Source organism: Haliotis rufescens, unplaced genomic scaffold, assembly GCF_023055435.1.
Source record: "Haliotis rufescens isolate VD_foot unplaced genomic scaffold, xgHalRufe1.0.p SCAF_15, whole genome shotgun sequence".
Classification (NCBI taxonomy): Eukaryota; Metazoa; Mollusca; class Gastropoda; order Lepetellida; family Haliotidae; genus Haliotis; species Haliotis rufescens.
The window spans coordinates 12,713,963-12,771,932 of record NW_025963835.1 but is presented as its reverse complement, the minus strand read 5'-3'; the positions used below and the strand labels follow the sequence as shown (position 1 = coordinate 12,771,932).

Below are 57,970 nucleotides of genomic sequence, written 5' to 3'. Positions count from 1 at the left end.
GAGTGATGGTGGGTGGGGTAACACTGGAGATGGTCGGTATGTGGTGAGAGTGATGGTGGGTGGGGTAACACTGAAGGTGATCGGTATGTGGTGAGAGTGATGGTGGGTTGGGTAACACTGATGATGTTCGGTATGTGGTTAGAGTGATGGTGGGTGGGGTAACAATGGAGATGGTCGGTATGTTATGAGAGTGATGGTGTGTGAGTAACACTGATGATGGTCTGTATGTGATGAGAGTGATGGTGGGTGGGGTAACACTGATGATGGTCTCTATGTGGTGAGAGTGATGGTGGAAGGGGTAACACTGATGATGTTCGGTATGTGGTGAGAGTGATGGTGGTGGGGTAACACTGGAGATGGTCGGTATGTCATGAAAGTGATGGTGTGTGAGTAACACTAAAGATGGTCGGTATGTGATGAGAGTGATGGTGGGTGGGGTAACACTGGTGATGGTCAGTATGTGGTGAGAGTGATGGATGGTGGGGTAACACTGGAAATGGTCAGTATGTGATGAGAGTGATGGTGGGTGGGGTAACACTGGAGATGGTCAGTATGTGATGAGAGTGATGGTGGGTGGGGTAACACTGGAGATGGTCAGCATGTGGTGAGAGTGATGGTGGATGAGGTAACACTGGAGATGGTCAGTATGTAAAGAGATTGATGGTGCGTGGGGTAACACTGGAGATGGTCAGTATGTGATCAGAGTGATATTTGGTGGGGTAACACTGAAGATGATCGGTATGTGGTGAGAGTGATGGTGGATGGGGTAACACTGGAGATGGTCAGTATGTGATGAGAGTGATGGTGGGTGGGGTAACACTGGAGATGGTCTGTATGTGATGAGAGTGATGGTGGGTGGGGTAACACTGGAGATGGTCGGTATGTTATGAGAGTAATGATGGGTGGGGTAACACTGGACATGGTCAGTATGTGATGAGAGTGATGGTGTGTGAGTAACACTGATGATGGTCTGTATGTGATGAGAGTGATGGTGGGTGGGGTAACACTGATGATGGTCGGTATGTGGTGAGAGTGATGGTGGGTGGGGTAACACTGATGATGGTCGGTATGTGGTGAGAGTGATGGTGGGTGGGGTAACACTGAAGATGATCGGTATGTGGTGAGAGTGATGGTGGATGGGGTAACACTGGAGATTGTCAGTATGTGATGAGAGTGATGGTGGGTGGGGTAACACTCGAGATGGTCAGTATGTGATGAGAGTGATGGTGGGTGGGGTAACACTGGAGATGGTCGGTATGTGGTGAGAGTGATGGTGGGTGGGGTAACACTGGAGATGGTCGGTATGTGATGAGAGTGATGGTGGGTGGGGTAACACTGGAGATGATCGGTATGTGGTGAGAGTGATGGTGGGTGGGGTAACACTGGAGATGGTCAGTATGTGATGAGAGTGATGGTGGGTGGGGTAACACTCGAGATGGTCAGTATGTGATGAGAGTGATGGTGGTTGGGGTAACACTGGAGATGGTCGGTATGTGGTGAGAGTGATGGTGGGTGGGGTAACACTGGAGATGGTCAGTATGTGATGAGAGTGATGGTGGGTGGGGTAACACTGGACATGGTCGGTTTGTGATGAGAGTGATGGTGGGTGGGGTAACACTGGAGATGGTCGGTATCTGGTGAGAGTGATGGTGGGTGAGGTAACACTGGTGATGGTCGGTATGTGATGAGAGTGATGGTGGGTGGGGTAACACTGGAGATGGTCATTATGTGATGAGAGTGATGGTGGGTGGGGTAACACTGGAGATGGTCGGTATGTGATGAGAGTGATGGTGGGTGGGGTAACACTGGTGATGGTCGGTATGTGATGAGAGTGATGGTGGGTGGGGTAAGACTAGAGATGGTCAGTATGTGATGAGAGTGATGGTGGGTGGGGTAACACTGGAGATGGTCGGTATGTGATGAGACTGATGGTGGGTGGGGTAACACTGGTGATGGTCGGTATGTGATGAGAGTGATGGTGGATGGGGTAAGACTAGAGATGGTCGGTATGTGATGAGAGTGATGGTGTGTGAGTAACACTGATGATGGTCTGTATGTGATGAGAGTGATGGTGGGTGGGGTAACACTGGAGATGGTCGGTATGTGGTGAGAGTGATGGTGAGTGAGGTAACACTGATGATGGTCGGTATGTGGTGAGAGTGATTGTGGGTGGGGTAACACTGATGATGTTCGGTATGTGGTGAGAGTGATGGTGGGTGGGGTAACACTGGAGATGGTCGGTATGTTATGAGAGTGATGGTGTGTGAGTAACACTGAAGATGGTCGGTATGTGATGAGAGTGATCGTGGGTGGGGTAACACTGGAGAAGGTCAATATGTGGTGAGAGTGATGGTGGGTGAGGTAACACTGGAGATGGTCAGTATGTGATGAGAGTGATGGTGCGTGGGGTAACACTGGAGATGGTCAGTATGTGATGAGAGTGATGGTTGGTAGGGTAACACTGAAGATGATCGGTATGTGGTGAGAGTGATGGTGGATGGGGAAACACTGGAGATGGTCAGTATGTGATGAGAGTGATGGTGGGTGGGGTAACACTGGAGATGGTCAGTTTGTGATGAGAGTGATGATCGGTGGGGTAACATTGGAGATGGTCGGTATGTGATGAGAGTGATGGTGGGTGGGGTAACACTGGAGATGGTCGGTATGTGATGAGAGTGATGGTGGGTGGGGTAACACTGATGATGGTCTGTATGTGGTGAGAGTGATGGTGGAGGGGGTAACACTGATGATGTTCGGTATGTGGTGAGAGTGATGGTGGGTGGGGTAACACTGGAGATGGTCGGTATGTGATGAGAGCGATGGTGTGTGAGTAACACTGAAGATGGTCGGTATGTGTTGAGAGTGATGGTGGGTGGGGTAACACTGGAGATGGTCAGTATGTGGTGAGAGTGATGGTGGGTGAGGTAACACTGGAGATGGTCAGTATGTGATGAGAGTGATGGTGCGTGGGGTAACAATGGAGATGGTCAGTATGTGATGAGAGTGATGGTTGGTAGGGTAACACTGAAGATGATCGGTATGTGGTGAGAGTGATGGTGGGTGGGGTAACACTGATGATGGTCGGTATGTGGTGAGAGTGATGGTGGGTGGGGTAACACTGAAGATGATCGGTATGTGGTGAGAGTGATGGTGGATGGGGTAACACTGGAGATTGTCAGTATGTGATGAGAGTGATGGTGGGTGGGGTAACACTGGAGATGGTCGGTATGTGGTGAGAGTGACGGTGGGTGGGGTAACACTGGAGATGGTCGGTATGTGATGAGAGTGATGGTGGGTGGGGTAACACTGGACATGGTCGGTATCTGATGAGAGTGATGGTGGGTGGGGTAACACTGGAGATGGTCGGTATGTGGTGAGAATGATGGTGGGTGAGGTAACACTGGAGATGGTCAGTATGTGATGAGAGTGATGGTGGGTGGGGTAACACTGGAGATGGTCAGTATGTGATGAGAGTGATGGTGGGTGGGGTAACACTGGAGATGGTCGGTATGTGATGAGACTGATGGTGGGTGGGGTAACACTGGTGATGGTCGGTATGTGATGAGAGTGATGGTGGGTGGGGTAACACTGATGATGGTCAGTATGTGATGAGAGTGATGGTGTGTGAGTAACACTGATGATGGTCTGTATGTGATGAGAGTGATGGTGGGTGGGGTAACACTAATGATGGTCGGTATGTCGTGAGAGTGATTGTGGGTGGGGTAACACTGATGATGTTCGGTATGTGGTTACAGTGATGGTTGGTCGGGTAACAATGGAGATGGTCGGTATTTGGTGAGAGTGATGGTGTGTGAGTAACACTGATGATGGTCTGTATGTGATGAGAGTGATGGTGGGTGGGGTAACACTGATGATGGTCTGTATGTGGTGAGAGTGATGGTGGAAGGGGTAACACTGATGATGTTCGGTATGTGGTGAGAGTGATGGTGGTGGGGTAACACTGGAGATGGTCGGTATGTCATGAGAGTGATGGTGTGTGAGTAACACTAAAGATGGTCGGTATGTGATGAGAGTGATGGTGGGTGGGGTAACACTGGTGATGGTCAGTATGTGGTGAGAGTGATGGTGGGTGGGGTAACACTGGAAATGGTCAGTATGTGATGAGAGTGATGGTGGGTGGGGTAACACTGGAGATGGTCAGTATGTGATGAGAGTGATGGTGGGTGGGGTAACACTGGAGATGGTCAGCATGTGGTGAGAGTGATGGTGGGTGAGGTAACACTGGAGATGGTCAGTATGTGATGAGATTGATGGTCCGTGGGGTAACACTGGAGATGGTCAGTATGTGATCAGAGTGATATTTGGTGGGGTAACACTGAAGATGATCGGTATGTGGTGAGAGTGATGGTGGATGGGGTAACACTGGAGATGGTCAGTATGTGATGAGAGTGATGGTGGGTGGGGTAACACTGGAGATGGTCAGTTTGTGATGAGAGTGATGGTGGGTGGGGTAACACTGGAGATGGTCTGTATGTGATGAGAGTGATGGTGGGTGGGGTAACACTGGAGATTGTCGGTATGTGATGAGAGTAATGGTGGGTGGGGTAACACTGGAGATGGTCAGTATGTGATGAGAGTGATGGTGTGTGAGTAACACTGATGATGGTCTGTATGTGATGAGAGTGATGGTGGGTGGGGTAACACTGATGATGGTCGGTATGTGGTGAGAGTGATGGTGGGTGGGGTAACACTGATATTGTTCGGTATGTGGTGAGAGTGATGGTGGGTGGGGTAACACTGAAGATGATCGGTATGTGGTGAGAGTGATGGTGGGTGGGGTAACACTGGAGATGGTCGGTATGTGGTGAGAGTGATGGTGGGTGGGGTAACACTGGAGATGGTCAGTATGTGATGAGAGTGATGGTGGGTGGGGTAACACTCGAGATGGTCAGTATGTGATGAGAGTGATGGTGGGTGGGGTAACACTGGAGATGGTCGGTATGTGGTGAGAGTGATGGTGGGTGGGGTAACACTGGAGATGGTCGGTATGTGATGAGAGTGATGGTGGGTGGGGTAACACTGGACATGGTCAGTTTGTGATGAGAGTGATGGTGGGTGGGGTAACACTGGAGATGGTCGGTATCTGGTGAGAGTGATGGTGGGTGAGGTAACACTGGTGATGGTCGGTATGTGATGAGAGTGATGGTGGGTGGGGTAACACTGGAGATGGTCATTATGTGATGAGAGTGATGGTGGGTGGGGTAACACTGGAGATGGTCGGTATGTGATGAGACCGATGGTGGGTGGGGTAACACTGGTGATGGTCGGTATATGATGAGAGTGATGGTGGGTGGGGTAAGACTAGAGATGGTCAGTATGTGATGAGAGTGATGGTGGGTGGGGTAACACTGGAGATGGTCGGTATGTGATGAGACTGATGGTGGTTGGGGTAACACTGGTGATGGTCGGTATGTGATGAGAGTGATGGTGGGTGGGGTAAGACTAGAGATGGTCAGTATGTGATGAGAGTGATGGTGTGTGAGTAACACTGATGATGGTCTGTATGTGATGAGAGTGATGGTGGGTGGGGTAACACTGGAGATGGTCGGTATGTGGTGAGATTGATGGTGGGTGAGGTAACACTGATGATGGTCGGTATGTGGTGAGAGTGATTGTGGGTGGGGTAACACTGATGATGTTCGGTATGTGGTGAGAGTGATGGTGTGTGAGTAACACTGAAGATGGTCGGTATGTGATGAGAGTGATCGTGGGTGGGGTAACACTGGAGATGGTCAATATGTGGTGAGAGTGATGGTGGGTGAGGTAACACTGGAGATGGTCAGTATGTGATGAGACTGATGGTGGGTGGGGTAACACTGGAGATGGTCAGTTTGTGATGAGAGTGATGATGGGTGGGGTAACACTGGAGATGGTCGGTATGTGATGAGAGTGATGGTGGGTGGGGTAACACTGGAGATGGTCGGTATGTGATGAGAGTGATGGTGGGTGGGGTAACACTGATGATGGTCTGTATGTGGTGAGAGTGATGGTGGAGGGGGTAACACTGATGATGTTCGGTATGTGGTGAGAGTGATGGTGGGTGGGGTAACACTGGAGATGGTCGGTATGTCATGAGAGTGATGGTGTGTGAGTAACACTGAAGATGGTCGGTATGTGATGAGAGTGATCGTGGGTGGGGTAACACTGGAGATGGTCAGTATGTGGTGAGAGTGATGGTGGGTGAGGTAACACTGGAGATGGTCAGTATGTGATGAGAGTGATGGTTGGTAGGGTAACACTGAAGATGATCGGTATGTGGTGAGAGTGATGGTGGATGGGGTAACACTGGAGATGGTCAGTATGTGATGAGAGTGATGGTGGGTGGGGTAACACTGGAGATGGTCAGTTTGTGATGAGAGTGATGGTGGGTGGGGTAACACTGGAGATTGTCGGTATGTGATGAGAGTGATGGTGGGTGGGGTAACACTGGAGATGGTCGGTATGTGATGAGACTGATGGTGGGTGGGGTAACACTGGAGATGGTCGGTATGTGATGAGAGTGATGGTGGGTGGGGTAACACTGGAGATGGTCGGTATGTGGTGAGAGTGATGGTGGGTGGGGTAACACTGGAGATGGTCGGTATGTGATGAGAGTGATGGTGGGTGGGGTAACACTGGAGATTGTCGGTATGTGATGAGAGTGATGGTGGGTGGGGTAACACTGGAGATGGTCGGTATGTGATGAGACTGATGGTGGGTGGGGTAACACTGGAGATGGTCGGTATGTGATGAGAGTGATGGTGGGTGGGGTAACACTGGAGATGGTCGGTATGTGATGAGACTGATGGTGGGTGGGGTAACACTGGAGATGGTCGGTATGTGATGAGAGTGATGGTGGGTGGGGTAACACTGAAGATGATCGGTATGTGGTGAGAGTGATGGTGGGTGGGGTAACACTGGAGATGGTCGGTATGTGGTGAGAGTGATGGTGGGTGGGGTAACACTGGAGATGGTCAGTATGTGATGAGAGTGATGGTGGGTGGGGTAACACTCGAGATGGTCAGTATGTGATGAGAGTGATGGTGGGTGGGGTAACACTGGAGATGGTCGGTATGTGGTGAGAGTGATGGTGGGTGGGGTAACACTGGAGATGGTCGGTATGTGATGAGAGTGATGGTGGGTGGGGTAACACTGGACATGGTCAGTTTGTGATGAGAGTGATGGTGGGTGGGGTAACACTGGAGATGGTCGGTATCTGGTGAGAGTGATGGTGGGTGAGGTAACACTGGTGATGGTCGGTATGTGATGAGAGTGATGGTGGGTGGGGTAACACTGGAGATGGTCATTATGTGATGAGAGTGATGGTGGGTGGGGTAACACTGGAGATGGTCGGTATGTGATGAGACCGATGGTGGGTGGGGTAACACTGGTGATGGTCGGTATATGATGAGAGTGATGGTGGGTGGGGTAAGACTAGAGATGGTCAGTATGTGATGAGAGTGATGGTGGGTGGGGTAACACTGGAGATGGTCGGTATGTGATGAGACTGATGGTGGTTGGGGTAACACTGGTGATGGTCGGTATGTGATGAGAGTGATGGTGGGTGGGGTAAGACTAGAGATGGTCAGTATGTGATGAGAGTGATGGTGTGTGAGTAACACTGATGATGGTCTGTATGTGATGAGAGTGATGGTGGGTGGGGTAACACTGGAGATGGTCGGTATGTGGTGAGATTGATGGTGGGTGAGGTAACACTGATGATGGTCGGTATGTGGTGAGAGTGATTGTGGGTGGGGTAACACTGATGATGTTCGGTATGTGGTGAGAGTGATGGTGTGTGAGTAACACTGAAGATGGTCGGTATGTGATGAGAGTGATCGTGGGTGGGGTAACACTGGAGATGGTCAATATGTGGTGAGAGTGATGGTGGGTGAGGTAACACTGGAGATGGTCAGTATGTGATGAGACTGATGGTGGGTGGGGTAACACTGGAGATGGTCAGTTTGTGATGAGAGTGATGATGGGTGGGGTAACACTGGAGATGGTCGGTATGTGATGAGAGTGATGGTGGGTGGGGTAACACTGGAGATGGTCGGTATGTGATGAGAGTGATGGTGGGTGGGGTAACACTGAAGATGGTCGGTATGTGATGAGAGTGATCGTGGGTGGGGTAACACTGGAGATGGTCAGTATGTGGTGAGAGTGATGGTGGGTGAGGTAACACTGGAGAAGGTCAGTATGTGATGAGAGTGATGGTTGGTAGGGTAACACTGAAGATGATCGGTATGTGGTGAGAGTGATGGTGGATGGGGTAACACTGGAGATTGTCAGTATGTGATGAGAGTGATGGTGGGTGGGGTAACACTGGAGATGGTCAGTTTGTGATGAGAGTGATGGTGGGTGGGGTAACACTGGAGATTGTCGGTATGTGATGAGAGTGATGGTGGGTGGGGTAACACTGGAGATGGTCAGTATGTGATGAGACTGATGGTGGGTGGGGTAACACTGGAGATGGTCGGTATGTGATGAGAGTGATGGTGGGTGGGGTAAGACTAGAGATGGTCAGTATGTGATGAGAGTGATGGTGGGTGGGGTAACACTGGAGATGGTCGGTATGTGATGAGACTGATGGTGGGTGGGGTAACACTGGTGATGGTCGGTATGTGATGAGAGTGATGGTGGGTGGGGTAAGACTAGAGATGGTCAGTATGTGATGAGAGTGATGGTGTGTGAGTAACACTGATGATGGTCTGTATGTGATGAGAGTGATGGTGGGTGGGGTAACACTGGAGATGGTCGGTATGTGGTGAGAGTGATGGTGGGTGAGGTAACACTGATGATGGTCGGTATGTGGTGAGAGTGATTGTGGGTGGGGTAACACTGATGATGTTCGGTATGTGGTGAGAGTGATGGTGGGTGGGGTAACACTGGAGATGGTCGGTATGGGATGAGAGTGATGGTGTGTGAGTAACACTGAAGATGGTCGGTATGTGATGAGAGTGATCGTGGGTGGGGTAACACTGGAGATGGTCAATATGTGGTGAGAGTGATGGTGGGTGGGGTAACACTGGAGATGGTCAGTATGTGATGAGAGTGATGGTGCGTGGGGTAACACTGGAGATGGTCAGTATGTGATGAGAGTGATGGTTGGTAGGGTAACACTGAAGATGATCGGTATGTGGTGAGAGAGATGGTGGATGGGGTAACACTGGAGATGGTCGGTATGTGATGAGAGTGATGGTGGGTGGGGTAACACTGGAGATGGTCAGTTTGTGATGAGAGTGATGATGGGTGGGGTAACACTGGAGATGGTCGGTATGTGATGAGAGTGATGGTGGGTGGGGTAACACTGGAGATGGTCGGTATGTGATGAGAGTGATGGTGGGTGGGGTAACACTGATGATGGTCTGTATGTGGTGAGAGTGATGGTGGAGGGGGTAACACTGATGATGTTCGGTATGTGGTGAGAGTGATGGTGGGTGGGGTAACACTGGAGATGGTCGGTATGTCATGAGAGTGATGGTGTGTGAGTAACACTGAAGATGGTCGGTATGTGATGAGAGTGATCGTGGGTGGGGTAACACTGGAGATGGTCAGTATGTGGTGAGAGTGATGGTGGGTGAGGTAACACTGGAGATGGTCAGTATGTGATGAGAGTGATGGTGCGTGGGGTAACACTGGAGATGGTCAGTATGTGATGAGAGTGATGGTTGGTAGGGTAACACTGAAGATGATCGGTATGTGGTGAGAGTGATGGTGGATGGGGTAACACTGGAGATGGTCAGTATGTGATGAGAGTGATGGTGGGTGGGGTAACACTGGAGATGGTCAGTTTGTGATGAGAGTGATGGTGGGTGGGGTAACACTGGAGATTGTCGGTATGTGATGAGAGTGATGGTGGGTGGGGTAACACTGGAGATGGTCGGTATGTGATGAGACTGATGGTGGGTGGGGTAACACTGGAGATGGTCGGTATGTGATGAGAGTGATGGTGTGTGAGTAACACTGATGATGGTCGGTATGTGATGAGAGTGATGGTGGGTGGGGTAACACTGTTGATGGTCAGTATGTGGTGAGAGTGATGGTGGGTGGGGTAACACTGATGATGTTCGGTATGTGGTGAGAGTGATGGTGGGTGGGGTAACACTTGAGATGGCCGGTATGTTATGAGAGTGATGGTGTGTGAGTAACACTGATGATGGTCTGTATGTGATGAGAGTGATGGTGGGTGGGGTAACACTGATGATGGTCTGTATGTGGTGAGAGTGATGGTGGAGGGGGTAACACTGATAATGTTCGGTATGTGGTGAGAGTGATGGTGGGTGGGGTAACACTGGAGATGGTCGGTATGTCATGAAAGTGATGGTGTGTGAGTAACACTGAAGATGGTCGGTATGTGATGAGAGTGATGGTGGGTGGGGTAACACTGGTGATGGTCAGTATCTGGTGAGAGTGATGGTGGGTGAGGTAACACTGGAGATGGTCAGTATGTGATGAGTGTGATGGTGCGTGGGGTAACACTGGAGATGGTCAGTATGTGATGAGAGTGATGGTGGGTGGGGTAACACTGGAGATGGTCAGTATGTGATGAGAGTGATGGTGGGTGGGGTAACACTGGTGATGGTCAGTATGTGATGAGAGTGATGGTGCGTGGGGTAACACTGGTGATGGTCAGTATGTGATGAGACTGATGGTGGGTGGGGTAACACTGGTGATGGTCAGTATGTGATGAGAGTGATGGTGCGTGGGGTAACACTGGTGATGGTCAGTATGTGATGAGACTGATGGTGGGTGGGGTAACACTGGTGATGGTCAGTATGTGGTGAGAGTGATGGTGGGTGGGGTAACACTGGAAATGGTCAGTATGTGATGAGAGTGATGGTGGGTGGGGTAACACTGGAGATGGTCGGTATGTGATGAGAGTGATAGTGGGTGGGGTAACACTGGAGATGGTCAGTATGTGGTGAGAGTGATGGTGGGTGAGGTAACACTGGAGATGGTCAGTATGTGATGAGTGTGATGGTGCGTGGGGTAACACTGGAGATGGTCAGTATGTGATGAGAGTGATGGTGGGTGGGGTAACACTGGAGATGGTCGGTATGTGATGAGAGTGATGGTGGGTGGGGTAGCACTGGTGATGGTCTGTATGTGATGAGAGTGATGGTGGGTGGGTTAACACTGGAGATGGTCGGTATGTGGTGAGAGTGATCGTGGGTGGGGTAACACTGGAGATGGTCAGTATGTGATGAGAGTGATGGTGGGTGAGGTAACACTGGACATGGTCGGTATGTGATGAGAGTGATGGTGGGTGGGGTAACACTGGACATGGTCGGTATGTGATGAGAGTGATGGTGGGCGGGGTAACACTGGAGATGGTCGGTATGTGATGAGAGTGATGGTGGGTGGGGTAACCCTGGAGATGGTCAGTGTGTGATGAGAGTGATGGTGGGTGGGGTAACACTGGAGATGGTCGGTATGTGATGAGAGTGATGGTGGGTGGGGTAACACTGGAGATGGTCGGTATGTGATGAGAGTGATGGTTGGTGGGGTAACACTTGAGATGGTCAGTATGTGATGAGAGTGATGGTGGATGGGGTAACACTGGAGATGGTCGGTATGTGGTGAGAGTGATGGTGGGTTGGGTAACACTGGAGATGGTCGGTATGTGGTGAGAGTGATGGTGGGTGGGGTAACACTGGTGATGGTCAGTATGTGATGAGAGTGATGGTGGGTGGGGTAACCCTGGAGATGGTCAGTGTGTGATGAGAGTGATGGTGGGCGGGGTAACACTGGAGATGGTCGGTATGTGATGAGAGTGATGGTGGGTGGGGTAACACTGGAGATGGTCGGTATGTGATAAGAGTGATGGTGGGTGGGGTAACACTGGACATGGTCGGTATGTGATGAGAGTGATGGTGGGTGGGGTAACACTGGAGATGGTCGGTATGTGATGAGTGTGATGGTGGGTGGAGTAACACTGGAGATGGTCAGTATGTGATGAGAGTGATGGTGGGTGGGGTAACACTGGAGATGGTCGGTATGTGATGAGAGTGATGGTGGGTGGGGTAACACTGGAGATTGTCGGTATGTGGTGAGAGTGATGGTGGGTGGGGTAACACTGGAGATGGTCGGTATGTGATGAGAATGAAGGTGGGTGGGGTAACACTGATGATGGTCGGTATGTGATGAGAGTGATGGTGGGTGGGGTAACACTGGAGATGTTCGGATTGTGATGGGAGTTATGATGGGTGAGGTAACACGCGAATATGTGATGTGTTTGTGTGTTTGCTGAATTAAGATGAATTGATGGATGGTGAGATTGGCCGAGTGTCATGAGATGAAGTTGGGTGAGAAATAGGGAATAATAAATTCGCTATTGACGGAGCTATATTGGTTAAAGACAGAGATATTTCACACATCCGAAAAACATACCAGACAGCCCGTAGTAGATCAATAGATCGGAGTAGATCAATAGTGCAATAAATGCATTGGTTCACCTTTCAAGTGAAACAACTGAGGGAATAAGTCTGGTAGTTAATTCAAGGTACCGACGTTTACTACAATACCTGTTCAAAGTTGGTATGAGATTATTAAACAGTCATACATAACTGGATATTACATTTAAAGACAATCGGTGCATGAATAAAAAATCTGTCTATTTAGCTAACACTATATTTCATCAACAACCAGACCTGTTCGTCACGGGTGGAACGAGCATTCATTGGAACAGCCATCTGCATAATGCTACCCCTGCGTCACACGACACAGTTGAACCAATCAACTCAACTCGAAAGGTTGCATGGGAATCTCGCACGCACGAATACGGTGTTAGCGTTCGGCGTCTCAAGCAGTTATTTAATTATATTTATCCAACTATTTTTGCATTCTTTTTCAGGTCAGTGTTATTGACTTGAATGTATCATTCCTTGCCATATTATTATATTTCATGCATCATGTTATTAGGTGTAATATATCATACGTAATTATTCATTTAGACAAATCCTTGCTTTATGGTTTCGAAGAAAATATTTTAATATTTTCGTAGATGATTCGAGACTTTCGGGGCTGTTTCGGGTGAAAGAGAATCAAATTCTGAGCCAAGAATTGCACAAAGTGGACAAGATCCGATTACGACATATACTACAAAGCACGAACCTGAAATTCGTAGACGATTCCTAGAAATTCCGTGACAAACAAATGTTTTCTCACGAATCCCACAAACTACAAGAATGTTTTGGAATCAAATAAGATATATTTAAGATTCTTAAGAAATGATTAAGAATATGTACGAATATGTAAGAATTCATATCCGTGGTAATTCGGGCTATTACATGTCGTAGCGAAACAGGGGTATATGTATTGAACTATTCTTGGTCCCACGAAATGCCCTCGTCGTCAGATTCGGAGTGCTGTCACCTAAATGAACAACAACAGGCTGGACAGTATCTGGTCGGATACAGTCTTGTTTCCAATACTCTTCCTCAACTTTGATAACATGTTGGACACAGTCTGTAATTTCTCCCATCCCTTTCAAGACAATCTGCTTGACGTCGGCAAGCTTGAAGGTCTTATTTTGCCGTGCGACCATATATTGCGGGGGTCTTGCCCTGTGGCTCTCTGGTATCTGTGTGAGACCATTGGTAAGCCGCTGTCTGGCAGGCGTTAACACAGGTTTCGTCCAAATAGACAGGCACATAGCCCTCTTCTCGTTTCTTTTTAATCGTGCGCAAATAATTGATACGCAAAGGAATGATATCTGGTCGTTCACACATTGCTTGTTTCGACCCTTTCGTCTTTTTGTACTGATATCCAAATTTGGAAAGGAGTTTACAAATGGTCCATTTGGAAATATCTAAGTCATGCTCTGTAAGGAGAATTTGTTTTAGTTTTCGTGTTGAAATAAATTCATTTTCTCGAGTTAACCGCCGAATCACGTCCCTGACAACTTTCTTATCAAAGAAACAGCCTCGACAGCATACAATACAAAGCCCTAATGCTAGCCAAAGGTGCAGCAACAGCTTCATCACTGGAAGCCAAACAAGCTGAAACAGGTGAACACGTATTGAAACTATGAAGAGAGTAGGCACTATTATCGTTCTGATGACGAACAGCAAATGTGACAAGACAAAAACACCCGAGATGAAACCCCTGCTCGGAAACTTCCCTCACTAAAAGCCATCTTGTACGTGAACTTATCCAAAGTCACAATTGTGATGACATTCAGCCACCAGATATACTACAAAGTGTTTCACCCATCCTGGACTTTGAAATCTCCAAAGTTGACGCTGCTTTAACATCAGAAGTCACGAACCCAGAAAACCATACCCTTCTGCGATGAGTAGCTGTCACTAAAATTTAAAATACCTGCGACAACTGGGCCCGTATTTTCACGGATGGTTAGCAAATCCCTTCTAAAACACTGCTGGTTACGGGATCCATATACACAGCTGAATAAAACCAAAGCACATTCGGTCTGCCAGCCTTACAGTCAATCAGATTCACTGCTGAACTTGAGGCAATTGCACTCAAACTCATACCGGATCCACCGAAAACAAAGGCAATTAACCTACCAGACTCACTAAGTACATTACCAGCCATCAGCGGCAGAACAACAAACCCTAGGCCATATTCAGTCAATAATATTGTATATGAATTCCATACAAAACTATCGGAGCCAGGGAAACAGGTGGAGCTGGATCCCGACATTCATTGAAATAAAAAGCAGACACACTGGCAAATTTAGCTCTGGACAATGCATATATGCAGCTTATTCCGGTCAGCAGACTAAAGATACAAGGAAACCCAACGCCTCCATAGCCTACAAATGGCAAACCCAATGGGATGCAAGTAAGATTGGCAGATGGCTACACAAAATTCAACTCAAGGTCCACATAACGGCATCCTTGTACTTAAATGAAAGTAAAGTTGAAGTAGCCATCTCACGCCTCAGACTCGGCCACAGAGAACACGATGATGCAATCAGCCTGAATCCACTGCTTTTTGGAATGTCAAGACCATGCTCCAACCCCAGCCCATGTTCAGTTAAAACAAGAATTGCAGTTAGATTCGCTATCTGTCGTAGAGATTCAATACCGAAGCACAGACAACCTCTATTTCTGAAAGATACACGTATGTATGGAGAGAGCAGCCACAGAAATGCTATCAGTCTCTAAAAGTAACAAATATATTCATATCTATTTTAAACCTCCCAACAGATATGTATACCCAACACAAATACATGAGTCCCAGAGGTGTGTGTGTGTGGGTGTGTGTGTGTGTGTGGGGGGGGGGGGGGGTCGGGGGTCGGGCCGAATTGCTAAGGCAGGAGGCGACATTTAAAATACTTAAAGCAACAACAATGAAGTGGTCGGTTTTGAGGGGATGTTGGCGAAAGTAAGATGAGGTTGGCTCTAATGATGTGATGTCGGCGATAACGAAGAGCGAGATGATGAGTAGCACTGAGGTGATGTGGGCGATACCGAGGTCATGTGGGATATCATAAGATCTTGCTAAGCCATGAATACACAAACAATTTTTTTATATGACATATGATATTCAAAACATTTGCCGCTTAAGGTCAAACCTATTTATCAATAATACCAGTAAATTAATGAAATCTAACCGAATCATCCATTCTCGATTCTTGTCATATTGCCTCCCTTATATGACCATTATCCTAACAGTTTTAAAAGAGTCAAAGTTTCAAGGTAGATCTGAAAAAAATTAGTTAATATGTGAATAATAACAAAAAATAGTTTGTGGAAAATTCAAAGTAATGTATGAAATGCCAAGGTTTAACATACAGTATTCTCGAAATATATATTCGACCGACCATAAATTGCAGTAACACATTGCGATGCCACATGTTGTAGGCTTGATACTACTTTTCAGAAACCCCTCACCAGGTATCACAATCAGGTGACCAGCTGGCCACAGGGTATAATATAATTGGTGTCAGTTCAGTCTGATCAATATCTGACACACTTAAGAAATGGGGTTGGTCATATGTCGTATTATATACTGAACCAAATTAAAAACTTCACAATCCGAAAATTTTAACATTTTGACCAGTTATCATTGTGGGCCCGTATGGTGTATTTAAACAGTAATGGCCACGTATTGTCTTCAGATAACACCCGTTTTTGTGCAGGTGAATCGATCAAAATCATGTGCACAGCACTATAGTGCTGCAACTGGTCACGTGGCCATAATACCGCACGTGTTTTCAGCCATGCTTGTTAGCAGTCATTAACAAAAAAAGAAAAACACAAGAAAACAAAAGTCTTTACGGCCATTTGTCATGCCACGCCTTTCAAATGTGCAACGTGAACGTGCCATCGGCATGTTGCAGACGGGAACGTCCGTAGCTGAAGTCGCAAGGACGATGGGTTGTAGTCGACGGACTGTTTATGATTTACAGACGCGTCTACAGCAAACGGGTACCACCGCTGATCGCCCTCGGTCAGGTCGACCACGTGTGACGTCACATGCAGAGGATCGTCCGATTGTCTTACGTCACCTCCGTAACCGATTTTTGACGGCTACATCAACCAGAAATGAACTGTTTAGGGGTAGACTGAGTGCGCAAACTGTTCGAAACCGTCTGAGAACTGCTCACCTCCAAGCACGACGGCCATACTGTGGGCCGATTCTGACTCAATTACACAGACGTCAACGTCAATTGTGGGCACAGCGACACTTACGATGGTCTCAGAGGAATTGGAATCAAGTCGTCTTCAGTGATGAATTCCGATTTAATCTTCGATTTGCTGATGGTAGGGCGAGGGTGTGGAGGCGCCGTCATGAACGTTACGCCCAGTGTTGTGTACAGGAAGTTGACAGATTTCGAGGCGGAAGTGTAACGGTGTGGGGTGCTCTCTGTGGCAATGCACGTTCCAGGCTTCTTGTCATCCGTGGCAACCTCAACGCTGCTGCTTACCGCGACCAGGTACTGGCACCAGAACTTCTGCCTTTTATGGCAGCACATGGACCCGGTTTATCTTCCAACAGGACAATGCCAGACCCCACACAGCAATTTTGACAAGGAAATTCCTTCAGAATGTGGGAGTCAACGTCATGGACTGGCCGTCAAGGTCTCCCGACCTCAATCCCATCGAACACGTCTGGCATGCTCTTGGCAGAAGTCTGCGCACTCTCCAGAACCAACCACAGAATTTGCAAGATCTTGGCACCATTTTGCAGCAACAATGGCGTCGTCTTCCCAATCATGTGTTCACAAGCATCAAAAGGTCCATGCGGAGGCGTTGTGGGCAGTTGTCAACGCACATGGTGGCCATAAACGCTACTGAACTTGTGTGCCATCAGATTCTCGTGCTTGGGACTTATGATTTAAACTGTTGATGTTATTACCGAATACCGTATGTCCTTGGAACCAATTATGGTTACCACCGTTAATTAAAATCCTTCTTTGGACAGCAATGATTAAAAATTACCTTCTCTGATACATTTGTCCGTTGTATATCATATATGGGATCACTTTTAAAAATGTGAAGTTTTTAAGTTGACCCAGTATAGTTTACATTCTCCATAAAAACTTAACTTGAACAATTCTGGTATTTTCTCATATTTAATTTAATCACGGAATATACAGCTTTAGAATAAAGAATAAATACGTGACACTGTGCATGTTGGTAGATATTTAAAAGTTGTTTAAAAGATACTGCACCAGATACACGACCTCATGTATCCTATAAATTACGCATTATATGTCCTTTCATATTATTTGTTTGAATCTTGACTCAATAGTAAAAATAGCTGAAAATATACCCCTATCTTAATCTTAAAGTTTTTGTCATCTACGGTCTAATGACATAGCAAGGCCACATCGTGCACGTGCCATTGCCGATTTCCTTCGGCTGGAGGCAATATCTTCCCTGGCCTTCCAGGAATCAAAATCTGAGCATGTTTGGGACTTCGGCAAAGTGTGTCAGAGGAATCCACCAGTTCCAAATGTTCGCGAATTTTGTACCAAGACCTGCACCAGGAATGGGTTTACCTGGACAGAATACCTAGCTGTCAAATCAAATGTACAGTCAATGCGGAGGAGGGTTCATGTTGTTATCCTGATCGGCAGGCGTTCCACCTGGTACTGACATTGTGTTCTGAATTGAAACTTTTGTCATTTGTTGAGGGTTGGACGAGGAAACCACGGTTTTGTAACAGCACCAGTAAACGTCCCTCGGCCATACTTGTCAGCACGTGAATTTGCGTCATGTTTCTGCCTTGTATTGCCCTTTACATGAACGGAAGGAAAGCGATTTCCTGAGTTCGCTATAGTCTTCCGTTTACTCTCTGAAGTGTAATTTATTCGCATAGTACAGTGAATAGACGCTTGAATATACACCTTTGACATAGTGGAGGGTGGCATAGGATTACTATGAAACATATGGGGTGTGGCAATACTTTTTTCCTTCGAAGATATTCCTATGAAACGTGAAGATTTGAAACTGTTTGAACGCTTTCAATGATGACATTACGTGTTAAATTAACTTTCAAAAATATTTTCAATTCAAGTTTAACATAAATAGTTTGTACATTAATTCCAGTAATATATTTTGCTAGAAACTGTCAGATGGCGAGGGTTTTCGAAAAAAACCCTTCTCACCAGGTATTAACGCCTTGTGTACAGCTGTTCACTCATGTGATAAAAAGTATGGTGTCATCTTTCTTTTCACACGAAACCTAACCACGGTTAAACCACAAAATGTGTAATACCATTGTCAATTAATAGATATGGCTGATAAACATATAGTAGTACATGTATGTTATGTTTCAAAGCCAAGTATTCCTGACCATGGGACATGTATGGTCACACTGGCGTCACTTGTGTCTGATCAGTATCTGACCTTTAACAAAACATATGCAGGAAAACGTAATAATTAACATATACTGGTTGCAGTACTTTACTTGTGAAGACGCCAATGGTCGACCCAGCATCAATTATGCATGTTAGAGAAAAATGTATTGTGATAGATGGTACAGTATATGGACAACGCACTGTAGAGATGGATGTTGGGGAGGTAGCTGGAAGATTCTGAGTATGACCACGAAGGATGCATAGTATACCCTTAACAGTTTGCATGTTTTAGTACAATGTTGTCCAAGGTTACAGGATGCATTGGGACCAAACACACAACAAGACAGCATGTTTCTGAAAGCTTCAAACTGACTTGGTATCCTCTGCTGATAAAAATGGACAACGTTGTCTACCGCCAATTGAAATGGTTAAGTCCAATAGCTAGTGTGTCCTATTCAGTTGATTATGCCCCTTCCACTTTTACGAGTGAGTGAGTGAGTGAGTGAGTTGGGTTTTACCCTGCTTTTAACAATATTCCAGTTATATCGCGGCGTGTCAGCTTAATTTGGGAGGAAAGCCCGAAGTGATGCAGGTCTAAGACGTTTACCACTTCGGTGAAACCCCCGAGCACGGGTATGGTGCTGACAAACCTAGAAACATAATCGGGGCGAACCGGGATTCGAACCCACAATCATAGGTTTCTGGCGTGCCCAAGGGACGCAACTCTGCACAGCGAATCGCGGCGTTAGACGACTTGGCCACCCGTGCTCCCTCCACTTTTACGAGGTGGGCAGCGGAGTTGAAGAGGGGAAGAGAAAACCTCAAGATGATCAAAGATCAGAAAGAACTTCAACTGCCACCACTAAGGCAAAGTTATATAATACTGCCACCACCAAGGCATTATATATAATATCTTATATAATTAGGGTTAATCGACAGCTCAATGATCAATACATTAACTGTTCGATTCATTCCAACAAAAACCTTTGTAAAGGATATAGTTATAAATTTGTATTACCCAAATGGGAATGGAAGGGAACTTCAAGGTTCAGGCGCGGACCATTCTACTACTGACTACTCATCACACGAAGCGATATTAACTCTATAAATGACCATCCATTATTTCTTTGCCATGTCAATGTGGAACTAATGTAAATAGGAAGTCAACAGTTTGTGTACGAGCTACATAATTACGATAAAGTGATACATTTTGCGGGGAGGTAACTCTTGTAAGACAATAGTTCCGCGAATGTGTTGTGAAGTATATACTAAATGGCATTCCTCTTCATCATAACTCATTCAATTAAACACTACCACTATAGGTTATCCCTTCCATACACTCCAGCATCACTAATTCAATTAAACACTACCACTATAGGTTATCCCTTCCATACACTCCAGCATCACTCATTCAATCAAACACTACCCCTATAGGTTATCCCTTCCATACGCTCCAGCATCTCTCATTCAATCAAACACTACCACTATAGGTTATCCCTTCCATACGCTCCAGCATCACTCATTCAATCAAACACTACCACTAAAGGTTATCCCTTCCATACACTCCAGCATCACTCATTCAATCAAACACTACCACTATAGGTTATCCCTTCAATACACCCCAGCATCACTCATTCAATCAAACACTACCACTATAGGTTATCCCTTCATACACTCCAGCATCACTCATTCAATCAAACACTACCACTATAGGTTATCCCTTCCATACACTCGAGCATCACTCATTCAATCAAACACTACCACTATAGGTTATCCCTTCCATACACTCCAGCATCACTCATTCAATCAAACACTACCACTATAGGTTATCCCTTCCATACACTCCAGCATCACTCATTCAATCAAACACTACCACTATAGGTTATCCCTTCCATACACTCCAGCATCACTCATTCAATCAAACACTACCACTATAGGTTATTCCTTCCATACGCTCCAGCATCACTCATTCAATCAAACCCTTCCACTATAGGTTATCCCTTCCATACACTCCAGCATCACTCATTCAATCAAACACTACCACTATAGGTTATCCCTTCCATACACTCCAGCATCTCTCATTCAATCAAACCCTTCCACTATAGGTTATCCCTTCCATACACTCCAGCATCACTCATTCAATCAAACACTACCACTATAGGTTATCCCTTCCATACACTCCAGCATCACTCATTCAATCAAACACTACCACTATAGGTTATCCCTTCCATACACTCCAGCATCACTCATTCAATCAAACACTACCACTATAGGTTATCCCTTCCATACACTCCAGCATCACTCATTCAATCAAACACTACCAGTATATTACATTGCCTATCATTACGTGGTCCAGCGGAAGAGCAGCCGTCCGGAGAGCGGAAGGGATTCGATTCCCGGGCGTGTCATGCCACGAGACGTTAAAAGATTGTTCTTCTTGTTACCCTGTCTGGCGCTCGGCACAATTGGACGCGACACATTCATGCACTTCATTATGTAAGTGCAATAAACTTGGTCGCGACGTTAAAACCCACGCACGCACGCACGCATGCACGCACGCACGCACGCACGCACGCACGCACGCACAAACACACACACACACACACCTTCAAAATGAGACATTTGGGTTTAACGCCGCTTTTAACAGTATTAAAGTTATATCGCGGCGTGTCAACATGTGTTGCGCACCTTGCTTTGATACCTGGGGAGAATCGTCGTCGCAACTACTATGAATCACTCATGCACCTGGCAGGTTCATGTACAACTAGTGCCACAGTGTATATATAATGTAGGTTTATCAGAACGAATGAAACCCAAGAAGTCATATTACAAGACATTATCCTTAGACCCTGTGGTTTAAACGCTTCTCCCAGTATTATCGATATAGATGTCTCTCCATTATTGCAATCACTGCAATAATACATTTCTGACACGGTTAAATGGTTATTTAATTGAATGCTCTGGTCGCAATCAGATCAGGCTAAATTTAAGAAGTGCAGTTCACTCTAGATACACTTTTGATCCCATGTTGTTTAACATGTTTTTCATTTCTTGCGAAAAAATTAACTTGGGTCCAAGACTTGCTCATTTTCAGATAATACAATAAAATGATTCCATACAGCCACAACAGTCAACATATTTGGTGTCGTTATACAGATCCTTAAGATACCTTGTCCTTTAAATTATATTTTAATCAAACGAAGCGTGGCAGTATGTTTTGGATAAACTATACTTAGTGCCAGCTGTAGATATGGTGGTGTGTCTCAAATTAACAAAATAAGATTTTATATACAAATTCAAAACAGTGTTTTAGGCACATATGTATGGTTTCGTCACAACCCCAAGACAGAACAACTACAAAATCTTTATTCCGAATAAAAAGGCCACGTGGCCCAGATTGCAGCAGATATGACGTGTGGTGTAATGAAATTACAATTACCTGAGATTCGATGTATTATAAACACAATAAAGTACAGAAAACGAAGATGTATTCTAATACTAATGATATTCACATTAAAACATGGACATGTTTTGATTTAATCAAATCTTGAAATTTTGAAATTAAAGGAAAAGGGAAATAATATGGTGGGACAAGTGTTCTCTTTACACTCCCTATATAACGAGCCTTTTAATATTATTTGTAATAATAATAATGATAAAGACATGTTAGCCACAATTTTCACAAGTAACTGGTCAGGTGGAATGGTGGCTTTACAATAAGGTTGTTTTTAAACTCTGAGACTGCCACGTTAAGCTGACATTCTAATCAGATCGTTCAGTTACAACTTTCACACAGTTCCGGTTCTAATAATGTCCTCAGTGATCAGTAATTTGACAGAATCATTGAATCACATATTGCCTGGGCCCATTTCTGCATACGCAAGCCTTTTAAAAACATCAACGCTAAAGAATAATAAAGCGAAATAGTGGATCACTGAATATATATTTTTAAGCCTGTATGATCAATATTTAATATTCAATATTCAATATAATCTCTGGGTTATGCATGCATATAAAAATCGTGTAGTAAGAAGCAACAACATAAAATGTGAATCAGTTGTTATATCGACTATCAATGTGGATATTAATATAGCCATTTGGATATTCTGTATTGTTTCATTCGAATGTTGCTTCCCAAAAGATTATACATCAGTTACATATTATTCATCTTGAAAAATACGTTACACAATAATTAGACAACCGATCCCTGTCATTAGCACAATGTCGTAGAAGGTCCATAATTAAAATAAACATATACCTGCAACAGAACAGTGGAGTGATCATCTATTTTACAGGGTGCTAGATTTTGGAATCCAAGGATTCCAAGATTGAATCGACAAATACACTCTCTCAAAACAGAAACGCAACCCCAATATTTTCAAGATGTTTATCTCAATATTCAAGTTATTATAACACATTTATTATTGAAGACAACAATATGAAATTTGGCATGGTGGCAGTACAGTTATGCAAGTTTAAATCCAGACTTCGACAGTTCTCTCACTAAGATTGACTTGACGCAAGGGGGCGTCTTTCTCAGTACCTCGTAGGAGCGCCACGAGCTGCGATCACAGCATTACACCTCCTTGGAACAGAACGAATTAGACGCCGGATTCTTTCCTGAGGGATTGCTCTCCACTCCTCCTGCAGTGCAACGGCTAGTGCATCCAACGTCTGCGGCGGCGGTGTACGTACACGTACTCGTCGGTCCAGATAATCCCAAAGATGTTCGATTGGGTTGATGTCTGGTGATCGGGAGGGCCATGGTAACACGTTGACGTTAGAATTCTGGAGAAAATTCACTGTTGCATGAGCAGTGTGCGGCCGGGCGTTGTCATGTTGATAGAGTTCCCTCTGTTGGTCGATAATCGGCAGAAGATGAGGCTGTAAGACGTCATTGATATAGCGCTGGGCTGTCAAATTACCACGAATGATCACCAAGTCTGATCTTTTGTTGTAAGACATGGCTCCCCACACCATGACGCTCCCTCCTCCAACTCTGTCTTCCGTCACAGCGTTGTAAAAGAAAACGTGATTCGTCACTAAACCAGACGCGCCTCCAGTTTCTGAGGGTCCATATCCGAACGTCGGTGCACCACCTGAGTCGTAGGCGTCGATGTTCGTGGCGTAAAACAGGTCCAATAAGTGGTCTTCTTGCACGTAGACCGGCCTCTCGTAGACGGTTTCTAATTGTTTGTGCAGACACTCTTCACAAACCTGGCACCTGTGTTGCAGTGACGGTAGGTGTGGCTAGCCGATTTCGTAGGTGGGTGACCCGGATGTATCGATCCTGAGGTTGTGTGGTAACCCTTGTCCTACCACTTCTGGGGCGATCTTCAGTTGCATGAAACTCGGTGTATCGGCTCCAAAGTCGGGAAATTGTTGTTTGATGAACATTGAGGTGCCGGGCAAAGTTTCCAAAGCTTTGTCCGGCCTCAATACGACCAATGGCGATATTTCGATCTGCAGCACTCAACCGTGGCATATTCGACCTTGTCTCTCGGTGAAAATGATAGTGTGAATCGCTAATCAACACGTGCTTTTATAAACCCATACTTCTACTGCTCTTTCCATGAATTGCACGTGCATGAGGCTTTTGCCATGGGCCACGTGAAGATTTTGCTCACTATGATAAAAGTAACAATAAAATGCCCTATTGAACGAAAATTGGTGTGTTTGGGCGCTTACGTTAATAAACAGTGTACACGGTATAAGTGCATATCAGAAAAGTTGTATTTACAATCAATATTTTTCTTCTTGGGGTTTTCTCACATTTTCAGACTGGGGTTGCGTTTCGTTTTTGAGAGAGTTGAAAATGGGGATCTGATTGTCTTCTTGGCCAAGACTCATTTTTAAGCAGACTGGTTTCATGTAGCTGCACTATTGCTAACCGCAACACAAAACGCACATTAAAATGCCTAGAATATGTATATATGTTACGGGAAACAAGTATAATCAGTGATTAAGTCTAATGACTGAAAATTTCAGTGATTATGTCTAATAACTGATTCACTCGGTGTTTATGTCTAATTACTGAAATCTTCAGTAATTAGACATAATCACTGAAATGAACCAAGGGATTTTATACTTGTTTACTGAAAGCATATTCCTGCCTTGTTTTTATAATGTGTGCTAGTTTTGAAATTAGATTAGCTATCAAAGTAAATACAACCTCCTGTAACCAGATACCTTACACAAAAATCACAGAAATAAGCTTAAACAGTTCAATCTTTTATTTCATAAAATGGTATGACGTGAATGGTATGACATGAATGGTATGACAAATAGCAGTCAGAATGACACTCAGGAATGTTTGTTTGCACATGAAAGACTTGAATGACATCTAGAATTACATTGCATCTTGGCCTTAAAACATTTGCAGCGATTGGTCTGACACCGTTTAGTTCCAACACAATTACACCTTACAAAGCCTTGACCACCACAGACTGAGTCAAGTTGAACCGCTTGACGCAAAGAGAGTGTTCGATCGGTATTGAAATCGTCAGCATTATACAGTTTCGTGACTCATACATCAAACTGGTTACGGGAATATTTCCCATTTAGCACACCACCCTTGACTGCAATTGTGAACATGTCATTGTCACTACACTCAATAACTACACCAATTATGTTACGTGGATCACCTCTTCCTCTGTCGACATGGGGGATAGGAACAGTTACATTGTCTCCAACACTTACAGGCCCAAAAACACGTTTGCTGCGTTTCACCATGCGCTGGGCTTGTTCTTCTTGTGCTTCTCTGGCTCTTTTTCTGTTCTGCATGATGCTGTTAAGTTGTGCTGCTACTTGATCTTCCTGGGAGACGGGCGGTGTTTGAGTAGATACTTCTGACGCGTCACTGGATGATGGAGTGGGCTCTTCTAATGACTTGTCAGCATTTGAAACAGGAGATTCAATGGCCGAAAGTAGATCATCTTCTGACTGCAGTCGCTGAAGAACTTCATGTTGGAGGGTCGAAGATGCAAGGCCAGTCCGAGGATCAGATCCGAAGAGAGCTGCAAATGGTGAGGTTTTATACTAAGAACAGCAATACCATCATTGAAAATTATTTGTTATTCATATGTAAAACAGGTTCGTGTTCATGTCTGGAGGGGATCAATGCCAGTAACAATCTGAGTATATAGTCTCGATTCAAAACTGAGTTCATAATCATGTGGCACGCTTAGGAAAGATCCTCCACGCGGCTCAAGGCTCACCTTAGCTCCAGGTGGGAGGGACACTTTGAAATGCCTCATGATTCCAGCCAGCAGAAGATGCAGTTCCGGCTTGGCCACGCACTCTCCGAGACACACTCTCCTTCCACCGGAGAATGGAGTGAGTGAGTGAGTTGGGTTTAACGCCGCTTTTAACAGTATTCCAGTTATATCACGGCGTTAAAGACGTTAAAAGATGGTAATTGTTGTTACCCTGTCTGGCGCTCGGCATTAAGGGGCTAAAACAAGGACTGGTCGGCTCGGAGTCAGTATACTGTGTCTGAGTGGGGTATTAAGGTTAAACTGCGGCATGGTATCTCAGTGAGTTAGCACTAAAAATCGGCATCAGTCCGGACTAGTACAAGCAGCCACACAAACACACAAACACATGCACGTCGCAAAATAAGTGCAATAATCTTGGACGCGACGCTAAACCCCATTTCACCTCACCACCAGTACCAAGTTGTCCGACTCCCCATTGTTCTTGGTGCCTTAGGTTTGGTACCATCCCATCTGTTGACTGACATTGGGAGAGTACCTGGGTTTGTTGCCAGGAATACAGCCCTTCTGACAATCTGGGTAATGCAGAAGGCTGCAGTGTTGGGGAGTCTTCACATTCCTCGAAAAGTTCTGGGTGGGTTTGACAAGGCAGCGCTTCCTGGGAGAAGTCCCATTCGCTGTCTGGGCTGGGTGTAGAGGGGGCTAGGGCCCTGAGCTAATGATGAGCCTAACCAGCCTGACTGTGCCAGTATTCTGTGTCTGAGTGGGGTGTTCATTTTAAACTGCGACATGGTATCTCAGTGAGCAAGCACATTAAATTGGCATCAGTCCGGACCAGTACAAGCAGCCACACGCACATACACACGTGCATGCACGTCGCTATATAAGTGCAATAACATTGGACGCGACGTTTCAGCTCACCTTAATTTCTAACGTGCAGCGACATTCCACACAGCGGGTTTACAATACATTGACGACATCGTTTCATTAACATTTGAATTGTCTTTTGTTTTCTATGTATTACGAGGTATATTTGACAATTTGATTTTTTAATCAATGAATCACGGATTCGTCGCCATAATTTGGCTGACTTAAAATATGTTGTAAAAGGACTCCCGATGCATGACGGTGTAGCAGTGAACACAAGATCATACTATCAGACATCCTTATAAGAGATCCCGTCTCCAACAGAACACTGCTAAGAGTTTGACAGTGGGAGGGAGTTGACGGGTGGGGATAGTGGTGGGTGGGTGTAATTTATCATTATAAAAAAAAAATACATTTCGTGTGGATCAGTAGTCGAAATGGTATTTTCAGATCGTTTGCAGCACCGGCTGGTATAGAAACCTATTGATCTGTCCTGGTTATTCCATGCTGTCCTCCTCTCTGAGGATCGCTTAAATGCCCAAAATGTTAAAATGTTGTAAATGATATGTAGGACACAGCCCCATTTGTGAGTGTTCATGTTTATCATTCGGAGGAAACTTGATAATAAAGAAGGTAGATTGACTAAGAATTTCTTTGTACATATTGTTATACTTTTATTACTGTTACAGTTATGTGTGAACATCTGATATTATTCTAATATTAGGCATATAGGTGATAACATTTTCCTTCTTTCTGCTATCTTATAAGTTGCTTGACTGATATTGCTAAATGCTGAAAAATACCCACAGTGATTCAATTATTTCAAAGGATTTCTTCTGATCAAAATGTCCTTCTATCACGTCGAACGCATGCATTTCTGGAGAATGAAATTAGTTATTGGCAAAAGTTTATAAGATGTAAATATCGCTCTATGCACAAATTTTATTCACTCACAATCATCTTCTATGTGTGTTGCTGAATTGTCCAAATGGTATTGCTTCAAAGTAGTTTGAAGATGACCTGGACAGTTTGTAATGCCCATGATCAAAACAACAGCCAATTTGTATTACTGTAACACTGACTACAAATGATGTGAGGGGAAAGGGCATGTAGTTTAATGACAGGCGCGATGATTGGTTGAAGGTCATGGCACGAAACATTCACATTCACTTCATAAAAAACAAACTGTTTCCGTTTACTTTTGAGTACATCACAGATTGTATTCCAATGTTCTAACAAGTATAGACAAACGTGTCTTTAAAATCGAAAGTCGTATTTATCGAGCTATGTGTGGCGGAATCTGGCGTTTACAGTGAGTTATCAATATACCTCCTTCATTGCTCCCCGCGCCATTACGTAGGAAGCGGAAAATACGGAGTGGGCCTGAGTGCTATCACATTGACTATTAATTCATGCTGGAGTCTTCATTCATAGACACAGCTGTGTCATTAGTCTTGGCGGAGTTGTTTCCCATCAACAAGCAAAGAATAAACACGACAAAACATATTTTTCTCAACTTACAGAAACTGTTGTATAATAACAGCAATTTGTTTGGATACTTATTGCCTACAAAATAGATTTGGTGACACTTTTTAGTTATTTTTTAAATCTCACTTTGTTCAGTGAAGCCGTGTGTGGCAACACTCCTTAACAGTAGCAGCAAAATCTTAGAAAGTCTGCGAATTGACACATGATGTGAATATCTCTTTTGTGTTACATAGCTCACTTAAGTGCTTTTATAGCCAACTTTCTGTGTAGTTTCCAAGTTGGGCTGTAGTCTCCAAACGCGATATTCCGACCTCCGTCGCTGAGCAGTAGTACTGGGCAAGAACATGATATGCATGTAAGTGTGCGGACAATAATTCTGAAACATAATACGAGTATATGTATGAAAGATATACTAGATATACATTTATGTAGTTTAATTGAACCATCCGGGTTAGAATAGGTCTTCAGCCAACCATGCTTGACATAAGAGGCGGCTGTGCTTGTGAGAGGCGACAAACGCGACGGGATCGGGTGGTGAGGCTCGCTAACTTGCTTGATACAATGTCATGTCATCCTAAACCAATTGCGTAGATCGATTTTCATGTCAATCGCTGGATTGTCTGGTCCAGACTCGATTGTTTACATGCTGGAATATTGCTGAGTACGGCGTTAATAACAAACAAACACACACACTTCAACTGACGGCACGCATCCTGCTATCGTACAGGAACTGGTCATTCAACTAAAGGCATTGGGCTTTCTCTATATCGCTTTTTATTGTGGTAGAACACCTATGTATCACGATACTCGACAAAACTGCTACGTTTTGATAAAAGCAGTCAGGTTTTATAAATGACTCTTTTTGCATGAAATGTTCAATCAGCACCAGTGGATGTACAGACTGTATGTCATGAAGCCAAAACGGTGATCACTACAAGATGTACAGATCTTTAAAACAATTTATAGGACGATCATATTTTATAGGCATAATGAAGCATGGTGTGTGTGATGTGGTTGAGCAAAAAATAGTAAATCAACGTGAATACTCTCGCCAAATGTGAAGATCTCTAAAACAATGTGTAAAACGATAATGTTATTCTGGCAGAATGTAGCACATCGTGTGTGATACCGTGAGTATGAAATAATGATACAACAGTGAGTGCTGTCCGTATTTACATGTATAAGTCTGGGGCCGCCCTGCAAAGTCCGCCTGTCGTTTAACCAGTGCCTCCATCACAACGTCTATGTTGTTCAAGGCCACCATTGTCATTGGTCCTGTAACGAGAAAACTTTATCATTATATTTTATAACCTACTGATAAAATCAAATTACGCCTTTTATTTAAGTGATACGCGTATATTTACACTCGATACATTAAACCCGTGTCATGTAATATGCTGGGACACGAGCCGATGATTTTTTTTAACATATGCCGTGTTTTAGATTCCAAACTGATAAGTATCAGAGACATGTAACTGTTTACATACCCATATAAAACTTACAACGGGACCAAACTAAGTCTTCCCCTCGGCCATCTTCTCGTGGTCACTCACTTTCCGGCACTCAGTAATTATAATAACGGCATGCAATGTATAAAAGTGATAAAAGTAGGGATAAAACTAGGAATAAAAATAAAAAACCAACTATGTCCTTAATGGTTGTTAACAACATGTATTATTAAACGTTACAAACCATTTTACACCCACGTGCTGCCCCTGCATAAGTAGTAAAAGTTGGTCATCATTACCTAGCAGGTTCTCAGGTAAAGGTCATCCTCGGGGTCCAAGGAGTAGCTTGTAACTCTTCTTGGAGATCAGATAAACGGCTACTCAGACGTCTGACTCTACTAGAACAGCCCGGCCGGGGAGGCTAGAATTCAACCATTCCTCCCACCCTTTGATCGAGTCCTGGTAGCAGCTCCAGGTAGGACAGCCTCTGTAGCCACTCTGTAGCCCAGCATCATGTACCTACAGGGCAAGTCCACATTTGGGCATTGAAGTCTGTAGTATACTAGCTACTTGGGTGAACAACTACGTAACCCACCACCCCGTGTAGCTACCATTTAAAGTCTCACTAACACCACCACATGATGTGTTTACTATCTTTTAATCTTCACTCAGCTCCTTGACGTCCCACCCCGCCTCATTAACCACCACCACATACCTGATTACAATAGTTGTGTACCACCCACAAACAAATTGGTATATACATAGCTAAGTTCAGATGTGGATCACTCCCTTTATCTATAGACTGGTCAGTACCCCAATCTTCCCATTCCTCTGCTAGATAGAATATGTAAATATTGTGGTTATAATACTACTACTTTAGTAATAGAAGATGAAATGCATTTCCTTATTGCTTGTAATCAGTATGATGACATAAGATTTGATTTATTCAGTGATGCCACTTTCATAAATCTCTGTTTTGTAAATGACCTTCACCTTAACAAATCTACTGTTCCATGTATGTGGAACCTGGGTCAATGTGAATGATCTGTACTACCTTTGATCAACCGATTACATCTAAAACACTTTTCGGTTTGTCATTTTGCAGAGTATAATTATGATATACTGCGGTAAATAAACACCAGAGATGACCGACAAAACTGGTGATAATCGAACGATCACTTATAGATGCTATGTGTTGTAAATACTCCCAATGTGCATTATGTACCTGCGTACTGTAACTACATTCTGAAAACCTCGATGAAAACTTAGTGACCTCATGACTGCCGATAATTAACATTGACTATGCAAATCGGAGCGGTTGTTTTGGAAACTGGACATACACTCATGCCGAGACAACAAACCACATACAGAAGGATTAGTACTATCATATGCGAGAGCACAATCTTCATCCACGAGAGAGAATCCACCTACCTAACCGGACATTAAACCATGGCTCCTGTGTCTTTGACCGTGGTCTAACAAACGGAATTGTTATTAAAACACCACTTAGCAATGTAGGAACTTCCTTTTTATCTTGATGATAGAACAATTTCATGAAAAACGTTTGTCGCCAACGGGATTCAAACCCGCGATGTCCGCACTGAATGTCCACGAATGTAGTCTTCTGCCACGGCGACATTGGACAAATGGTATGAAATTAACAACTAAATATTTATTTACATCAATACTAATTGCTTATCCGTTTATGAACTGCGAAGTGTGTTTTATGAAATTTTTATACAGTGTGTTACTCTATGAATTCTAGTATTTGTTCAGTACTTGTGATTTTGTAGCTTTTCGGTCAACGAAACGAACAGATCGAAACGAAATTAATATTATCTTGACCAGGGCTATATTTGCTCATAATAGACCCATCAACATGGGCAAGTAATATTTAGGTGATTGATAAATGTGCTCGAGTTGGTCCAAAATGAATGGTATACTTGCCCCGGGACATGCATTTCATAACCCGAATTGGCAAAGTGCGAGTTGCATTTCAACGATTAGACACTGGGTCCTCGTGATCTAACCTATACTGATTTCACCTCACAAATTTACTCACGTGACTGCTATTCACACAATGACAGATATAGGTCATACTTATTGACTGTGGCGTAATCTCCATTTGAAGTATTGCGCATGACTTTATGTTATACGTTCCTTTATTATTACAACTTTGATTGGAATAAAGTTACTAAAATTACTCCGTCTGTATAAGGACAGTACCGATATCAGAGAGTAACGAGTATCGATGTATAAGGGTATTGAAGGCTTCATGTCTCAGGAAAGCATTGGGCATAGCTCTATGGATTGTAAGTTAGCCACATTTAAAAATTGTGATGTCGGTTTTAACGTCGACGTACCTGGAACAAGCACTGTCATGCTGATCAACATTTACAGCCTCGCTATGTGAACTCAGCAGAAATCTGCCACTGTTCTCAGCACTGCCTGGAGATGGATGCTCTGTGGGGCTGGGACGGGTAACTCGTGTACCCGGGTCGGGTTGGTACTGAGTATGACCCGGGTACCCACAGGACTACCCGGGCCCGTGGTTAGTCACGTGCTATATTGTCTAATGATCAAACAAACCTATCTGGAACTATAATGGTGACATTACAAGTCATTAATGTTCATTTTTCTTTCTGACTATGCACTATGTTGAATAAAGATATGACTGAAGTCAACTTCAGTGTATGCGTGACCGTATTGTTTGATATATGTATGCTAAAAGAGTTCCCAATCGGACATTTTGAGACATCTGCTGGGACCTAGAGTTGGTACCCAGGTAGGGTAGGGTAGGGTAATAGGGGGGGGGGGGGGGGGGCGGGTACCCGGGTAGTAAATTTGTCCTCGTCCCAGCCGTAATGCTCTGGTGTTTCTGAAGCACAAGCTAGCTCTGTCCCACGGGTCATGCACCCCGACCAACAAATTCTTTGTTTAATTGCAGACAATAATAAACGTGTTAACAATCAGGTACATACCAGCACCATCTTGGATTTAATTATCCGAGAGTAATAGATATAATGGCAGAAGCATTATTTGGGTTAACCTTATCTTGAGCGTGTGTTCTGGTGAGGTGACCGACCGTGTGCTGTCTGCCCTGGCCTTTGGGAGCGGGTATGAACAAACACAGTCATTGAGGGTCTACGTGGATGATCTACAGAGGGTGTCAATTGGTGTCCCTCGTAGAAATATATTGCACGTTTTATGATGATATCTGTACATGTGCCATGAATATGATTATCATTTGTTCAAATTCGAGAGGTAAATGAAATTTGTGAACCGTTTAGTTCTCCGTATTGTAAATCTTGAAAGTAATGCGAGAGCGAAATTAAGGCTTGAAATTAATGCGAGAGCAAAATTAAGGCTGTTAAGAGTTGTCTTTGCTCACAACAATCAACCTTCGCATTTACGTCTTAAAACTGACTGTTCACAGGCGAGCTTCTTGTCTGGGGGATGCAGTATTCTGGAGTAAACACATTTACAAATATTATGCACAGTTAAACAAAATTACATCGTATCACTTCATGTGGAAAAAGGGGTGAAAGCAAACTTGGTCACTAACGATGTAAAATTCGCGATAAAACATCACAATATGTGAAATAAATTGCATTTACTGTTCTATATACACAGATTAAGATTACGTGTGTATTTTCTAGTAAACCGAGCCGCCGGAATTAGCAATCGCATGTGCATACATTTTCTCCCAGATCGACCTGTGATTCAGTTGAAAATACCCAATGCTATAACTTAACATAATTTTGATGCAATGACAAGAAGAAATTATATCTGAAACTATTATATTACTTGGAATAATATATTCCAATATCGTGCTTTTAGTTTCAGCTTTTTACTCTACATATTTGACAATATAATAACCATACAGGTAGCACTTCGATACAGCTGATTCCCGTTGTAGGATATTTGCTACGTATGGAACAGTTTGACCAGTCACCATTGAGGCTTCCCGCGGTCTTGCCATTTCGATTAACACTAAATAATAGTAATCTACAATACAGTGAAGTGAGGTAAAATGGACTTTAACATCGCGTTTAAGATTATTGCCTTTCTATATGCACACGTCTGTTCCTGTTAGTACCAGTAGGACTAGCTAGCCCACTGAGATACCATGACCTAACAAGGACTGGTCGACTCTGAGTCTGGTATCCATGTTTACTGCAGCATGGTATCTCAGTGGGCTAGCTGACACTATGAAACATACGCCCGGACTAACACGATCAGATTCAACTGGTCAACTGACAAATGGGGTATAACCAATAGTATTGCTCTATAGCGACGTGCATCCTTGTTGTGTCCCATAATACCGAACGCCATGTCCGGGAACAAGAAGTACCATTTGCAACATCTTTTGGCACGACGCAGCCAGTGAATCAAACCGCCGACCTCTCTTCGGGCAGGCACTCTATCTTTCTCAATCTAAAAATATGAATAGCACATTATCATGAATATCTCGGCCTTTGGTCACGTGGAAATTTAGATTTAATGATACAGCAAAGAAATTTGCTATGTCGGCCAGTAGGGATCTTGGGGTTATTATTAGAAGATTCAAAGCAGTTGGGAGTGTCAATTATGCTGTTTTTAACACTCTTTATAATAATTTGGTTCAACCTATTTTTATCATATGGTTCGGAAGTTTTGGGTAAAAAAGAATTTAGCTATGTTAATGGTAATAAAACTCCAAATTTGGCAGTAAGAGGTAAACTGGACTGGTTTTGAAAGCGTTTTCTATGCATAAAGATTGAGAGTGACAAAACACTCTCCACAAGAGTGTATGATAAGAGGAATAACTTCAACTTTCCTATAGTCACCATTCCCTTCATGTCGAGCAGTACTCCTGCAGCTCCAGCCTTTGGTGTTTACATTTCGCAACTTTTGTGATACAATCGAGCATTTCTACCAAGCTTTCAAAGAGCGTCATACGACTCCTTTATCAAATCGTATATGTAGAAACTATAAGGCTCACAGTATTGAACACGAAGTACATTTTCTGATAACTTGTAATCGTAAATCGGATTTTGGATTATATCTTTTGAAACGGGTCTCGTTTCTGTGTACACAAAATGCATGTCTCGAATTCATTTCGAATATTTGGTTGGAATATAAGAAAAACAAGAAAACACTCGAAACATCATACAACAAATCGATGAAAAAATAGGGATGTTAGTGAAAGATTACGATGTAGAGATCATCCAATGGAATTGAAACCCCTTATCCTGCGCTGAAGCAAACCCAAGACCTCTACTTGTTAAATTTATGAGCTTCAAAAAAAAAGAAAAATGTTGATGAACAGTAGATCTACAGGTGAGATCCGGGAGGCAGGGTTCCCTCGAACATCTTTAGAAACGACTATCTCACCAAGGCAAGGGATAAATTAGCAGCAAAATGCGGGAAACTATAATACAAATCAATGACACATAGGAGACAGGAGGAGTGATCTTATATAGTCTCCCCTGGACATTCGTATCGATAATTTGAAAAGATTACCAGAACAAATTATTACGGATCCAACCCAGAGAACGGGTACATGTCTACATGTATTGACCATACATTTGCTTCATGTCCAGATTTCGTCAAAGAGTAAGGAGTTAGACCGCCTTTTTGCAGTGATCATTCGATATTTTATTACCCACATAGTTACAATGTGTGAAGCCCATTTCTGTGATATTGCTGGAATATTGCCAAAAGCGGCGTCAAATCATACTCATTAACTCACTTACTCATTCAGTATTGTTAATCTCAAATATCATTAGATATCGTTCATGAGAACTATCTATGATCTGTGATTACAAAACAACTGACAATGATCTAAATTGGGATTTTCTGTTTATTCAAATGTTATCACCATGATATTATAGATACAATTAAAACAACCTGTAAATGTTGTATTCCAAGCTAGAAGCAACTGATGCCCCCTGGATGAACGGACATATTCGAAAATAGATGAGGAAGCGAAATAGGATCCAAAAGAGGGCAAAACATACAGCTTTACCCGCTCATTTTAGAAATATGTGTCATTGATATGTGTCTGAAATGCGAAAATGTAAAGTTGAATTTATTTCTGAAATTAATGATATTATAACATTGTGTCTTTTCCTCCCAGATGCTGCAATTTCAATAGGTAAAACCGGTAAAACATTTCCATATTCATAAAAAAAGCAATGCTACTAACAGAGCTGACAGTACAATTCCGACTATATCTTGAGCATGTGTTCATGAATCATTATCAGAAAGTGATAATATCAGGTGTTCACGAAAAGGTGAGCGTATCCTGCGACATCGGTGGTACCCGTCACAAACACATGCAAAAGGCGAGTCAATTGTTCACCTGAAAAAACACAGGAACATATTGTACGAGTCAAAATGTGGAAATGCATCCCACATAAATGTCTTCCACATGTCTGCCATAAAATCTTTTAAAAAGCTTCACAGAGGTCTTGAGGGGGCACGGGTGGCCCAGTCGTCTAAGGCGCCGCGATTCGCTGTGCAGAGTTGCGTCCCTTGGGCACGCCAGAAACCTATGATTGTTGGTTCGAATCCCGGTTCGCCCCGATTATGTTTCTAGGTTTGTCAGCACCATACCCGTGCTCGTGGGTTTCACCGAAGTGGTAAACGTCTGAGACCTGCATCACTTCGTGCTTTCCTCCCACATTAAGCTGACACGCCGCGATATAACTGGAATACTGTTAAAAGCGGCGTTAAACCCAACTCACCCACTCACTCACTCACAGAGGTCTTGAACGTTACACCCTTGATCAAACATTTTCTGAGCAAGAGCTTGAAAAGGGCCTTGTTTCTAGATCATATGATATGCTTTTCAGTATCAAGCTTTTCTTATAATATGTTTGAAAAGATAATTATGCTTCAGATTGTTCAGACTGATAAAAAGAAAGAAATTCCAAAAAATACATTGCTGCTAGATGTGGAAATGCATATGAAAATCGCGTAGCAAGGAGCAATAATCTTACTTGTTAAAAAGACCCGTGAAGGTCCGGGGAAGAATAAGTCTTCAGCAAACCATGCTTGCCGTAAAAGGAAATGATGCTTGTCTTAAAAGGCGACTAACGGGATCGGGTGGCCATGATCGCTGACTCGGTTGATGCATGTCATCGTATCCAAATTACGTGGATTGATGTTGATGATGTCAATCACTGGATTGTCAGGTCCAGACTCGATTATTTACAAACAACCGTCATATACCTGGAATATCGCTGAGTGAAACAACAAACAAACAAAACATGTAAAAAGGGTTGTTATTTCGATTATCATCATGGACCTTTAAACATGTTATTAAAGGATTTCTATAATTAAAATAACATATCTGCAAATAAACAGTTAAATATAATCGGAAGATTTTTTATGGATAACAACGTATTATATTCTTTGTAACGACGTTTCAGGGCTACTTCTTCATCTTTTACATCTTATTAAAGTTTTTTCAGATGTCTATTTCGTTTCATTCAAATGGTCCCATCCATATGAATTTGCATCAATTATATGCCATACATCTTGAACAATACGTTACATAAATGTTAGGCAGCTGATCCCTGTGGTGAGTAGAAGTGAGAAGAATAATTTAAAATAAGCATATATCTGCACTAAAGCAGTAGAGTGATCATCTATTTTAGAAATGTTTTTTTTATTGTCTATCTGGCCAGAATCCTTATTAAGCAGGCTGCATTAACTCATTTATTTTAGCGAGGGAGACTTAACACTGATGGTGCGGCAACATCCAATGGATGTTTGCCTGGAATATATATGTATACTTAGAAAAGCAATATCCTTATAGAAAACTATTTGTTTGTGATATTACAGTAGGTTCGTGGCCATGCGCTAACATATCACTCCCCATGGTCATATGAGTTACAGTCTCGATTCAAAATTGAGTTCATAATGTTGTGGTACGTTGGCGACAGATCCTCCACGTGGCTTAAGGTTCACCTTAGCTCCAGGTGGGAGGGAAACTTTGAAATGCCTCATGATTCCAGCCAGCAGAAGATGCAGTTCCGGCTTGGCCACGCTCTCTCCGAGACACACTCTCCTTCCAGCGGAGAACGGAAGCCAGCTCTCTGGTTTGGCAGCCATCTTGCCATCATGGTCAAGGAACCGGTCTGGATTGTATACTTGCGGGTCCCGCCACTGTTCTGGGTCCCTATGCAATGCGTAGTGGTTGATGAAGACGGTAGTTCCTTTGGGAATGTCATAGCCACCTGAAAATGTAATGATTGAAATACGTACATGTGCATTGATAACAGACCATCACGTTAGTAATTTATAGCTTGGTCTTTCCTTAATCTCACTAGAAACCTATTCATAAATAAAACAATTACGAAAGGATAATAATAATAATAATTACACACCCAATGAAACCATGATTCATGGACTAAAATTCAAATTGTAAAAGTTGATGCCAGGTCGCGTATGGCTTACGGTAACAGAGCATTGGAGCTTGTATTTTATACTTGCATTGTAAATTTGGCGCGTAATTTAAGTTAATAAGTGCGACCAGCGCAATAAAATAAATATTAATAATACTTCAATTGAAAAGTTTGAAAGTTACCTAGAATCAAAATACCTACTCAGTGGACATCCGTTTCAGGTGACTTACCGACTTTCGTGTCACACAGTGTTTTGTGGGGAAGTCCGCTTGGCACCACAGTATGAAACCTCATACTCTCGTGAAGCACAGCGTCAGTGTAAGGGAGACTACTCCTGTCTGATACACTGGGGAAATGACGCGCACCTGCATTCATAAATATATATGTCATTTAATGAGAATAATCTAAAGATCCTCTCAAATCCGGTATCATAATACAAGTAAATAAACTCGGTTCGCCTGGGTGGGACCGTTACTCGTGTTTTTAACATCACTATTTCATCACAATACCGCATCATCATCACTGTATCACCACATCAGCGAAACTAATATCATCGTATCAGCATATATTAGTATATCATTTCTTCATCATAGCGTATCATCATATCATGTTATTAAATAATTGTATAATATTATCGTATCCATAACATCATCATATCATTATATCATCGTTTCATCATTTCAGCGGATCATTATATCCCTGTGTTGTTGAAGTCAAAACCACAAATTATAAACTCATTGGCTAGACCCTTAAGCCCCACAGGTAACTATAAAACTAATACCTAACACCCAAAAACGTCATTAGGGGTTACCAAGGGCACAGGTAAGTCGGTGACTGATCTTGAACCACGCTGAAAACGTGACCAACGTGATGAGACAGGGATACCTTCTCAGATGCCCCAATGACTATGTCGACAATGAAATTTCGACGTCCAACTGCATAGTGTTAGCAGCACAGCATGGATTTTTCTATTTAGTCTATACTCTACCTATACCTCAACAATAGAATTGGCTGCTGTCATCTTCAACTTTATCATCACATCAGCTTATCATATCACCGTATCATAATATTTACGCAACGTAATAAATCTTCTACAAAACGTGGCCCTAAGTTTGTCTTGTCATCATATCAGCATACCACGAGTATCACAGTGTCTTCATCACACCGTTTTATCATGTCAAGGTATTATTATATCAGGGTATGAACTTACCCAGGGCACGGTCGACCTCCGTGTGAAGCTTGTCCTGGATGTCAGGGTGCTGTGCCAGTTCCAGTAGCGTCCACAGCAGCGTGAAGCGAGAGGTGTCCATCCCGGCTGCAGGGATACAGTAAAATCACTTTTAGTTTATCATTAAAGGTTATGATAAACAAAATCGTAATCACAATCTTTTAAGTCGGTCATCACAATGTTTTTTAAACCAAACTTACTTTTCGTACCTTCGAATCAACATCACACTCTCGATGGTAATAATTGGAGTTACAGATGCGTTACATTCAATGAGAGAGAGAGGGAGAGAGAGAGAGCGAGAGAGAGAGAGAGAGAGAGAGAGAGAGAGAGATTTTATGTCACTTTTAGCGGCTAACTATATCCATGCAGATGACGACACTGGCGTCTATAATAGGCTTCACACATTTACCCGTTTGGAGAATCGATTATGTGTAACCACAGCATAAATGATCAGAACTTGACGAGGAAACGGTTTAACTATACGGATAGGGACGATCAATAAATATTCCTGCATAATTTCGTAAAAAAAACTTTTTAGATGAATTAATATAAAAATAACTTGGCCACAGGTTGGACAACGCACCAAACATAGTTCGTTTGACATGCTGGATGTCCTGAAAAATGTGTTAATGTATCATTTTTGGCTTTCCCTTTCAGAGACAAACTAATTCTTGAAGTAGTAAACGAAACACAATTCCCCATGCTAACACAAATTCAATCCATTGAATATGGAATGGTTTGATGCAGATCATAGTTTGTAAGAGTAGATTTAAAAGTAGGCTCTAATATATACCGGAAAATATATCAGAGAGAGTCTGAGTGATATGGCCGTCAGTCATCTGTGACATCACTTCCGGGTCCTCCTCGTCACGAGCTTCTTCTTGAGCCAGTAACAGGGCATCACAAAAGTCACGGATGCTATCTGTTATGAAAACATAATGAACAGAACGATTGACATAGGCATACATTAATACTGTTCTTATATGCATATTCATGACTTTCTTTAACAGAGAGCATAGCATATCGCATAATGAGGGACTCATTCAAGTAAATGAACCAACACAAAATCTACGATCTTGGTTTAAATTCCAACTATCAGTACAAGTTACCAAAACCAAACTTTTTTCTGTGGAATGCAATTCCTGTCAGTCAGATGCTCTAAAACTCCAGAAACAATTTGTAGACATTCAAACACATACCATTTTGCGGTATTTGGTATTTGTAAGCCATAGAAATGAATTATTAAGATTGTTGTTATCATTATAATACCTTATTTCATTATGCAATCACTTTTTTGCAGATTGTGTGGTGTAACATTTAGAGAACTATCATAGTATAACAATGACCCTAAAGCGAACTAACTAAACAGTATGCACCTTTAGATACGGTCTGTCGATGCTTGTCAATTTCTTCATTCAAGTTACCCGTAAACTTAAGAACTTCTTTCATTATTGTTTTCAGCTTCTGAGTGTGGAAGAGACGGAGAGGGGGGATTACGTCCTCGAGAAAGCCGTTGCCGATGTCCAGGAAGGAATTCAAAACGTGCACCATCTCTTTGAAGTAGTTGTCGTGAACGTCGCATCTGAAAGTGGCGGTTGGGTTCATTCCACTATCGTCGTATCAATAGCACGATGGAGAGTAACCATGGGGGTTCAACTAATTCCAACTACTACATAAACCGTATAATTGCAAGAAATAGCAGAAAGAATTAAAACATTGGAAACCTTACAGTGAAAAAATACAGTATTCAAGGTTTAAAACGAATTCGATGGTGGCGTGCGAGGCAAAGACTACGTGCAGCATGCACACAACTGAAGTCATGACATGTAAGCTGGAACACCCTCTCATCACCTGCTTCGGTGGCACAACGGGCTATGATACTAAATATGATATTCGAGGCTGCAGGTTCGATTCACGTCATGGAATGTTCATGTGAAAAAACATTGCTACTTTCAACCAGTCAAAACGCAACCTAGGTCTTCCAAACCAATTCTAAAATCTCCAAACAGGTCTTACAATTCAAACGAAAACCCCCCAAGTAGGGGTTACAATTCAAATATAAAACCTCTCAGCAGGTCTCACTTGATTTTAGTACCTTTCACAAGGTTACAATGGGAAAGAAGATACCTACAATACATTTGGAAAAAGTGGCAATAGGTTAATAAGGAGGGGTAACCTAAAAACTGATTTCGGTTTGACCCTGCTTTGAACAGTAATTCAGTTATATAAAAGCCTGTCAGATTTCTGTTTGATGAAGCCAGAAGTGAAACAGATGTTTCTGTGGTGAAACCTACGAGCACGGGTATGGTGTTTACAAATTTAAAAAAAAAGGTTTCTAGCCTGTCTTAGACATGCAACTCATATACGATTGTGCATTACCACCTCTCCATGCTGGAGAAAGCATGTCAACATGTGGCGGTATTGTAGCCAGCACCCCACTCGGTCATATGTAGACATGATTGGTTTTTCCTTATAATCCTTGTGCAAAGGGAAGCAGAAACATAAACTTTGTACAGGTATTCAGAGCAAGTTATCTTAACTTTGTAACTGTTCCGTAGATCCTTGCATGAGACATTCCAGCCTGTTACACTTGTGTTGAGGATTCTATTTAATGCCATTATTACCAGAGGACTCAATGTTAGAAATCTGGACAATGTTCGGCTTACGTGACGCTGAAGCAGATATTGTTGATGATGTTGAACACAATGAGGGAGACAATGTCATGAGGATTGAATGGCCCCTCCATCTCCTGTATCAGCTCTATGCCTTTAGTGAGGGAGCGCTCTATCCCCTGGTCTAGGCGGGTACCCGTCATGTAGTGTCTGTGCAATGAGGGAGAACAGATACGATCAGAGCGAGTGATTTATATTTCAAAGTTGAATCTTCAATATCTCAACCATAGAGCGACGAGAACAATATGAATGTGTATATAAGCATAGAAAGTAAAACAATAAAATAATAAGATAAATATCACATGTGTATAAAATAATACAACACATAGATAGACGAGATGCGATGGTAATCAGAGGTCCAATTGTGACTGTTCATCATTATCATTCTGAAGAAACATGACAATAAAACTGGTAGATTGACTATGGACTTCTTTGTATATGTTGGTATACATTTTAGTACTGTTACGTTTCAGTCATCTATATGTGTGAACATCTGACATTATATCATTACGGGTCCCAGAGAAAATAACACTTTTTTTGTCACAAACGTTGACTGATATTGTCGAATACTGAAATGTACCCATACTGAATTATTTTTTATCAGTGGATGTCTTCAGATCAAAATATTACATCTAACATGTCACACGCATGATTGCTGGATGGAAATAGTTAAAAAGACGAAACTATCGCACATTCAAGGAACAAAAGCTGTTCACTAACATTCACATTGTCATCTATCTGTATAATCAACTATTGGTGACATTGTTAAAGTGGAAGGAACAAAATGATTTGTCGATACAGTATTTCGTCACTGACATTAATGAGTTTCTATGATCAACAGAATAACTAGAATAACAACACCAAATACAAAGGATAAGAGGAAAAGTGGGTGTAGTTCAATGACAGCAAGATACGTAAGCGTTCTCCCTGTGTTAGGAGGGAGGGACCAATGTTAAGACAAATTTTGCATGTGCCCACCGTTTAGTTAAACCATCACCATTACTTATAAGTTACTCAGACATATTTAAATTCCCCAAATCACATTTACACCATGTTAACATTCGTGATCATGTCAGGACAAATTGAATTGTCTCCCTTAGACTGTAACAGCCTGCCGCTAACACTCCTCCCACAAAAGACTACTCCTATTTCCTTCATAGTAATACACTTACGATAAAAAGTTTAACTGTGCAATATATACAGTTTAGAACAAACTGATTGCAACACTATTTACAACTGCTCAATTTCTGTACAATCCTAAATTTGGAATATCTAGGCAAAGTTCATAATCTTGTTGCTAAGCTGAAGTGGGCGTCTCAGAGAATTTCTTATGCGCTGCCGTCCCCCATGAGCAAATGCATTGTTAAAGTCATTAATGTCAATCGGCACACGATCTGTTCGTTTTGTGACTATCGCCAGTACCGGAACTTCTACACCAGGAGTTCCTGCATGAGGCGACCGCACTTTTTTAACCTCTGAGTTCTACAGGAGCAGAGGTCTGTCAAAGTCTATAAGAATTTTGGTCTTCTTGTTTCTTTATGTAGTGAATGCTTCCTTGCACAATGTTTCTCGTGCAAACTGTAATGCTAATGGTGTCCCACGTTCTCTGTAATTTGAAATCTGTACACAATAGTATTGTGTTTCCTTTCAAAAACTTCCTAATCAATGACAGACTTGTATCATCATAGCTCTCTTCATGAACATCGGGTGAACTCTTGATTAAAACACATCAGTGACGTCATTCTATTGTCTGAACGCTCCATTATTTTTCAGGAATTGAAAGTTGTTTGTCAACTATACATCATCTTGAATCAAAATTTGAATTAATTTCCACTTTGAACTATTTTTACATTTATTGACAAGTGAATAATTTCATTTGTTTTCCGAATACATGTGTCGACAGGCGGGTTTCGAACCCGCATCGTTTGATTCGAGGACTCGCGCATAAATACAGACTACAAAGAGTTCTGGTTTATTTTTAAAATATTTTCCACAACAGAATATTATTTCAAAATGTTAAAGTAGGGATGAGTTTTCAGTAGGGGAATATCCTCGTAACTCTCCATTCCTTCAAAACAATGAGCCTCGGCCCCTGCAGGGTCCTTTGCTCCATTATTTTTAAGGAATGGAGAGTTACTCGGACATTCCCCTCTACATAATATCCGTGCATCGCCCTGTAAACTGGCCGCCATATTTTCTGTTTTCTGATATAGTTTTCAGCATGAAATAGGCCATTAAATGACTTTTTATTCCCCTATTATCACCACACTCCCTACCGACACTTTTGCTTTTGTGTTAACCGCTGCCGCCAGTGAAAGATCGTAACAGCCAGTTCGTTACAACACGACTTGGTCATTTAAGATATATACTCAATCTGCTGTGTGTACAATCCCATCATTTCATCACAACCAAACCAGATATCTTAGCGACATGTACAAAACATTCGATCACTCACACGGCAATATTTCTTCAGGTCTACGAATTGAAACATGATGCAACTATTTCGAATATATCAAGTAGCTCACTTCAATGCTTTGGTAGCCAACTTTCTGTGTTGTTTCCAAGTAGGGCTGTAGTCTCCAAAGACGATATTCTTCCCGCCGTCGCTGAGGAGTAGCACTGCAAGTGGGTAAACAGTGTAAATGTATAAACTGTCGGAACTCATACAAACATGTACGTCTATTGCCATTCACGTAGGCACACATACTGCCATTGCTTTAAACTTCTTTGATAGGCATTTAGAAATTGGAGTACTAAGTTAGGATAAGAATTTGAATTTATCCTTATCTTATCCTTACTTAGTACTCCAACTTCTAAATTCCTATCAAAGAAGTTATTCGTCGTCTTAATGGAGACGTGACAATCTCAACCATCAACTGATGTTTGATAAGGGTGTTAGAACCTATACCGAAACGTCGCTCTTAATTGTAATAAAGAAGTTGTTCATCCATAAATTCTTATCCTTACTGAAAATATTTGGTTCGTTTAAATGAAGGGTCTGGGTTATTTCGCTGTAGTTTTCGCATGGCAATGTATCATGATACAGGATAAGATTATGCAGGGATTGTATATGATTCAGCCAAAATGTCCATCACTGCCAGGTGTACAGATCTTTCAAGCAATTTGTAAAACGATAATGTTATCCTGGCAGAATGAAGCACATCGTGTGTGATACCGTGAGGATGAAATAATGATGCAACAGTGAGTGCTGTCCGTATTTACATGTATAAGTCTGGGGCCGCCCTGCAAAGTCCGCCTGTCGTTTAACCAGTGCCTCAAGCACAACGTCTATGTTGTTCAAGGCCACCATTGTCATTGGTCCTGTAACGAGAAAACTTTATCATTATATTCTATAACCTAATGATAAAATCAAATTACGCCTTTTATTTAAGTGATCGATACGCGTATATTTACACTCGATACATTAAACCCGTGTCATGTAATATGCTCTATTCTGGAGGTTCAAAGAAGCACTTAAGTATTTACCAGGAACAAATATTTAAGGAGATGATACACCATTTTGAAACACATGCTATACTATTTGTATAAAAGAAAATTAATTGAATATACGTATATTTCCATATGACAAAATATGCACACATGTATATCCGTTAATATCTGTGCATCCTCATCAGCGTTTGTTTGGGATATTCTGAGCCTTCTAGTGAGAACTGAAATGGGCTGCTGACTTCTTCGATGACGTAATGATTGTCAAGGATCATAGGCCTTGCATTCGTCACTACAAAATCTCATTTTGTTGATTCTGAGTTTCGAATTCTCTAGTATCCAGAGTTATATATCTCCATTCTATACTTGATAAATCTCTTTGACCCATTTCCTAGCACAGATTAATAACAGTTAATTCACCATCTCTATCTCTCGACTCACTTTCTCTTGCTCATAAGGGTCATTATATTTGACTGGTCGGTCTTCCCACATGGCTGTGGTAGCAAATGAGTCTAAGCAATACGTCATCATGAAATGGACATATGATACCCTTGAAAAGAGAAGGGGGAGTTTGCAGCTTATGAACAATTTTAGCTTCCAAACTTTGAAAGATATCAGTGACATGCACCTGTTTACATACCTATATTAAACCTTACAACCGGGCCATATTGAGCCTTCCACTCCGTCAACTTCTCGTAGATACTGGCGTTCCGGAACTCTGCAGTTGATGTTGTTAGTGGAACACATTATGGCAAACACATACTTGTATGTTACTACTTTCAATTTACATAAATTATGTATATGTCTCGGAAATAATATGTGTGTTACTACTGAAGCCAACATGCATTCATACATGTATTAGAGAAGGTCAGTTATGGTTATTTAGCGTAGAAGCATATACACGCGACAAAACCATTTCCATTATCATAAGAAATATATGCTAAAAACTGAGTCCGTTGTATGATTCCGCTTGTTACATCAGCATATGTTTATGAATAAATGATGGCGCTAGGTGTTCGAGAAAATGTGAGCGTGTCCTCTTTCACCGCTGGTACCCGTCACAAACACATGCCAGGGCAAGTCGAGGGCAACATGATATTTTCTTAGGTAGCAGTGTCGACTATATATTTGGGTCCCAGTAAAATCCCGAGACAGATGTGAAAATTGGCGAGTGAGATATATATATATATATACTGGCGAGTGATATAGCAGAATATCACTCTCCAATTTTCACATATTAATATATTTATTAATACATTACAACTAAAAACAAAAAAACACATTGTGACATTTTCCACAACGTTTTTAACGTTGTCAAACGCTTGAATCGAAAATCTACCTCGCACATTTTTCAAAGTGAGATGTCATTCATTCTGTTCCCGATATGGTTAGAATGTTACAAGCGGGATTTAATGCTCCCTATATAGTTCGAATGTTACCAGTGTAATTCAGTGCTCTCAATATAGTTCGAATGTTACCAGTGTCATACACTGTTTCCGATACAATCTTCCCGATATCGTTAGAATGTTATCAGCGGCATTCAACGCTCCCGATATCGTTAGAATGTTATCAGCGGCATTCAACGCTCCCGATATCAACTGGGCGGCAAAAAAAGTATAGGTCGAGTTCCATGATCGATAAAAAAATAACAAGAAAAGGTTTTGTTGTGAATTATAATATAATCTAGGGAGGGTAACAAATGATTGATCAACCACAGTTTGAATGAAATTGTGCAATCACAGGTCAGGTGTGAGTGAGTGAGTGAGTTGGGTTTAACGCCGCTTTTAACAGTATTCCAGTCATATCACGGCGTGTCAGCTTAATGTGGGAGGAAAGCCCGAAGTGATGCAGATCTCAGACGTTTACCACTTCGGTGAAACCCACGAGCACGGGAATGGTGCTGACAAACCTAGAAACATAATCGGGGCGAACCGGGATTCGAACCCATAATCATAGGTTTCTGGCGTGCCCAAGGGACGCAACTCTGCACAGCGAATCGCGGCGCTTTAGACGACAGATTTCCCTGTATAATCACCAAATCAGTCTTCTGATCTCCACAAATACCGCTCCACACCATGACACCTCCTCCGCCGAATGGATGGACCTCTCGAATACACGCCGGAGCCAAACGTTCCCCTCTGCGTCGATAAGCTCGTTCTCTGCCGTCATTTCGAAACAAGGTAAACCGACTTTCATCAGTAAACAGCACACGACGCCAATTTCTCACTTGCCAGCGTCGAACCTGCCTCGCCCAACGCAGTCTCAGGCGTCGATGTTGAGCAGTCAGTACCATTCCTCGGAAAGGACGATACGCTCGGATTCCAGCAGCACGAAGTCGTCGTAGTACTGCACGTTGGCTAATGGGATGTTCCAACGCTGTTGCTGCCGTCGCCGTCGCCGTCGCCGTTACGAATCTGTTTCGCAGGTGAATTAGCCGTATCTGACCGTCTTCCAGTGGTGTTGTCACTCGGGGTCGTCCGGTTCTAGGCCTGTCCTGTGTCCTCCCTGTCTGCCTGTACCCTTTGAATCCGCCTTGGCTACTGTCAATGGTGTACAACCAAACCTTCTGGCAATTTGGACCTGTGTTGCCCCCATTTCGGCCATACCGATGGCTCTCTCTCCTGTGACAGTCGTGGCATTTCTTTTGTGTGCTTTCATCACGTGTGGTTATACCCTGCAGACGAACGCATTTATACAGCTAACATGCTTGTGCAGTCCATGCCATAGGCGGGAAACCTGTTTCACCATTTTTGTGTCACCGCACGAGCGCCGTAAAAGGTGGCGCGTTCGGGTGAGGTGTTTTTTGGTACCTGTTCCTGGGCAGTCATATTCCCAATACCCCCTTTCCACTAGTTATCGCTGTTTTTAGGAAAATTACAAATTGCCAACCTATACTTTCTTTTGCCGCTTAGTTTAGTTACAATTGACCAGTTACCAATGACATTCATTGTTCCCGATACAGTTAGAATGTTACCAGTGACATTCGTTGTGTGATGTTTATCACTGTATATGACGTCATAAAAATAAGACGTCGTTCAATATAACGTCTTTTTGAAGCAAAAAACCGCCGTGACGTCAATCTACGGCACGAGACTGGTGACATCGACTCCTTGCGGGACGATACGAATATGTCGATTCCTGCCATGTATTAGGTGGCATACAATGTGTGTGTATGTACAGATACATAATAATATCAAGGGATACAAGTAGAAACAATTTTGTTGCTTTAATAGGTGATTACAACGTAGTTATTAATAAACCTTACGAAACTGTACACTCATATGATGCCCCTACATAAAGAGTTCAACATATCATAACATCACCTAGGAGGTTCCCAAGCAACGGCCATCCTCGGGGTCCAGGGGGTAGCTTGTACCTCTTCTTGGTGATGAGATAAACGGCTACTCCGACGCCTGACCCCACTAGAACAGCCCGGCCGGTGAGGCTGGTAGGCAACCATTCCTCCCAATCTTTGATCAAGTCCAATAGTTGCTTCATGTAGGGCAGATTCTTCAGCATGTCCATGTCCAGTGTCATCTACATGCAGGGTAAGTACAAACAAGGAATCAGGACATATAGCGCGTATAGCTTCAAAAACGCAAAATAAAACAAAATATTAATGAATACGTCAACAATAATAACTTCACAGGCTACTCATTTAATCATTTTCGCAAAACCCTAAAGACGCCTATACGTCCGTGCACGTCCTGATCTTGGCAAGTCCCTCACATATCCAGTCACTGTGTGTTTTCTTATGAGTCGACAGATAACAGTGTGGTTAATGTTCAACACAGTGGCAACAGCCCGATATTACATGTCAGTTTGGTTCATGCCAATGATTTGCCATCTGTGAGTCCCCTTGGTGCGCATACGGATCGCATAAACCCACCCAGAAAGTTGGGCAGTTAAAGTCAACACACAGTGTACCATTTGAAAATCTCTATATTGAACATTAACTCGCAATTACACGTCAAACTTGGTGTTATGATACTTTTGACACGAGGTGTATATTTATTACAACATATACGACTGTAAAAAGAACTGCTACCATATATTTTCATATAAACTGGATTTCTAACCATGTATCTTGTAACAATGTCCTGACAAAAAACACTGACACTCATTAGTTTATGTCGAGTTATGTAAGTTATCCATCGCAATAGATATTTGCCTACCTACATGTATTCAGCTGCTACCTGTGCTTCTTTGCATCATATATTATGATCCAGTTACATTTAAAAACGTTCTACAATTAACATTATCGCATTGTCGTTTCTATAACCAACTCAGTTGCCTCTGCACATTGTTTATTTTTAAACATTTTGGTTACAAGACGCATTGTTGTTTACTGATCACTTGGATTCATATCTAAAGCTTTTAATCATACGTTTTCAGGAATGCAAAATACACGATTATTTTTAATCATACATATATTCATATTTTATCTTTTAGAAACAACATATTAAGTACGATGCAATACTTACATAAGGTTTTTCTTAATTGCTCATAATAAACAGCTACGAAATACGAGTTATAAACATATCCGTACAGGTGAGCTATTTTCTCATTTCTTTACCTGTGTACTGGGAGCCATTGAATCTATGTGCCTGAGAATAGCCATATAGTTACACCCCCTCAGAGCGTATACAAACAGAAAGGGAACAGAAAATCTCGGATGGAAAGTGAGTGAGTGAGTGAGTATAGTTTTACGCCGCTTTTAGCAATATTCCAGCAATATCACGGCGGGGGACACCAGAAATGGGCTTCACACATTGTACCCATGTCGGGAATCGAACCCGGGTCTTCGGCGTCGGATGGAAAGGATGAAATAATCATTCAATAGATAATAATAACAAGATGTTTCATTTTATTGCCAGCTGAATAGTCACAGCTAACGTGGTTTATAGGAGTAAAACAATGGAGAACAATAATTATTGTTGAGGATATCGGTGTTACCGATTAAACGACCGCTTGTGATAGTTCAGTTTTCGTACGGAAAAATATGAAAGTGACCTGTCTCTTTAAATATGTCTTAAATTGTAAATATGCAATGCACGGTTATACCCTGTTTTGCCCTACCCTTTGTCAACAGATGTGTCAAATGAAGTGGCCAGGAAGCGCACCACATACGCTCTCTCACGTGACTGGTGTACACACAGTGGCAGATATAGGTCATCTTTCGACTATTGCGAAATCACCGTGTCGAGTATGGCATATGACTTCAAGTCGTGTTTTTCTTTGATATTCTAAGTGCGATGAGAATAATGTTACAAATAGTAGTGCATAAGCAATGTGCATGTTTGTGAATGTAGACAATATCTATATCACAGAGGACTGGGGAAATCGATGTATGATGGAATAACCTGAACGTTTCATGTCTCATAAAAACACAGGGCAAAGTCCATATGGTAGTTGCGATATTGAGTTCACAGTCGACGTAAGTGGAACAGCCACTGTCACGGCAGCCAACATTAGCCTAGATATGTGAACCATACCAAGTCGCTAGAGATCAACAACGATAAAATAAGCCTCAACGTCAGAACTGCCTCGAGATGTTCTGGTAATTTCTAAAGCACAAGCTAGCTCTTTCCCGCGCGTCATGGATCCTGCACCAAACATATGCAGCTTACGTGTGCACGATAACAACGTTCCAACTATCAGCTGTATATACTACCACTGCAATGGAACTAATTAACTGTGGGTATTAGGTATAAAGGCAGAAGCGTTATTAAGATCAGCTTTACCTGGAGCGTGTGTACCGGTGAGAAGGGTGACTGTGTACTGCCTGTGCTAGCTTGAAAGCCAAAAATAAACATTATAAGAAAGGGTCACACGGGTGATCACCGTGTCTCGGAGGATGTCAATAGGTGTGTATATCTTCGTAGAAATAAATTTTACATGTTTTATAATGATATTTGTGAACGACCTATTACGATTATCATTTGAACGATTATTATTTGGTCAAACTTGAGAGTGAAATGTAATTTGTAAACGTTTACAGTTTAGTTCTACGTATTACTATTACCTTTAAAATGTACAATGCGGTGTGGTAAGGTTAAATGGGTTTTAACATCGTATTTGCGATTATTACACTTATGTAGCGACATCCAGTCCACACGTGTGTGGCTGATTGTACTAGTCTGGACCTATGGCAGTCCAATAGTGTTTTCCCACTGAGATACTTTGCCGCAGTTTAACATTGATACCCCACTATAACATGGATATCCCACTTAGGCACATTATGCTGCCTCCAGCCGACAAGTCCTTGTTGTATCCCCTTAATGCTGAACGCCAGGCAAGGTAACAACAAGTACCATCCGCTCTCAAGGAATCTCGTTCGCTCGTCACGCCGAAGACCCGGGTTCGATTCCCGACATGGGTACAATGTGTGAAGCCCATATCTGGTGTCCCCCGCCGTGATATTGGTGGAATATTGCTAAAAGCGGCGTAAAACCATACTCACTCACACACTCAAGGTATCTACTGCACCACCAAGATGGTCATTTACAGTGCAATAGCATGCATATTTGAGGAAACTAATACTGTTCATAATCAGTGACGGTTGCTTTCTTGTCATAATCACTGTATTGTTATGAGGCGCTGTCTGACGTGTTCGGCTTTGTATAAGAGGTGCGTCCCTAAGATGAGCTAGAATTACTTCTTCGCGAGTTCAAATTAAATGTACTCCCTTGTTTCTGGGATTTCCCCAAACGTTTTATACCTACGTCACTGTGTGCTTTCTTGTCGTGTTAAGACGACACTGTGATGTAACTTAAAGGGGCATGCTGTACGAATAGTATGTGTTTTGAAATTTACCCTACAGTCTAGTGCTTAATAAGTAAATAATATAAAGTCTCAGTATCCAGCATCCTTGTATTTTACTATCGTTCACAAAGAAAATACAATATATATTTTGCCAATCCAGTGATTACAGAACCAATATTCTATTCCAAAACAAGCATCATTCAAGAATAACACAATGGAGGGGTCTGAGCCGACGATGGGTGAACAGTATTGTAAAGCCTACACACCACAACACAACACAACCTCCATTCCAACACATCACACTCACCGACGTTGAGTGAACACTATTGTAAAGCTTTCACACCACAACACAAAACAACCTCCATTCCAACACATCGCACTCACCGACGTTGAGTGAACACTATTGTAAAGCTATTACACCACAACACAAAACAACCTCCATTCCAACACATCACACTCACCGACGTTGAGTGAACACTATTGTAAAGCCTACACACCACAACACAAAACAAACTCCATTCCAACACACCACACTCAGCATCTCTTAACTTTACCCACGGTTTGCCTGAAATGACTGCCTGACAATGGACGGATGGATGGATGAATGACTACTGATCCACACCACAAATGGTTTTCGAAGTGGTTGTTATATAAGTGGGAAATTAAATTGTAAGCAACAAAGCATGGTATATAACCATTGACAAATTTGACATTGACACTGACAAAACTGTATTGCCCGAAACATGGAATTCTTTGAATATGTATCAACAGATAACATTTTAAACACCTAGGATTAGACATACCCAGCATACAAAGTAAGCCACAAAGTTTAGAAAGAACGACATGGTTTAACAATCTTTCAAAAGAAGAATGTTAGTTAGTATAAACTATCTACGAGCTCTGTATGTTTTATAAAGTAACAGAATGTATCGTCGACCAAAAGGTGAGAGTGTTTGCTAATTACTTAAGAAAGTGGCCTGGGTCAGTATTTGTTTCAGAACACGTATGTTTAGAACATGTTTTTCATATAAAATGCTAAGATTGTCAAATGATACTCCGTCAGGTTTGCTTGCCAAAAAAAATATGTTAAGACGTGATTTATTATGAAGTGATTAAACTCCATAACAACACGAAGAGGTAACTGTTAAAACACTTTCAACAAACATGTCAACAAAAATTACATTCTCTTTTAGCCTTCATGTCACTGAAGCCTTACATTATAACTATGTATGGAATACTCAGTGTCACTTGTGACAGTCTAAATTTATATGTTACATTGCTGTCACTGGTAACATTCTAACTACATGTATATCGATACCAGGGGTCACTTGTAACATTCTAAATAAATCAGGAACATTGGATGTCAATGGTAACGGCCTAACTATATCTGGGACATTGAATGTTGTTATCATTATCCTTTTCATCCACTGATCCTACGATTGAGAGACTAGGAAAATTCCTTTCCCAATGATCACTTCTTGTCTTCTCAGATAAAAGTCCAGATTTTTTGCCTCGCTTTAGAATTTTCCAAAATTACTCGATTCTAGCAACTTAAGCTTCTGATCATACTGGTACAGTTTCTTCTTCTTAGCAAAAGTAATTTAAACAGATTTCTCAATTTTCTAAGATCAACGTCCACCCCATAATCTCTGTGTGCTCTTCATATTTTTTTAGAATTGGTCTTCAGCAACCCAGGCTTGCCGTAAGAGGCGACAATGCTTGTGGTAAGAGGCGGTTTACGTTATCGGGTGGTCATGAAGTCAGTCTGTCTAGTCCAGATATGATTATTTACAGACCGTCGTCATATAGCTGGAATATTGCTGACTGCGGGGAAAAACAACAACGAAACAAACTTAACATATATACGACCCATGAAGATCCGGGTTAGAATTATTAGTCTTCAGCAACCCATGCTTGTCGTAAGAGGCGACTATTCTTGTCGTAAGAGGCGTCTATGCTTGTAAGCGGCGACTAACAGGATCGAGTGGTCAGGTTTGCTGACTTGGTTGATTGGATCGTCTTTTCCAGACATGATTATTTCCAGAACGCCGCCATATAGCTGAAATATTGCTGAGTGCGGAAAAACAACAAACAAACAAGATTAACATACGACCCGTGACGATCCGGGTTAGAATTAGTCTTCAGCAACCCATGCTTGTCGTAAGAGGCGACTATGCTTGCCGTAAGAGGCGACTAACGGGATCCGCTTGTCAAGTTCGCTGACTTGGTTGATTGGATTGTCTGGTCCAGACATGATTATTTACAGAGAGGCGTCATATAGCTGAAACATTGCTGAGTGCGGAAAAAACAACAAACAAACAAACTTAACATACGACCCGTGAAGATCACCTTCAACAACCCATGCTTGTCGTAAGACGCGACTATGCTTGTAAGCGGCAACTAACAGGATCGGGTGGTCAGGTTCGTTGATTTAGTTGATTGGATTGTCTGGTGAAGACTCGATTATTTACAGACCTCCGTCATATAGCTGGAATATTGCTGGATGTGGTGTTAAGCAACAAACAAACATTTTTTTAACATATTTTCTGTAATTACCAATTCGTCCGCTTTGTTGGATAAAAACAACGTTTCATGGCCTATTAGATATTTTTTATCTTATTACTTGTACTCATTTTTGTTTGTTTTTTATTTTGCTGTGTGTTCTATTTATTTGTACGCCAGTTGATATTCTCACGATCTTATCAAACTGAGAAAGACATGTTTTATTGACTGACTGCACTGTACTATTAATCTCCCGGACGTCTGATGAAACCTCCCGGACGTTCCCGGACTTTAAATAGTAGGACCCAACACCTCTAGTGATCTTTTCGCGATCCCGAGCCTTGCGCATAACCTGGTTGGGTGACTTCCTTTCAATACAATACTCACTATGGTCATTGGGCAAATGTAAAAAATCACAAACCCTTACGAATAACTGATTTGATTTCATCAAATAATGTACTTTATCATCTATAAAACCGAATATGGTATTGTATCTATAGCCGTATATGCCCATTTTGTCAATAATTCGTGAAGATAGGTACAGTATCGTAACATTTACATATATGGTCATATTCAGATGATGTCTCTACATATATGTAAGGGCAAGCTTCTTTGGATTCTTCCACATAGGGCAGATTTCATTTGCCGGAACAGAAAATAGTCACTGGGGGCTAAGTCTGAGCTGTAGGGTGGGTGATACGGCCCAGACTTAGCCCCCAGTGACTATTTCCTGTTCTGGCAAATGAAATCTGCCCAACGTGGAATACGCTTCCAGGATGAGGAAATAAAGGCTGCCACAGAGGCGTGGTTAGAGGGCCAATCTGCGGATTTATATAAAAGTGCTATTAAAAGCTTGAGTGAGTGAGTGAGTATGGTTTTACGCCGCTTTTAGCAATATTCCAGCAATATCACGGCGGGGGACACCAGGATTGGGCTAAAAGCTTGAAGGACAAATGGAATAAGTGTATTGAGGTGAATTGAGATTATATTGAAAAATAAAAGTGCAAAAGATATTCTGCGACTTGGTCTTATATTGAAGTTGCAAAACTTATTGAACGCCCCTCGTACATCATTTATAATTTATAGTCAACATATATACCTATAAATATTTACTATACTCAATTATGTAATGCAATGTAATGTAATGTAATTTATTACTTAAACTTTTCCCCTTACAATTAAGTATGGTGGTTTATATCTATTAAGCATATTATTTATCATTCAACCCTTCCTACCCCGTCGACGAAATACAGGACTGTGAAGTTGACGCTGAAACCTAAAAATTGATGATGATAATAAATGAATGTTAATGCAACAAGCGCTGCGTGTGAAGATAAATTTATATACGTTTGACACATTAACATATTTCAACACCTTTTTTAACTGTAACATTAGATTCATTTAAACGTTAAATGCATATAAAAAAACCTTGAAATTGAAAGGTCTACAAAAAGATGTATTTCTTATAATAGAAGGTCCATAAGGATATTTTGTAAAGTACACGTCACGAAAAAATATGTCTCTTTATATTAAACACAAGACATTTCCCCACACCCCACTTTTTGTTTGTTTCTGGTAAAAGTTGATAAGAGGAGGTTTGGTGGGGGACAAGTTAATTGTTCAGATTGTGTTATTCTGACATTACCCAGTATTAACTGGAGGATATTGGAAATGACTGTCATGTTGTCTGACTGCAGACAGGATGTGTTATTTTAACAATCACTGGGGTTTTTACATTAGGGGTTGTGATTTTTACAATTGCCCAAATGATTCTGCTGAGTATTGGTGCTTAGTGATGTCAAAGGTAACATTTATATTATTAGAATAAATCGGTAGTGAATACTTAATACCATGTATACAGGATATCTTCAGGATTTGTAACCCTTTCTTTCTCTGTGTGTAATTATGATGGACACAAGTCACTCAACCAGTTCATGCATTCCATGGTAAAACAAATCAGACATGGTTCGAATCCATGTTTTTCTGTGACAACTTCTAAATGGTAACATTTAAGTTAACTTGGCAAGTGGTGATGACTTTTGATATTCATATTATTATAATCTGTCAAATTGTACATAAATGTGTGTGTTAAATCATAAAATTCAAAGGGACTGTTCCCTACACCCTTCAATATTTTAATGAATGAACATTACTTCGGAACATTCGTATTTTTCGGATTATATAAAGATCTCACTAAGTATATGTATTGCATTTTGCACGCATGAAAGATGGAATTAAGGGGGAAAGGAAATATTTTCCTGAACGTTTCCAATAACTAGTGGAGGAAATTGGAAATGGACGAACCTGCAGACAGCATCAAATCCGTGATAGATTTGACAGATCTCACAGGGTAACATTCAACAGGCTCATTACCTTGTGACCATGTTACCGTTTTTCTCAACAGTTTAGAAAAAGAGAAGAAATTTGAAGTGAACTACAATGGAAAATGAGATTAGAAATTAATAGTCAATGTTTTTATCATAACAAACTCAGTGAGTGAGTGAGTGAGTATGGTTTTACGCCGCTTTTAGCAATATTCCACCAATATCACGGCGGGGAACACCAGAAATGGGCTTCACACATTGTACTCATGTCGGGAACCGAACCCGGGTCTTCGGCGTGACGAGCGAACGCTTTAACCACTAGGCTACCCGACCGCCCCTAACAAACTCAGTGTTCAGTAAACAACAGTTGTTATTTTAGTACCCTCAAGAGGAATCCTAATCCTTCTCTTACTCTGTTATGATACATGATGTCAAAGTGAAAACAAAACAAACATTAACGCGCAACAAAGAATATCCATGGACTTGTTTATTTGCTTATGGTTGATATACATGTGTTCAGAATAATTAAAACGTATACTGTATCAACTATAAATTTCTTCCGTGTGTGAATGCGTGTAATACTTGCATATTGGCTCCCCAGTTCTCATAATGTTTCATATGAAAGCAAAATTGTGTGTTTAATTAACCTAATCTCTCATGTCAGCGACTGATTTCAAACCGCATGTCTTGGTATTACACAGCCAGTGTCCCAACTCTCGTGTATCTACTTTAATGTTTCGCCTTAGCGATCTTACGTTCTAACATTTCAGATAATGAGGTCACTCCGTTATTCCAATCACTGCAATGACAGGTGAGGTGAGGTGAAGTGGGTTTAACGTCG

The 57,970-nt window shown here is 42.2% G+C and overlaps 2 protein-coding genes across 2 annotated transcripts; both read right to left on the bottom strand.

Moving 5' to 3' along the window:
* Nucleotides 1–24,817: 24,817 nt before the first annotated feature.
* Nucleotides 24,818–32,333, bottom strand: LOC124111338. Its single transcript, XM_046470991.2, has 5 exons — nucleotides 32,159–32,333; nucleotides 30,095–30,314; nucleotides 29,835–29,911; nucleotides 29,524–29,622; nucleotides 24,818–25,794 (listed from the first exon to the last, which is right to left on the bottom strand). Exons 3-5 carry the CDS (start codon nucleotides 29,836–29,838, stop codon nucleotides 25,304–25,306), a joined length of 594 nt encoding a protein of 197 aa, XP_046326947.2. The 5' UTR covers nucleotides 29,839–29,911; nucleotides 30,095–30,314; nucleotides 32,159–32,333; the 3' UTR covers nucleotides 24,818–25,303.
* A 4,717-nt stretch (nucleotides 32,334–37,050) lies between these two features.
* LOC124111337 (steroid 17-alpha-hydroxylase/17,20 lyase-like) lies at nucleotides 37,051–51,384 on the bottom strand. Its single transcript, XM_046470990.2, has 11 exons — nucleotides 51,283–51,384; nucleotides 48,862–49,075; nucleotides 46,179–46,256; nucleotides 45,314–45,412; nucleotides 44,617–44,710; nucleotides 42,086–42,241; nucleotides 40,796–41,001; nucleotides 40,213–40,341; nucleotides 39,402–39,506; nucleotides 38,422–38,556; nucleotides 37,051–38,023 (listed from the first exon to the last, which is right to left on the bottom strand). The coding sequence occupies exons 1-11, from the start codon at nucleotides 51,352–51,354 to the stop codon at nucleotides 37,677–37,679; spliced, it is 1,635 nt and encodes a 544-aa protein (XP_046326946.2). The 5' UTR covers nucleotides 51,355–51,384; the 3' UTR covers nucleotides 37,051–37,676.
* Nucleotides 51,385–57,970: the final 6,586 nt, after the last annotated feature.

Excerpts from the sequence above, each read along its gene's own strand:
- LOC124111338 (XM_046470991.2), bottom strand. Across the intron at positions 25,795-29,523 it reads GCGGCCCCAGACTTATACAT|CTCTCTTCGGATCTGATCCT; the intron begins GTAAATACGGAC and ends CACCATTTGCAG.
- LOC124111337 (XM_046470990.2), bottom strand. The coding sequence starts at position 51,354 with ATGTTTATTTTTGGCTTTCAAGCTAGCACAGGCAGTACACAGTCACCC. Across the intron at positions 49,076-51,282 it reads CACCGGTACACACGCTCCAG|ATGACACTGGACATGGACAT; the intron begins GTAAAGCTGATC and ends CCCTGCATGTAG. Across the intron at positions 38,557-39,401 it reads GGAGGTCGACCGTGCCCTGG|GTGCGCGTCATTTCCCCAGT; the intron begins GTAAGTTCATAC and ends TTATGAATGCAG.